The following is a 72,089-nucleotide window of genomic DNA, read 5'->3' on the forward strand; positions in this document are numbered from 1 at the left end:
CTCTGAATACTCCTGGGCATCTGATAGTCATAGGCCGGGCAAACACAAGTTCTTTTATATTCCAGTCTTCATTCTAACAGCCTGTAGTGGAGTCACTGAGGAAGGCGTAGCCTGAGAGCTGCTTCCTATACACTGAGGAGTCACTCAACAGCCACAACCTGCTCTCCACACTTAGGCACTTGCAAGTCATCTAAACCCTCTAATCCAGGTTTTCTCAGTCACAACAGTAATGGCATCTTGGACTGGATGCTTCTTGTTGTGGATCTGTCTTATGTAATGTTGGGTTTTAGCAGCACCTCTGGTCTCGTCTCAGGAGATACCAGCAGCAGCCCCAGCCATGACAACCAAACCTATTTCTAGGCCTGGGCTAATTTCCTCTAAAGGGTCAAATGGGCCCTGGAGGAGAACTGCTGACCTAATCCAGGAGGAGAGAGTACCTGATACACAGGCCTGCCAAGCCTCTCAGGGAGGGTCCTCAAAGGTGCCACACCCTCCTAATCCCAGTAGTAGAGCTATGGACTTCTCAGGCCATAATTGTATATCTCAGAGCTCTACAGGTCAGCTTCACTTACTGCAATTTACAAAAATATTATATAATCCAATGAAATTTGAAAGCAAGATACGAGTTTCTATTTCTACTCTAAGTTGAATGACTCAACAAGATTCCATATGGCTGAGACCAAGGTCCTCTTCCTTTCCATCAAAGGCTAAACGAAAAGTCCCAGCTTCCTGCAGTCAGGGGAAATCCATGTTACCAAGTTCCAGGTGGGGGGATGTGGGCACAGTGATGAGCACTGTTTACAGGTGTGGCATTGAAAACTCCTTCTCTCTCTCTGGTTGCAACTGTAAAGACTTCAGAAGTTGTCTCTGAAAGCCTGGAACAGGGTAGCAGACTTCCTACAAAAGATCAAGTACTGAACATTTTGAGTTTTGCAGATTATTTTTTTAAATAATCCCTTAAAAAGGCAAAAACATTTTGGTAGTCAGCTTTTTGTCACTGAAAGAAAGGGAACTTAGAGGAGGCTCATGGTTTTCAAGGTGTGGCTCTACTGAGGTGGGTGAAGCAGGACTTCATGGCAGAGAGCACACAGCAGGGCAGAGCTGCTCAGCTCATGGCTTCCAGGAAGCAGACAGGGGCCGGGAAAGGGTCCAGGACAAGACAGAGTCCCCAAGAGCATGCCTCTAAGAACCACTCCGTTCAATCAGGCCCCAGCTCCTGCAGTGTCCACCAACTCCCCACAGTCCATTCCGCCAAGACTTCATTAGGGGATGGATACACGGATGAGGTCAGAGCACTCATGATCCAGCACCTCCCCAAAGCCCATCTCTGACCACTGCTGCACTAAGAGCAAGCCTTTGACACAGGGCCTTTGGGGGACATTCCAGTTCCCAGCCATACACATTCTTAGCTCATGGGCTGCACCCTAGACTGCTTGGCCTGTGAGCAGCAGTTTTCCCAACCTGCCAGTGTGATGCACACAATGATGCAAACGTCTTTCATCCGGATACCTAAGAAAATCCCTGTTGAACAGGCAAAATAGTATGGGAAACTATAAAAGTCTAGAGTGATCTGCATGCAGACAGCTTCAAAGGTCATTAAATTCTCATTCTACATTATGGATAGTGAAAGAGGAAACCCTAGAGTCTGCAACTCCAAAGACGTAGGAAAGAAAACGAGCAGGATTCCAGAGAGCAGACTCTGTCCAGATTCGGTCCCAACAGCAGTGAAAGGGACATTATCCTGGAGCTCAAATCAGTGCTCCTTATATCTCTCTTCTGAGTCTCCATTTTATCTGATTTTTATTCAAGAAAGAAGGCTTCTATTTTAACTTTTTTTGTGTGAAAACAGACTGAAATGAGATGGCAGAAGAACCCTAAGAGAAATGGCACAATTCCATCATGCAGATTCCAATGTTCTGGGTCTTGACGCAGACATTATCTCTCCCAGAAATGTATGATGCTGTAGAGTGGAAATGCTAGAATCCTTAAATGCTTGCCAGATGAAGATGTGTGAAAAGAGCAGCTAGTACAGTTAAAAAAAAAAAAACAAAAAAACACACACACAAAAGGACATGATCCAGGCGTAGCAATAAACTATTGAAAGCTGAAAGCAAACATCAGACCTGGGTACTGTGGAACACACCTATAACTATGACCCCAGCTACTCTGCGGCTGAGGTAGGGGCATTGCAAGTTTGAGGCCAGCCTGGGCAATTTTGTGAGATCCTATTTCAAAACAAACTAAAAAAAAATAAAGGCCTGGTAATGTACCTCAGTAGTAGAGTGCATCTATAAGGACCTGGGTTCCATTCCCACTACTGCAAAACAAACTAAAATGCATGAAAGTCAGTCATTATTTCAAGTGAATGTGTCTCTCTGTTCTTATATGTACTTAGCTATTCAGCGTTAGAAGCCCTACACAAGTCAGCTTTAGTATTTTTAAGTATGACCTATATAACTTACACCATGCTCTTTCCTCTTGCAATTGCTAATAGCTTTCCAAGAAAATGTTTCACAATTGTCTCAGTCAGCCTGGCTTCTGTAACAAAATATGGCTCTGCAGGCAGTGAGGGAAGGTGCCAGGGTTAGCCACACATGTCAACTGGGTCCTCTTCTTACCAAGGTGCCAGTGTGGCCAGCATGTCATTCATGTAGAGGAGAGGGACCAAAAGAGAAGGGAGGGAGAAGAAGGGGCATGAGAAGGAAGAGAAGGAAAGTGTGGGGCAGGGAAAGGGAAGGGCAGACTGGGGCTGTCTGTTGTTCCTTCTTGTAAGAACACTAATCCCATTGTGAAGGCCACATGTCCATGGCCTCATACAAACCCGACTCTCTCCCAAAGACCACATCTCCAAATACTATCAGGTTTGTGGGAGGTGGGCTTCAGCAGGTGCATTTGGGGGTGCAGTTCAGTCAGTCGAGGCTCCAGGTGCAAGCTGCTGTGTTGGCTGTGAGCGAGGAGTGCTGGCCACACCATTCTCAGCCTCCCACGGCCAGTCAGCCAAGCGCTCAGCTCAGGCCTAGTGCTGGAGAGTCAGCCAGCTGGGGCTCAAGCACCACAACATCACACCTGTGTCTTCCCCTTCCCCCACATGCCCTTTGTATTATTTCATTTTGGTAAGAAGAGGAACTGGTTGAGGTTGACAGGTGTGGCTCACCCTGGTACCTTTCATCATCACTGTCAGAGACAGGCTTGGGAGAGCAGCAGCTTAGATCTGCCCAGCAGATCTAACAGTGCCTCCATCCTGTCCAATGCTCCCTCCTAACACCTGTCACATCTGTGTGTGTGTGTGTGTGTGTGTGTGGCACTGGGGATTGAACCCAGGGCCTTGTGCATGCAAGGCAAGCACTTTACCAACTGAGCTATGTCCCCAGCTCTTTAAAAAAAATTAGTTGTAGATGGACACAATACCTTTATTTTATATTATTTATTTACTTTAATGTCGCACTGAGGATCGAACCCAGTACCTCACACTGGGTGCTCTGCCACTGAGCCACCACCCCAGCCCCTGCCACATCTTCTTTAAGCAAATCCTAAGGCACTCTTTCCTTCCTCCCTCTCTCCCTCCCTGCCTCCATCCATCCCTGCCTCCATCCTTCCCTCCCTTCTTTTCCTTTGTCCCTTCCTCTCTCCCTCCCTCCCCCTTCTCTCCCTCCCTTCCTTCCTTCCTCCCTCCCTCCCTGTCTCCCTTCCTTCTTCTCTCCCTCCCTTCCTTTCTTCCTACTGCTGGAGATTAGACCTAGGACCTGGCATCTGCCAGGCAAGGGACCTGTTGCTGCCTCCCCAGCACTTGAAGCCACCTCTACCATCACCTCCCTGCAGCCGTTCAAGTTTCAATAGGAGAAACTGCTTCTTTCCACTATATCATTTATCTGAGGTTTTGTGTTTCTCTGCTCTTACTTGAAAATGCTTAACCCTATACAGGCAGTACAGTGAGTTCACACACACTCTTCAGTTTACTAAAAGTTTATCTTGGTGCCACTTTTACTTTATGCCTCTGTGCTTATGTGCTTTTGTACTTATTATTTGTGCCAAACCGCTTATCATCAAATTGCAGAAACCAATAAATATTTTTGAGGAGTTGAATATTTGTGCTACTAGTTTCAGTCTCCATTTTTATGTATATGCTAAATTCCAAATACTTAAAATATAAATGAATGTGTTTTAATATTCCCAGTATGACCAGATTTAGTGATTCACAAACTTCAACCTTCTAATTATTACCACATTGAATTCTTTCATGACCTCAGAAGGCATTAAAAAAACACAACAAAGTTTGGAAATGCCGGGCTGGGAATGTGGCTCAAGTGGTAGCGCGCTCGCCTGGCATGCGTGCGGCCTGGGTTCGATCCTCAGCACCACATACAAATAAAGATGTTGTGTCCACCAAAAAATAAAAAATAAATATTAAAATTCTCTCTCTCTCTCTCTCTCTCAAAAAAAAAAAAAGTTTGGAAATGCCCATCAGTGAACTTCCTGTCAATACCTATTTATACAGCTTTGTATTTTAAAAAACAAATCACATGCAATATGTAAAGCTCTAAAAAATTGTTGAAAAAACAATTCAGTATCTGCTACTATATTAAATTCATATTGAAATGGTTGCTTTTGTTGCTTCGTTCCAAGCACTAATCCAGTCATAACAAAAGTCTTTAGCAAGGAAAAACGTCACACTGAGCAAACCAAGAAGGCTGTGGCTGAAGGCTGAGAAGTATAAATACATAAGGATGTCATTGGGTGGAAGGTAGGGCTCCCCAGCATTCCCCTTACTTTCGTTTTATATAGCTCTGGTCAATTTCACAGCCTCAGCTGTGAAATCACTGAGATCACTGAGAATGAAGAGGACTGTTGCCTCAATTTTGATATTTTCTTATTCTGTTTTTAAAGTGCATCTTCATGATAATGAAATCTTTACTATGCCCAGTAAAATAAAATATAATTGTAACTTTGTAGTTATAAATTGCTATTTTTTTGTTTACATTTAGAAATCTTTATGGGTCAAACAATCAGAAATCTTTCTTTTAATTAATTAAACTATTGCCAAACCTATGGGTTAATTAGTTGAGAATTCCTTTAGGATTCAGTAGAAATTCCCCTCTTCTAAAAGGTCTGAAAAGACCAATAAGTTTAACTTCAAATTAACAACAAATAATATTTCAATTAGATATGTCTCTAATAATGAATATCCTACACATTTATTTGCTAAATCTGGGAGCCCTGATAAGTTATGCCATTTTTCTTAATATCATCAATATTGTGAGCAAAACCACTATTTTAATAATTGAACTCATAGAAAATAGGCATTTAAAGTTACCAGAATCAAAAACTAAATGAAATTCATCCACGCAGAACTGTTCATTAAGGATTTTCATACAATCTTAAGTGCCTAGGGGAAACACCACTTCCTTCCTGTTCATTTGCATGGGAACTTGCAACTTTCCATTTCTAGTGGACAGAAATCAATTGTTTTTCGTCTTTCTCCATTTCTCAATCACAATCTAAATCCCAATATCCTTTATTAAGTAGATTTCCCTCTCTAATAAAATTCTTTCCCATTCACTGGTAACTCACCCTTACATTCAAAAGTCTAGCAATACCCACGCTAGTTCATTTGTGCTTTACTTTTTTTCTTTTTAATAATATCAATAAGGTGGCAGACACCTGTTAGATGCCAGAAACACAGGATGAGTAAATAGAAACAGGTAAACAATAAAATCTATCCTTTCTTGTAGACACACCCATCTCTCCACCTGCTCCCGAGCTGGCCAATAAGAACCCCGGCGTTCCTTCGCACAGCCTCCGTACAGCCTCTGCGCTCCACCTCCGCGCGAGCCAGCCAATAGGAATCCGGTCCTGGCCCCGCCGAATCCCAGAGCTCCACCCCCAATCAAACCGGCCAATAGGAATCCCGGCGTGGGCTCGCTCAGCCCTTCGCTCCACCTGCGCCCCAGCCGGCCAATAGGAACCCCAGCCTGGTCCCCGCCTGACCGACCACGCGGGAGCGAGACAATGAAACTACATTTCCCGGCGCGCACGTTCACACATTGTGGCCAATCAGTGCCAGTAGTTCGTGAGGTGGGGGCGGAGCCAGGCTAATAGGCCACCCCATTGGCCCGGAGAGCTTAGAAGAGCCGGAACCCGGGAGCGAGAGAAGCGAAATGACATTTCCTCTTTAAAGAGCTGGAGCCGGGCCCAGCGCGCAATGGCCGCGTGCGCAGGTGGGCACCGCGGGGGCGCAGGATGGAGGGCGGGCGTAGGTGGTCGGGGCTGGTGACTGGGCGGGCCTGAGGCGGGGGAGGGCGTCGGGGACCCACCAGCGGGGGAGCCTCTCGTGTAGCGCTGCGGCGCGGAGCCGGCTCTGCGGTCTGAGACCTCGCCGGTGCCGCCGCGCGTCCCGTGGCGGGCGCGGGCGCGGGCGCGATTTGGCGGAGGCCGCCGCCGTCTGGCCGCAGGCCGGCCTCGCGGCCCTGCGGACCGGCGTGCGTCGTGCAGGGCTCGGAGCCGAGCCGAGAGCCCCGGGACGCGGGGCTGGCCGGAACTTGCGTGGTTCTACGGCCAGTTTTCCTCCCTAGATTTAAGTAAGTCCCCGACGCCGAATGGGACTCCGTCTGCGGACGCAGCCAGCGACGCCGTGGACCCCTCCCACGCGTGCAGTGTCCTCAAGCAGCTCAGAGCCATGTACGAGGAGGCACAGCTGACGGACATCGTAGTGGAAGTGGACCATGGGAAGACCTTTTCCTGCCACAGGAACGTCCTCGCTGCCATCAGCCCCTACTTCAGGTATGAGGGCGCCGGACTCCTGCTGGTGTCCGCACCGACTCCTCCGCGAGATGACGATGACGATTATCACGAGATGGGGCCAGCGGGTCTCGTCCCCACAGGGCCCTGCTGCTCGCTTCAGGGATTCCTCCAGCGCTCAGGTGGCTGTTTTAAAGTTGGTGGTTTGACATTGACGACCAGGAAATCTAGATTTGTGCTACTCAACATGGCAGCCACGAGCGACATGTCGCCGTTTGAACAAATCATTTAAAATTAAACCAGTTCCTCAAGTACACTAAACACAGTTTAAGTGCTTAGTAGCCACTTGTAGTGCTACTTAGTAGCTGCCGTATTGGGCAGCACAGATAAATAGCATTTGCATCGTTAAAAGTTTTCAGGGGGACTGGGACTGTAGCTCAGTGGCAGACCTCTAGCCTAGCACGTGGGAGGCACTGGGTTGGAGCCTCAGCACTACATAAACATACATACATAAATTAATTAATAAATAAATAAACGCCTGCTGTCCATCTACAACTACAAAAAAATTTTTTTAATTAAGCAGTGCTGATTTAGAATCTGTTCCAAAAAATTACTCATGATGCATTTTTTTTTTTTTTTTTTTTAGTATGTGTATCTCTTTTGGAGTTTAAAATCATAGAAACTTGTCCTTCACAAACAAATGACAAATGACCATTCAGTACATTGTCTTAAAACCATGGGGGTAAAAGCAGTAGAATAAAAATGAATATAGTTTGTTTGTGTTATAGGCACCAAACTAGAGATTATTTCCAAGATTTTAGAAGCATTTTTATCACTTTAATTTAGGTTGGTTTATCATAAAATGTTGAAAAGTAAACATTTAAAACTTGGGTTTGAAAAATTGCTTCCTAGTTTTGAGATTCATGGAAAAGGTAGTTTCCTCCCTGTGGGTAACTTCTTTTGTTTCAGGTGCCCACATGCCCTTCAATATTCAAAAGTGGTGCATGAATGACAGTAAAATCATCATGTCAAGCACACATTTTTAGTGTTCTTTTTCTGCTTACCTTTATAGGGCACACAGTAATGTAATGTTCCAGATTACTTTCTGGTTCCTCTTTCTCAGAATGCTTGGTTAAAAATAGTTACCTGGGTCTGATGCTTGTGATATAATCATTTAGACTTGCCTTGGGTAAGTGATTGGACTACCCAGTATTAATTATCACAAGACAGTTGGAAGGGAAAAAGATGAAACTCACATATGTGAAGTTTGGCTTGGCAATGGAAACTCCTGGTGAGATTGACTTGTCCACACTATTGAATAGATATGTGTTTAAATATGTGGCACTATTGCTCCTTGTCAAGCTCCAAGCTAAGCATACTTTACATGTGTTACTTTACATCATCTTTATAATCCTCATTTCAGTGCAGTTGTTATTCCCATTTTACATGTGAAGAAACTGAGGATCATAGAGCGATGCCTACATCATCTGACTACAAAATAGCAGAGACTAGAATTGACTCCAGAGTCAGGCTTTTTACTTATTTCAGACTCTTAAGGAAGGAAAGTGGATAAAGTCCTCTTCAAAATATTCTTTCAAAAATTTTAATTATATTTTAAATTTGAATGGTAAAGTAAATAAATGAAACTCCAAAGGGAAAAAGTCTGTTTTATGAAATTTTATGCTCTAGATTATATTTTTAAGTGTCAGATTTAATGAAAATTAGATTTGAGGGCCTAGAAAAATTACTTTAAAAGAAGTATGCTTGCAATAGATTTTCTTAATTTTCATAGTATGCCTAGAAAACTTTCTGAGCGTAAGATATGTGCATTTAAATAAAGATGTGTGACTAGATAACTGAAGGGTTAGTTTCTTATCTCTTGCTAGAATTTTGGTACAGGAGTTTTTGGCACCCATGCTATGCTTGATGTGGAATCTGGAAAGTCATACTTTCCAGTGTGACTGAGATGCTTTTTAAAGAGGTTTGGATTTGATTTTTGTATTTCATTTATGAATAACCTTGAATGAAGCCTTAAAGGAAGTCTGGCTTCACAGTGAAAGAATTAGAATAGCTGGAAACCTGGCATGGCTGTTTGATAGTTCCAGTCGTCGGGTTGTTAGAAGTGCTTTGCTGCTCCCAGTCATGTGTGCAGGAGTGCTCCTACTGAATGTTTACATGAAGAACCTGTTAGAACAGAGATAGTCAGCCCCTGTGTGGGAGACCAGCCTGCTCAGGTCAGGACCCGCTCCCCTGCGGTGATCCTCACTTCCTTGGGGAGCCAGTCTCCACCTAACGACGGGCTCTAGTTTTCTTTTTAATTGGTGGCTGTATAGGTGAGTCTTTCAGCACCAGAATTGAAAACCAGCTCATGCATGGGAACATCTAGTTTTTAGTCATTGTGAAAAATCTTTTGATATTACACTTAAAATTTACATTATGGAAATAAAAGTAGAACTCAAAGATGATTAAGCCAGCTGGGCTCTGTGCTTCTTATCCTGCCTTTCAAAATTAATTCCATGTCTTCAAAGTTGACTGGAAATCTTCCCATTTAAGGATGTTTTTCATATTCTAACACTTAAAATAAAAATGAAAGGATTATCACCAATGTTAGATTAATTTCTTCAGCAAACCTTAAGCATACTAGAACTTTAAGTCGAAGGTAAATAGTATACAGATCTTTTTTCAAATGGCTTTTTAAAGAGGTTTGGATTTGATTTTTGTATTTCATTTATGAATAACCTTGAATGAAGCCTTAAAGGAAAGAATGGTAATGAAGTTTGAAAATGATTTCTACTTCACAAGCCAGTTATTTAACTACTTAATGTTTTGACGAAGAAAGTCCATGAATGCACCAATATTTTAATTTTGAGGAAAAAAAATTGTCAAAAGTTTGGGATTAAAAAACAAATTATCTCCAAAGAATTATTGTTGTGTCAAATGTTAAACTCTCTTTAGAAAAGGGCATTATATTAACCTTAATGTAATTTTTATTTATGTGTGGATATAAGTAGGTAAGACATGGTAATTCTAACTGAGATGAAGTATATCTTTTAAGGAAAGATCTTCACAATGTCAAAGGGTAAGTGAAGTCATCTTTAAAAATCTTGTAAACATTAAGGGAACATTCATCTGCTAACATTAGTTTCAGAAAGTGTGGGGAGAGAATATGTGCTTTTGAACCTCTTTTTTTTTTTTTTTTTAAAGATGAAATTTTTAGAGATATATTTTGGGTACTAGTTGTAATGTCCAGTGGGACAGAAGCTTTATTAGACTGTCTCCCTGAGTTACTGTCTCATACTGATGCTCTTTTTTTTTTTTTTTTTTTTTTTTTAAAGAGAGTGAGAGAGGAGGGGAGAGAGAGAGAGAATTTTTAATATTTATTTTTTAGTTATCGGTGGACACAACATCTTTGTTTGTATGTGGTGCTGAGGATCGAACCCGGGCCGCACGCATGCCAGGCGAGCGTGCTACCGCTTGAGCCACATCCCCAGCCCACATACTGATGCTCTTAAACCTTTTGGGGCAGGGCAATCTAAGATGTCAGGTTCATAAGGCAACTCAACTAGAAACCAAGGAGAGTCAGAACCTGAAATGGGCCAGGTCACATCTTGGTTTTGCTTGACTCAAAATATTCTCCATTTTTCATCATTGTCTCTGTGAGGGAGAGACAGATGTCCTCTATCACTATTATTATTATTATTATTATTATTATTATGCTGGGGATTGAACCTAGGGCCTTGTGTACTCTACCAACTGAGCTGTATCCCCTGTCCCGCCTCCACCAGCTTTAATTCTTTTGTGGGCTCTTCAGCTGGGTCTGGAGTTAACTCAACAACTAATTAATGAGGGGAAAGCATGGAAGTTTTCCTAATTTTCCCTGAACATGGGAATCTTCACATAAAGGTGAAGTCAAAGAAATGGCCAAAGCATGATGCTTTTTTTCCTTAAAGGAACAATAAGTTTGTGAGAGAAAACAAGGTGGATGGCTGCCTGGATCAGGTTAATGAATCCTAGGGCGTTACTGAGCATTGTACAGGGTGGGAGGAGGCAGAAGCTCCTCGAAGATAAGGGACACTTCAGAGCTTGTTTGTTCAGCTTGCTGCAGCCACAGTTGCCCAATTCCTCGGTGATCACGGCTGTTTTCCAGCTTTGGTATGTGAAGGAAATTCCTTCCCAAAGCATCTCCATGGCTGCTACATGTAGGGGAAAGTTAGGCAGTGACCGTTCCTACAGTTAACAGCTCCTCAAGTGATTTCAGCCTGAACACTCTGCAGTGTGGCATATTTTGAGATGGCACCAAGTGGACTATCTGAACAGTAGGTTTGGGGGATCAGCCAGACTAACTCCTAGTAGATGGTCAGTTTTTAATCCCCATTTGGAATATAAGGGAATATATTCATTTAGTTTCAAAAGGTTATCTTTGTAAAAAATTTGTCACTGTAATTTTTATTTGCATAAAATACTAACCATTCTCTCCTTCTTAGATCCATGTTCACTAGCGGCCTTACAGAAAGTACCCAGAAAGAAATTCGAATAGTTGGTGTTGAAGCTGAATCAATGGATTTAGTACTGAATTATGCCTACACCTCCAGAGTTGTTCTGACAGAGGCCAACGTTCAAGCCTTGTTCACTGCCGCTAGCATCTTCCAGATCCCATCTATCCAGGACCAGTGTGCTCAGTACATGGTCAGTCATCTGGACCCACAGAATTCCATTGGGGTCTTTATCTTTGCTGATCATTATGGTCATCAGGAACTTGGAGACAGATCAAAAGAATATATTCGTAAAAAGTTTCTTTGTGTCACCAAAGAACAGGAGTTTCTGCAGCTGACAAAAGACCAGCTGATAAGCATTCTAGACAGTGACGACCTAAATGTGGACCGAGAAGAACATGTGTATGAAAGCATTGTGCGGTGGTTTGAACACGAACAGAATGAACGAGAATTGCACCTTCCAGAAATTTTTGCCAAATGCATACGTTTTCCTCTGATGGAAGATACCTTCATAGAGAAAATTCCACCTCAGTTTGCACAGGCCATAGCCACAGGCTGTGTGGAAAGGGCACCGTCCAACACCAATGGCTGCACTCAAAGGCTGGGGATGACTGCTTCTGAAATGATCATATGTTTCGATGCTGCCCACAAACACTCAATAAAGAAGCAAACAGTGCCTTGTCTGGATATTGCCACAGGAAGGGTGTTTAAGCTATGCAAACCACCGAATGACCTGAGAGAAGTTGGGATTCTGGTATCGCCAGATAATGACATTTACATTGCAGGAGGGTACAGGCCAAGCAGCAGTGAGGTCTCCATTGACCACAAGGCAGAAAACGATTTCTGGATGTATGACCATTCCACCAATAGATGGCTGTCCAAACCATCCTTGCTTCGAGCCAGAATAGGCTGCAGACTGGTGTACTGCTGTGGTAAAATGTATGCAATTGGAGGTCGCGTTTACGAGGGTGACGGGCGTAACTCCCTGAAGTCTGTGGAATGCTATGACAGCAGAGAGAACTGTTGGAGGACTGTGTGTGCAATGCCTGTCGCCATGGAGTTCCACAGTGCTGTGGAGTATAGAGAGAAGATCTATGTCTTACAGGGTAGGTGACCACGGGCCTTCATGCCCCATGGCAGGGTAGCACATGCGTGCCCTCCTTGTGCCTGACGGTTCCTGGTGGTCGAGGCTTCTCTGCCTTCCTCATCATAAACCGTTAGAACAGTCTGTTCTGTGGAGAACCTTTAAGGAAAGTAAACTTTTGAACCAAAAAGTTTAAAATGCTTAAAAGTATTTTTCCATTACTACATTGATCCTCTAAGTTTTTTGCCCGTGTTATCATATAGAATAAGTACTCTCGAAGTCTTCGGTAATAAACAGTGCAGAGTTTTGGAAGGACTATTTCAGAGTAGTTTTAAGATTTTGAACAATAATGTCAATATGTGGCAATTTTTATTCTTTAATAATATGAATGACCAAGAGATGTAACAACTGCTGTTTTATGGAACTTACTGGATTGGTTTAAAAGAAAAAAGGACAAAGCTTTAACTATAGTTATGTTCTCAGTTACCAGAGGGTTTTGCACACACCTTATCATTGCCAGAGTTATGAAAATTGATTACAAAGAGGTTGAAATTATAGCTTTCAGGTTTTTTTTTTTTTTAAAGAGAGGAGGGGGGGAGAGAGAGAGAGAGAGAGAATTTATTTATGTATTTATTTATTTTAGTTCTCAGCGGACACAACATCTTTGTTTGTATGTGGTGCTGAGGATCGAACCCGGGCCACACGCATGCCAGGCGAGCGCGCTACCGCTTGAGCCACATCCCTAGCCCCTAGCTTTCAGGTTTTAAGTTCACTGTGTTGCCTTTCATGACAGGTTGTTTTCAATTTCCTTGCTCTGAAAAACTTTCAGATGTCACCTTTTTCTTACTGTTGCTACTATTGGAGTGACTTGTGTTTAGTTTTGAGGACCAGTGCTAAGTAGAGCAACAGGAAGAGGGAACGGGATTCTGACTGTGAGAACAAGACTCTCAATTTTTTTTTTCTTTTAAAGAGAAAGGATTTTTAAATATTTATTTTTTAGTTTTTGTGGACACAACATCTTTATTTTTATGTGGTGCTGAGGATCGAACCCAGCACCCAGTGCATGCGAGCGCGCTACCGCTTGAGCCACATCCCCAGCCCAAGACTCTCAATTTTTTTTTCTTACACCTTTCAGTTGCTTGAATGCTGAGTGCAACATAGATATGACCAAAACCTTTCTTTTTCTTCTGTGTTTCTTAATGGGTTATATGTAAATGTTTTCCTCCACTTCTGCTTTAATAAAACAGAAAGAGAGGCCACTATCATGAAGATAGACCTGATTTTTAAGCCCTTATCTACCTATTTTTTTAAATCATGGTCTTTGCTCCAACCCTTTACCTAAAACCTCCTGAAAATGCCTGAATACCTCGGCTTCAGGTTAATTTTCCAGAAGGAATAGTGCCTTGTTTTAGTTACACAGAAGTACAGCATGATTTGGGCTGGTCGGTCTTGCCAAAAAATGGAACCTAAGAATGTAGAATGTATGTGGCCTGGTATGAAGTGTGCCTGTGGCTCACTGGTTCATGGACAGAGGTAGGGTTTACCATAGGACAGCCAGAGGAATGTAAAGGTCATGTGTGAATGCAACCACTGCAGCAAAACAGCAGTGAATTAATGGGACTTCAGAGTGAGCATCATTTAATCCAAGGCTGTATTTTATATAAGAAGAATCTGGGGCCATGGGGTTTCTCTTAATTGCTTATTGATTTCACTTTATTAAAGAGGACTTTAGATCTTAAAAAATCAACTTTTTATGTGTGTCATCTTTTCCTTCCTGTAAAAAAAACTGTGGAGAATTTGCACACATTAAAGTTTTGATTCCTCTGACTGATAGTCGTGGATTAGGCAAGCGATTAAAGCTGGGACCTACGGAAAACGAGGTTCAGATATCATTGCTGAACATCAGATGAGAGTGACTCCAGTTTAAAATAGATTTCAAGGGGAAGCTTAATTTCAAAGCAGGTATTTATAATTTAAACAAAGCTTATTTACATTAAAAAAATGAAATGAATTGTACAGTCATAATGTACAAACAACTTGAGCATCCAGATATCAACTTGTGTATATGCAGACACTCCCAGGTCTGAAACATCTACAAGATTTTGTACAAATGTTAGTAAAATTCTTGTAAGTCTTCACTAATTCTAATAGACGTTTTCGTATTTTCAGTCTCATTTGGCATACTGTTTATTGCCAAATTCACTCAGTCAACTCCATAAACGGTGCATGTGTATCTGTCGTATGAAAGCAAGGTTTTCTCTTGTTGAAATTTATCTCTGCATTATAGGAGCACTCAGGTAAGTACATCAGTGATCTATAAGCACCAGTCTGAACTGGTCTTTTTTAATTAATTAGAAATAGGTAGCAGTGTGTATGAGTAAGCTGTATGTATATGTTTGGCCTTACTGACTGAGCATTCCTAATAATGCTGTTTCAGAGCTGGCCTAAAATAAACTTTCAGTGACACACATTGGTTGGAACAAATGGAGCCAAGCTCTTCACTGTTATTTGGCCATCAAGCCAGAGAAACGCATTACACCTCCCCAGAAGAAACACCCCAACATAACAGGATCTGTTACATTGTTTATTTTAGAAAATGAAATATCTGGAAAATCATGCTCCTTTATCTCCAGTGGTTGGAACAACAGCCTATGACCAAAAATAAACATAAAAATGTACACATTTTTGTTTTCTCTTTCTAGGAGAATTTTTCCTCTTCTATGAGCCTCAAAAAGACTACTGGGGGTTTCTAACCCCCATGACGGTGCCTCGAATCCAGGGCTTGGCTGCGGTGTACGAGGACTCCATCTACTATGTGGCGGGAACCAGTGGGAATCACCAGCGCATGTTCACTGTGGAGGCCTACAACATTGAGCTGAACAAGTGGACCCGCAAGAAGGACTTCCCGTGCGATCAGTCCATCAACCCGTACCTCAAGCTGGTCCTCTTCCAGAATAAACTTCACCTGTTTGTCCGAGCTACTCAAGTGACTGTCGAGGAGCACGTCTTCAGAACCAGCAGGAAGAACTCCCTGTACCAGTATGATGAGGCGGCCGACCAGTGGGTGAAGGTGTATGAGACTCCGGATCGGCTCTGGGACCTGGGCCGGCACTTTGAGTGTGCTGTTGCCAAACTCTACCCTCAGTGTCTTCAGAAAGTGCTCTAGGGCAGCGGGCCTCGCAGCGTCTCTGGCCTCTCGTGCCAGGAAACCTGTCCTAAGAAGCGCTGTCTGTCTTTAAGAAAGCCGAGTTCTGTGCACAGAAATAGGTGCTTCTAAGCTCACAACATGGAGGGACTCGCTTTCGCTTCTCTGATGCTTTCATTTCAGTAAGGTAAAGGTGACAAAGTGCAATTATCAGCATTTCCCCCTGGCATTTAAGTAACCTGTCATCCTAGAGTTTTGTGATAGCCACTAAGGTACTAGAGGAGTCGAGACAACTATGCACTCCATAAGCGCGGTTAGGGTGTCCCTGGGTGGAGACACACAAACCAGGTGGACCTGACTCTTTATTTTAAATACGGGTAACAATCTGAGGCAATATCACTAGGAGTTGTTTAGCTGTGACCTCTAACACAGAAGCACTAACTTAGGTCCTCATTCTTAATATTTATATGTATTTACGTGTATATTTTTGTGTACTGTTTTCAAGTGGACTGAGATTTAAATGCGTTGTCACTAGAGCTGACTGAAGGAGAAACTTAGTCTCAGAGAGAACTTATTGGTTCCACAGTTTCATGTTTCCCACGTACCTTTAAGTTAAGCTAAAGTTTTAAGTGGCAGTTTTCTGTCAGAAACTTCTTCAAGTGCTAACACTGTCTCATTTTTTTAAATCCTGGAAAGGGCTCAGATTGGCAGGTGGCTGGTGCTAGCATAAATTAATCTGGGTGTGTAGCTAGCTACACAGTGTTGAAATGGTCTGAGCCTGCGCTCTCCTTTGACATGAATAGTGAGTTTATTGGCCGTAGTACTCTGTTGACCTCTTGTGATTTCACAGGGTTTGCTAACTGTGATAAGGTATGGCCAGGTACTGTCCGACTGGATTCCGTGGGAGAACAGTCAGACTGTTGTACCAAGTTTGCACTAACAGGGGCCATTTTATTGCCCTACCTCCTTTTCCAGCCTCTGCCTGTCCAGATTGTCAGTTCAGTGAAAGTTAACTCATAATGTGAAGATTTACATCTACTTCTAAAATTTTGTTTTTTCAGAAACATAAAATCCCTCCAGTGGTTTAATAGTTTAATGACTTTTAAAATTTCATATTACAATTACAACCTCATCATTTTCCTTTTGCACTTAACAGTAATGAATACTTTACATTGAAATACTCGTTCTAGCTGAAGGTGATCAAGGAAGAGTGAGAGAACCAGAACCATGGCTATGGGTACGAGGTCATTTTTCACATTTAACTGGTGAATTTCTAACGGTGAGTTAGGAAGTACTGACATGAAGGACAGACTTGTTTGTGGATCTAAGACAAGTATCTGGACTGGAACGTCGTCTTGCCTCTGCCTAGAATGTCTGATAAAGGATTTAAGTACAGCCCAGTCTGTCCTCAGTCAGAACAGTTTGATTTTCTTGAAGAAAGCAAACTTGCGTGGTTTGTATTAAACACTCTTGCACAAATTGTAATATGATACTGTGAAAACAATTTAAAACATTGCCTCTTTGCATCACATACCTCGTTTTTCAGAAACTTTCCAAACTGCTTTACAAAGACCTCTATAAGTAGGGACAGTTTTCTGAAGTGGAAGTTCAAGTGGATGGCCTTTGTAGACTTAACATCTTAAAATCTAGTCCTAGAAAGCTAGATATGTGGCTTCTATTTATTGGCTTTGACAGTGCATCTGTGATCTCTTGACAAGCGTTGTCGGTCAATATCTTACCCCACCCCCGGGTTTCTTTGTCTTTTATTTTATCTTTTGGTTATTTCCAGTTTTGTTTTTTACAGTTTTACATTGCTGAGGACAGGGGGAAATACAACCAGTTCTGCAAGAGATAACCATGTAATTTATTTTGCAAGCTTTGTTGAGTATCTAAGATTTTCTTCCGCTTTTTGACAATCTTCTGTATTTAGAAAAATATGTTACTTGAAAACGAGACAGAACGTTGAGTGTTTGTGTGCCGTAGGATCCAGAAGAGAACAAAGCTGTGGTTCATTCTACAGCAGATTTATTCTGTTGATCTCTACAATGGTTGATCCTTTTGCTATAACAGTTTATATCAAGGGTATGATCTAAGTGTAGTGTGTCAGGACCAAGGCTTGGAATTTGCTAGAGCAGCAGAATACCTATTGGATTTTATATGAAGAACTGTTTATGTTATATAGCTCAGATGTTTTGCCACTGTTTAAAATGGCTTCAGAAGAGGTCCTAGAAAACCTAGTGCTCTGTGTGGGTCAATGTGTAGACACTTGATGGCACATTTTCATAGTATGAGAATATAAGTGAAAGACACAGTGGCTGCCACAGATTAGGGGTAAGTCTGACTTGTCCCACTTTAGCTGTGTTTCTGCATTGGAAGAATGTATGTAGCACTTTCCTATGTATTTTTTACACATAGAAAACTGGACTTGGTGTAACTGTGTCATAGGAAAGTAGAAATTGTATTCTTTATTTTCCATCTTTGTTTTCTGTTATCTTACAAGTTGATGCTTAAGCATCAGGCAGATTTCACTGGTGCACGACAAAAGGTGGATGTGATCTGTAAGGAATCTGATTCCCTGTGTGAAGCAGTGTAATATGGCATTTGATGTTCAGTGCTCAGGTATGTAGTAAGTACTGTAGTCCTATGGGGGCAAATGTGTAGATATTTTTAAACATTTTGCCGTAATTGCACAATTTTTTGCATTTTTACCTGATGTCATTGTTTCTTATAATAAAACCTTTTCTGATTAAAACTTCCAGTGTTGTAGTCTGACCTCCAATGAGTGAGTTTTGCAGAGTTAAAATTGTTGGAAGTCACGAAATACCTCACGTCATGATAGATTTTAATCTGTTAAAAACCTGGCCTTTGGTAGAGAATGAAATAATCACTATCATTGTGTGTAATGTTCTTTAAGTTCTAAAGAAGCTTGTTTATCTCAGTAACTCCTGTGTTCTGACCTGAACTTTTCCTGTGTTTGACTCAATTCTCTTACACACTTCACATGCAATGTGTCAGAAGGTCCTGTGCTGTCCCTCTGTCCATGTACCCTACTGCCACTCTCATCCAGTCTAAGCCAGCCTGTCTTGTCTACATAATCAGTTGCCCCTGAACCTGTCTTCCTCCTGCCATCCCTGACCTCTTATGGAATTTTTCCACACATAGTCTCATGACCCTGTTAAAACATAGGTCAGATCATGTCCCTCTTCTGCTCAGACTTCTCTAGTGGCTTCCCATCCCCTTATCTATAAGAGAGCCAACTCCTTATCTATATGGTCTGCGCCTCAACCCCGTCACCATCCCGGGCTCAACTTGATTCCAGCCACACTGAGGTGCGGCCTTCTTCTTACTATACTAATAAGCCACTGTTTCTCATTCTGGAAGAGATTATGGAAAAGTGGTGTAATTTTAACCTGAAGTATATGGCAGGATATATGTATAGTGAAGCTATTTGGACTTGATGCTCCATTTTGGAGGGGTATTAGTTCAATTCTCAGATAATATAGGGAAATCTGGGTTGTATGTATCTCCTGTGAGTTTCACTTCTGCCTTTCAAGAGAACATGAACAGATGTGTGGGCCTAGAGTTGTTCATTACATCCTTATGTCCACGGAATTGGCAGTTTTTACCCCTCTTTCATTTCTGATATGGGTAATTTGTTTATTCTTTTTGTTCTTGTTTCACTTGCTAGAGGCTTGTCAATTGCACTGGTCTTCTTGAAGCACCAAACTCTAGTTTTAACGATTTCTCACTATTGTTTTGTGTTTCAATTGCATTGATTTCTGCTCTTTTAGACCTTTCTTCTTTTTCTAGTAGTATATTTAATGCTGTAAACTTCTAAGTACTGTTTTTATAGCATTCCACAAATTTTGATATGTTGCATTTTCATTTTTAGTACAGAATATTTTTATCATATCCACTTGGAGAATATGCCCTTTCATAATTATGTAATACCTCTTTTTGATCCTTGATAATCTTTCTGGTTCTGAGGTCTTGCTGTATAAAATTAGTGCAGCTTCTTGGCTTTCTTTTACTTTACACTAGCTTGACTTCTTTTTCTTTTGACTGCGTCTTTATGTGCAAACTGGGTCTCCGGTAGACAGCTCCTGGCTGGGACTTACCCTGTGTACACGGATAGTCTGTTTCTGTGCAGCTTCTTTATAGAGCACTGGCATTTAAGTTGCTTACTGACATCTTCCATATTCGTGGCTGTTTTCTGTTGGCTGTTCTTAATCTGTTTTTGCCTATTTTCTTGCTTTTTCTTGTGTTGACCTTTTTTAATTACTCTATTGTATCTGCTCTTAATACATGGATCATACTTTGAGTTCTTTCCCGGGGTTCTTGTTCACCTGACCCAAGGCAGCTGAGTGGGCACTCTGTGGCCTGTGCCTTGCAGGCTGTTCAGTTCACTCTGCAGGACATGCTGTAGCTGTTCAGCACATCTGTATTAGCTTTACTTGCAGCAGTTCTGCTTTCAGATCGATTCATATAAGAGATGTTTTACCTCTGTGTATTCCTTCCTTGACAGTGTTCATTCCTTTGTGTAGGTCTGTTTCTGGTGTAAATCAATTTCTTTCTGCCCAAACAACTTTCATTTGACACTGTTTGCAAGGCAGGTCTGCAAAGAAGATCTAATTCAGAGTTTGATTGCTGTATTTCTCTTCACTTCTGAAAGATGATTTTGCAGGCTGCAATGAGTAGTGTGCCTATCTCAGTCCTCAGTAGCCTGTGCCTGAGGCTGCAGCCTTCACAGAAGCTTCTCTGCTGACTCCCCTGCTGGGTCCTCCCTTCCTGGGTGCAGCACCCCTGCTGTAACCCTTGACCCCTGTTGACTGTTTAATGCTCCTCCCTGCAGGAGGGAAGAGCAGGCTGCAGGGAGAGGGTTGGGGATGCTGTTTCCCTGCTTCTGTCCAGCTCTGGCCACGCTCTTTCCCTGGAGAGAGAGTGGGCCTTTATTTCTGGGTACTTCATCATCCTTATCCCTCCTCTGCCAGACGCTGGGGGGGGTCTTCCTCAGATTTTCCACAAGAAGCGCCTACACCTGAGTCCAGGGTGGCGCCTTCATCCTCCCTTCTCTGAGGGTCTTTCAGCTGGAGCAGACCTTTCTTCCCCTAAGGTTCTGGGGTGACACCCAATATCTTCACACCCTCTTGCTGAGGTGAGACTCTTGCTGAGTCCCCACAGCAAGCTCCTGATGTGTACGTGTGGGTTGGACAGATGAATCATTTGGTTTGTACATAAATGTTTATCACTTCTTTGTACATTTAATATGTTTCACACACAAAAAGTTGAAAAGACTGACTTTGTAAGAAGTTCATATGCTACGCATTTGGGCGTATCTTTTACTCGTCATTACATGTTCATGGACTTACTTGGCATATAGTTCAGAGAACGTTGACTCTCGAGTACCTTATAACCCAGCACTCCAGGACCAAATTAAAGTGATTTGATATAATTTAATTAAAGTCATCAATCATTTTAAGATATTTTTACCAAACTGTTAAAATTAAATTGAAAACTTCAGTGTAATCATTTTAAATTATGCTTATCATGTTCATATGAAACATTTTCTATTGCCTAGTTTGTTAAAGAAAAAAAGATTTGATCCTTTCTGCCTTTCCTCCTCCATAAACATGTGTATAACTCTGATTTGGTGAACAAAACACTGTAATAAATAATAACAAACAAATTGTGTAATGTGTTTTTCAGTGTTTTATATAGGACTTATGGGCAAGAAGTTTTGGTGAGTATGGGGAGATTATCGACCTTTGTGAGCTTTAGTTTTCTCATGCATGAAATGGGTAGTCCATCTTAGAATTTTTATGAGGATCCAATAGGCATTTAAACACTTATCATAGTGTCTGATAATGAACTCCGTATTGTTTGCAGTTGTTAGTGAAACTGTACTGTAGCTGTCTTTTAGGCAGACTTAATGCATGACCTTGTAGAACAGCACTCGGTCACAGCTGACACCAGGCACGCACGTACTGGAGGAAGGAACAGCATGGACTCTGGGCTACAAGCCACATGTGGAAGCGATTTCACAGTCTCGCACTCACAGGGTTCACACAGTTCTCACTTTCATTTCTGTCCTGTGCATTTAAAGCATTGAAATTAAATGGTATTTGAAGTACCTTATACAAGGTTTGTAACCTAGTTGTAAACTAAGATCTGTCTGTCTGTAAACAGTGACAAGGGCCTGTCCTCAGAGTTTGCTGTCCTTTGTTCTTGTCTAGAGATAAGGATTGTCCATCTTTGGGTCACTAACAGATTGCCTTAGACGGGGTGGTGTACACCACAAACATGAATTCCTCATGGTCCTAGAGGCTGTGGCAGGTCTTGTGGTGAGAGGGCCCTCTTCCTGGTTGGGTCCTTGAGCAGAGACAGAGGGCAAGACTGTACCTGTGGGGGTTTTGTTTTATTGTTTTCATTTGTTCATTTTGTGGTGCTGGTGATCAAACTCAGGGCCTCACACAGCTAGGCAAGTGTTTTACCCCTGGTCCTGGGGACTGAACCCAGGGGTGCATTACCATGAGCAACATCTCCAGTCTTTTTTTAAGACGGTGTCACTGAATGGCCCAGGCCATCCGGCCTCAGCCTCTATTGTCGCGGGGATTATAGGTGTGCACCAGTGTATTTGGCTATAGTGTTTGTGTGTGTGGCATCTAGGGCCTTGAGTATACTAAGCAAGAGCTCTGCCTCTGCCTCTGAGCTACATCCCTAGCCCATCTGGTAACTTTTTATGAGGGTGTTAATTCCATTCTTGAGGCTCTGTCCTCCTGAAGACCTGCCTTCTAAAACCATCATGGGGGTAGGATTCCAACATGTGTATTGGGATGGGTGAGGGGGAAACATTTAGTCCACAGCAGTATGTCATAGGGTTCAGATCTCATAGTTTATAGTTCCTTTGCAAAGGTCCTTTAAGGATAAAACAAGTCAGAATGCACTGCGCATGGTGGGTAGCTAGAGCGAAGTCTACAGGCACACGTGCCCAGAGCGGCTGCAACCTGAGACCCTATGGCGGTTGGAACCCTCGTGCCCGATGGTCTAAATCAACAGGTCGGTCATGGTCAGTCATGGATTCTGGGAGTCTAGCACCCAGAAAGCAGTTTTAGCTACTTTGAGTAAATGAATTAGCTCACAGGTCAAGTGTACCTAAGAGCCAGATCTAAGAAATTCAGGTGAAGGGTCAGTGAAGAGGCAACGGGGAAGTTACCAGAGAAGAAAGGGATCACAAGCGGTCATATCAAGGCAGCGAGTTTCAAAATGAGACCCAAGAAGAATCACTGCAGAACATAAGTCTTCTGGAACTGGCTATTTAAAGACCAGAAACGAGGAAGTGGTTTTACAAAGTGCAGGTGCAAGGAACAGAAAACAAGAGCTGGGGCTGTGGGGAGGCTCCAGCCAGCAGGGGAGGCCAGAGGGCAGGGGCTCTGCACAGCCTCAGGGGAGACTGGGCTAGAAAACCAGAGCAGGATGGAGAATGAGTCACAGCCAGGCCATCCTCATCACCTGTCTCCTCTGAACTGCTCCCTGGTTAGGGTTCTCCATGCCCTTGCTCCACGGAGTGAAACCACAGAGGGGCACACACCAAAGCCTTCAAGCCAGGCAGGACTGATGAGGGCAGCCCAGAGAGGGAAGCTCCGGCCTGGGGTAAGACAATGCTAACGGTGACGGTTTTGCAGTTTTTGTGTAACTTGCCCCAGAGCCAAATCTGTTTCCCTCTCCTGATCCCAAACATCTGCTTGTGATAAGTCCTGCCACACATGTGTTTAATACGGCATGCAGTGGGTGTGGTGAGGACACGGGCTCTGGCCCAAGGAGGGGTGAACTCATCAGAGCATGTGGTCATGGAGGTGAGAGGACAGGAGGTTCTCATGTTGTGTTTGTGCAGCCCGAGAGGCCAGGGAGATGGTACCTGTCACCCAGGTCCAAGCCCCAGGAGCGGGAGTCTCGTGAATCTCAACCCCACGTTGCACAGTATGTGTGCCAGAATAACTGTGGCCCACAGTTTATGAAATGACTTTATAGAAGCTTATTTTTGTTTCACAGGGAACAAAAATGGGCTTTTTATATTTGTGGGTAAATATGGCACATAGCAAAATCTGTGCTTGGGTTTGAGGATGGCGTCCCTGAAGGCTTCTTTTTTTTTTTTATTTATTTTTGTATTGGTTGTTCAAAACATTACATAGTTCTTGATATATCATATTTCTCACTTTGGTTCAAGTGGGTTATGAACTCCCATTTTTACCCCGTATACAGATTGCAGAATCACATCAGTTACACTTCCACTGATTTACATATTGACATACTCATGTCTGTTGTATTCTGCTGCCTTTCCTATCCTCTACTATCCCTGAAGGCTTCTAAGAGATGGTCACAACTCTTTCTTAAAATTCATTTCACGATTTCAGAAACTAGCCATGGCCCACACTGCACTGGGGGCCACGCTGCACATTTGACCTGCTAAACAACCTCACAAGTGGAGAGCACGGTGCTTTACGAACCACTGGCTAATCCCCCTCACTCTGACGTGTCCCTTCTGGGTTTGAAATGCCTTTGTGTGTATTACCTACCTAGCTGTAGGCCTGCGCCTCCCTGAAACTACCAAGAAACCCAGACTCTGGAGGGGAATGGTTGAACTCAGGGGAACAGACAGTCCAAGAGCAGACAGGTTAGCCCCCCCCACCCCACCCCCCGCATCCCCCCCACCCCTCCCTCTCTCTCTCTCTCTCTCTCTCTCTCTCTCTCTCACACACACACACACACACACACACACACACTACCCCCAGTAGGGGGCCAGAAGGCGGAGGTGCAGCCAGTGTGGAGTGTAGAGCGAGTGAGCTCACTTCTGCAAGAGCCAGGCTCCAAGGGACAGGATAACTGTGCAGATTGCTTGCTGCAGCCAGCACGGGTGTGGAGACAGGAAGCTGAGCGAAGGGACAGGTCAGGAGAAGATGCGAACCTGGCCATCACCCAGTCCAGTCCTAGTTCCAGGCATTTGCCGGGGGAGCAAGGGGAGACGGGCCTGTGCAGGCCAACCCCTGGAGGCCCATGTGGCGGCTTTCAAAGGAGCCAAGAACAGAGGGCTGCAGGCACCAGGAGCATAACACAGAAGAAGAAGCCGCCACCTGTCCAGAGAAAACCAGGCATTCAGGTGACAGCAACTCGGGAAAACTTGGCTGAACCTTCTGTCCATGAAGTCCCCATTGTCACGTGAGGGCATAAAATCCCGACTGAAATATGCTGGCTCCTGCAAAGCTCATGAGCTGGGACGCACACACCGACTGACCGACTCAGAGGTCTTCCTGTGCTGTAACTCCTTGTCCTCACACACCGCGCAGGACAGGGTCCTCCTCTGCTGGCCTGGGTTCTGCCCGAGGGCAGGGACCCTCAACCCCACGTGTCCACTGGGTACCGACCATGGTGCCTGGCCCACAGGAGTCCCTCGGGTTTTGAGGAACACGGCACGCAGTCCTGCTCTAGTTACCACAGGTTTATTTCTCCCTTCAGGGACCTCTAACTTCTGTTTCCTGTTGTTAGGAGAGAGACATTTTCAGGCTTAGTGGTGATTGGCAAGCATTTTTATGTGGGGCTTGGCATTTAACATCTGGCCAAGTTGTGAAATCAATTTGCTACAGATAAGGAAGGACAGATGGAAATATTTTGAGTTCCCTGCACTTGGTTCAGAAAGAGTGCTGGGCTTGGACTGCTGGACAGATGGGGACCGCTCCTCAGTGCTAAGGCTCCACACACTTCCAGGAGGCTCCATGAACCCTTGCAGAATTCAGACTTCAGTTCCATTCCACCCTCTACCCTGGTTGCACCTCTTCCATCGTGGTCTGCCTCTGTGAGAGGCTGTGGTGTGGCTTGGAGGTGGGGTGCTCTCAGAGGTAGGGTGCTCATCTAGCCTGCGTGAGGCCCTGGGTTCAACCTCCAGCGCTGCAAAGAAAGAAGTAGCAAAAAGATAGAATCCTACATGTGGGGCTGGGATTGTGGCTCAGTGGCAGGGTGCTCGCTCGCCTAGCACATGCAAGGCCCTGGGTTTGATCCTCAGCCTTACATAAAAATAAAGAAATACATAAAGGCATTGTGTCCAACTACCACTAAATAAATATTTTTTAAAAAGAATCCTATGTGTGGTAGAAGAAGGTAAAGAAAAATAAAATTAACAGAGATGGGGGCCAGGGAAGGGAGATGGGCTTCTGGGAAGGAATTGCTGAACTCACTAGGCCGGACATAGGTTTTAATGGAAGTGGATTTGTTATCACACCTCTCCCTTCCCAGTGGGTGGACCCAGAGTGGCCTGGTGGGTTATATTTAAAATTACGACACAATGGCCCTATACATTCGAAAGCCCGTGTCATGCTGCACTGTGTCACTGAGACTCCCAGGGGGCTCCCACGTGGGGCCATCCTCACCCAGTGGCTGTTGTAGCCCTTGACCTATTACAGCCTTGCAGCATCCAGGGCTGGCCGTCACAGCTGAGGGTCATGCTGGTGGCTGATCTTGGCAGAGGACAGCTCTTCCTCTGGAAGCCTGAAGAATTTTTTATATTCTTTCCTATTTTGAAATTTCACAGCATACACCCACGTGTATGGGCAGCGCCCTGGCTCTCGGGCCATGGACTTGGTAGTTTGTTCCACGGTGGTGGTGGTTTCCCTCCTGAGACTCCTACTAGTCAGACCTTGGACTACTTCTTCAGGCGCCCCACCACTGAGCTACAGCCCTAGCCCCAGACCTTGGATTCTTATCTCTCCTTCTCTCTTCTCGCCATTCCTCACCCCTCTCTGGAAGACTTTCTTGATTGTAACTTCCAGTTTTTCTAATCACTCAGCTAGTGGGGTCTGTTTTTTTCTTATGATTAATTTTTATTTTATGCAAATCTAACTAGTATCTTCCCTCCCTCCTCATCCCTCCCTCTATCTCTCCCTCTCTCTCTCCCTCCTTCTCTCCCTCCCTCCCTTCCTTCCTTCCTTCCATCATTCTTTCCTTCTGCAGATGTGGATGGAATCCAGCGCATTGCATGTGCTAGATAGATGTTCACAAAAGAGTCACAACCCAAGCCCCAGAATTATCTTACGTAAAAATGTTTATTCTATTTCTCCAAGAATCTCATTTTCTTAATACTTCATCATGAAAATTTTTGAACATACAAAATATTAATGAATCATAAAATAGGTCCCTATCTATAGACCCATGAATACGCAATTGCTATAATTTTATTATATACCTATTCAAGCAATGACTTTAAAATGATATTTCATCCCTGTGCTTTGAGAAAGGTCAGTTTTCTGAGTTTTCACTTTTTCCCCAAGATCCAGGTTGCCCTTATTAGTTGCCCTTCCTGATGGCCAATCACGTGAGTGGTAAGCCCCAGGACCCACGTCCACCCAGCTTTCACACAGGGGGATGGACAGTTGGCTGCTCCCCAGGGAAAGGGTGGCTAACAGCTGTGTGTGGACTTGGAGTCCTGATCCTGGTCTGTCCCCTTTCCCCCCGAGTGCTCACTTGCAGACGGTCAGGTCTCCCCAGGCAAGCTTCCACCTCTCCATGCCTGCAACTGTGGCCAGCAGTGTCCCCCTCAGCTCCCAGATTTGTTAGAGGTCATCTGCTCTCTTCTGGTCCACCTTGCCCTTGTGCTGCTCACTGCTGGCCACCTCCATCCTGCTCTCTGCACTCTTCAGCGTGTTTTCTGTCTTGGAAAATTTGTGTGACATCTTCTTTTCAACATGTCCCTTGCCATAGTCCCTCTGTCCCTGCATATTCTGGCAGGCCTGTGTATGCACACAAATGCACATAGGGTTCACTGTTCATTCCCTCCACAGACACACTTCTAGGATACCGGAACGTTGTAAGGCAAAGTTGATCATGTCTGTATCATATATGCGAGTTTTCAACATCACGAGTGGAGTCTCAGGATCACAGGGAACTGCGGTGGGCTTATGTTTCTATCAGAAAACTCTCCAATGTGGCCCTGCGTTCTTTCCCCAGTACTAGGGGGAAAAGCCCCCTCTCCTTTTCTACTTCTTTGTTTCATGACCACATTTTCAGGTAGAAAACTACCTGAAAGTCTTCATGGCTAGTTCACCCTCCGAATCCTTATGAAAGCAGTTTTGCTTGGTTTTGGTTTTTGTTGCTAGATACGAGCCCAGGCCTTGTGTCTGGGTGTGTGGTCTTTATCTGAGCTGCACCCAGCCCTGCTTTTGTGTTTCCAATTGTCAGAATTCATAACCCTTTACTCTTGGAAATTTGTAGTATTTTTACATTACCTTCTTGCTTTTCATGTCGTGAGAAGCAGCTGGATGCCAATCTAATTCTCATTCCTTTTAAAATAAGACATCATTTCTTTTTTCTAAATTATGTGGGGCTTTGACTTTATTTTGGAAATTAAAAAACCATGAGGCTGGTGGCTGTGGGGGAGGTAGCAGGCTCCACTGGCCACAGCATGAACCAGCATCGCGCTGGATCTGGGAAGATGTGCTATTGTCATGGTCCTGTGTCTTCTAGAAGTGTCTGTGTCTCACCTTCTCAGAAGCAGTGAGACCTGGGGTCATTGCAGGTCACAGCTAAGCAGAGAGTCATGAAGAGAGGAGTCGCTGATCCCACTCACACAGACCTGCCAGCTGCCATCCTGATCCAACTTCTTTCCACAGTGGTCTGCTGACCTTGCAGGTCAACGGCATCCATGCCGGAGGCACTGACCCCCAGCACAGGGACTGGCACTTGCAGAGCTGGGGTACAGAACAGGGAGGGTGCCTGGCTGTGCTTAGCCCAGGGCACTTCTCATCTGCCCAGAGGCAGGATGGCTGCTGTGGCTTGGAAAGGCAGTGTCCCCCTAAGGTGAGGGTCAGGGTTAGGGATGGCTGCTGTGGCTTGGAAAGGCAGTGTCCCCCAAAGGTGAGGGTCACAGTTAGGGATGGCTGCTGTGGCTTGGAAAGGCAGTGTCCCCCTAAGGTGAGGGTCACAGTTAGGGATGGCTGCTGTGGCTTGGAAAGGCAGTGTCCCCCTAAGGTGAGGGTCAGGGTTAGGGATGGCTGCTGGGCTTGGAAAGGCAGTGTCCCCCTAAGGTTAGGGTCAGGGTTAGGGATGGCTGCTGTGGCTTGGACAAGGCAGTGTCCCCCTAAGGTTAGGGTCAGGGTTAGGGATGGCTGCTGTGGCTTGGAAAGGCAGTGTCCCCCTAAGGTGAGGGTCAGGGTTAGGGATGGCTGCTGTGGCTTGGAAAGGCAGTGTCCCCCTAAGGTGAGGGTCAGGGTTAGGGATGGCTGCTGGGCTTGGAAAGGCAGTGTCCCCGTAAGGTTAGGGTCAGGGTTAGGGATGGCTGCTGTGGCTTGGAAAGGCAGTGTCCCCCTAAGGTTAGGGTCAGGGTTAGGGATGGCTGCTGTGGCTTGGACAAGGCAGTGTCCCCCAAAGGTGAGGGTCACAGTTAGGGATGGCTGCTGTGGCTAGGAAAGGCAGTGTCCCCCTAAGGTTAGGGTCAGGGTTAGGGATGGCTGCTGTGGCTTGGAAAGGCAGTGTCCCCCTAAGGTTAGGGTCAGGGTTAGGGATGGCTGCTGTGGCTTGGACAAGGCAGTGTCCCCCTAAGGTTAGGGTCAGGGTTAGGGATGGCTGCTGTGGCTTGGAAAGGCAGTGTCCCCCTAAGGTGAGGGTCAGGGTTAGGGATGGCTGCTATGGCTTGGAAAGGCAGTGTCCCCCTAAGGTGAGGGTCAGGGTTAGGGATGGCTGCTGTGGTTTGGAAAGGCAGTGTCTCCCTAAGGTGAGGGTCACGGTTAGGGATGGCTGCTGTGTCTTGGAAAGGCAGTGTCCCCCTAAGGTGAGGGTCAGGGTTAGGGATGGCTGCTGTGGCTTGGAAAGGCAGTGTCCCCCTAAGGTGAGAGTCACAGTTAGGGATGGCTGCTGTGGCTTGGACAAGGCAGTGTCCCCCTAAGGTTAGGGTCAGGGTTAGGGATGGCTGCTGTGGCTTGGAAAGGCAGTGTCTCCCTAAGGTTAGGGTCAGGGTTAGGGATGGCTGCTGTGGCTTGGACAAGGCAGTGTCCCCCAAAGGTGAGGGTCACAGTTAGGGATGGCTGCTGTGGCTTGGAAAGGCAGTGTCCCCCTAAGGTGAGGGTCAGGGTTAGGGATGGCTGCTGTGGCTTGGAAAGGCAGTGTCTCCGGGTCAGGGTTAGGGATGGCTGCTGTGGCTTGGACAAGGCAGTGTCCCCCTAAGGTGAGGGTCAGGGTTAGGGATGGCTGCTGTGGCTTGGAAAGGCAGTGTCCCCCAAAGGTGAGAGTCAGGGTTAGGGATGGCTGCTGTGGCTTGGAAAGGCAGTGTCCCCCTAAGGTGAGGGTCACATTTAGGGATGGCTACTGTATCTTGGACATCGTGCACAAACGTCCATTTGCTAGGGGCTTGTTCCTCGGGTGGCACTACTGGGAGGTGGTAGAGCCTTCGGACTTGGGGCTTGGTGGGAGGTCACTGTGCACTTCCCTGAAGGGGGCACGAGAGCCCAGCCAGGCCTCTTCCCTGGGCTCTCCAGCTCTTGACACAGCCTCACCCCGGGCCCTAGTGATGGACAGACGGACCTGGCACTGGCACCTCCAAGACTGTGAGCTGACATAAGCCTTTCTCTTTGTAAGTGGATTATTCCTGGTGTTTCACTGTAGCAAGCAAGACTGGCTGACAATGGCTGGACAGACCATGGACCACCGAAACCAGCCTTCACTCTGCTTGGAAGGCAAAGCACCAATGGCTCCCAGGGAAACAGGGAATCACAGAATTCACCCTAGGACTACATGGATATATCTGTATTTTCCTCAGAAGTCAGTGCATGTACCTTGACGATAGCCAGAAAGGTCTTTCAAAGGAACAATATGATGTGGGAAACACCCCAGGACCCTGCTGGGGGTGGAGTGGGGTCAGGGATGGCCGGGAGCCACTGCACTGCCCACCTGCACTGCCTACCCAGTTCCCAGCCTTTCCCAGGGAAGAATGCTTGAGGGCATCGTGGAGTGGGTGGGGAAGGACAGGCACCATGACAGCTTGGTGTGTTCAGAGCAAGTCAGTGGATGGATCTGTGACCAGGATGCTGTTCTGGCCCCCAGCTCACCCCACGGTGAGGAAGGCTCAGAGCCGAGGAACCGGGTTTTGCCCAGGACAGGAGACACAGATGATGTGATGAGAAACAATTTGAAACAAGTCATCCGGCAGATCACAGCTCTCCCAGCCCCTCCGCCCCTGGTCTCAGTCACACAGGATGGCCAGGAAACTCAATCCACCTTCAAGAGACAGACAGGGAGAGGGGAGAGAAGGCACCACAGCCAGGGATGAGGAAATGTGGCGGACCCCCTGGGAAACAAAAGAAATGCAGACACATGATCCCAATTCGTATGCTAGTTAAAGGGAGCACCATGAGAAAAAGAAAAAAGAGACCCAGGAAAGGAGAGGAGGCCAAGAGCACAACAGACGTGCCTGGAGAACTTTCTAAAGAAATGGGAACCAATCAAGTCTTCACAGTAGGCAGCATTAGGCAATAAACACAGCAGAGATCAGGCCGGGAACAGAGCGGGCAAGTGGGAAATGGAAGATCACACCAGGAGAAAAGCTGTTTGCATTCTAAGAGGCATGAACTTCAACAACCAAAGTGAATAAGAAGACCCGGGGAACTAGGAAGAGAAACACTTTTTCTTTGGTTCCTAAGAGAATAAAGTCAAGTCAGAGAAACAGATGCTTTTACTCATCTTTGCTCTGTTAGCGCTCATCATTGCAACATTAGACAAGAAAGCAAAATAAGAATTGATTTTGTGGGGCAAAAAAAATCAGGGGCTGGGGATATAACTCAGTTGGTAGAGTGCTTGTCTCACATGCACAAGGCCCTGGGTTCAATCTCCAGCACCACTAAAAACAAAACAAAACAAAAAAAACATTACTTGTGAATGCTTAGAACCTAGTTAAGAAGGGTAGAACTTAATTATATTGCTCAGTGAAGTGGGCAGATTATAGGAGATAGTTATTAACACAGAATCAAAACACTGGAGCGTGGAAACAGAAGAATTTTCCAAAACGGTGATTTTTAAAGTTCATCTTAAAGTTGTAACAAATAAATAAGTTCGTCTTTTTGAGGGACGATTTATCATTCGTCCTACAGAAATCAGCACATGTGGAAGTTCTATGTTCCCGAGTTACGAAGGGGCTGTGTGTCGATGTGGCACAGGAAGGGTGCCTGTACACCCCGACCTCACGGCACCGCTGTGTGAGCTTCCTGTGACTGCCTGGAGGCTGTGAGCCACCTCTGCCCCGCCCCGTTGAGTGTTGTGAGGGAAAAGCTCAAAACTCCAAGCAGGGTCCTATTGAGAGTGTTCCACTCTCCCACCACCATGGAGCCCTCAAATCACGGTCAAACCATCCTCAGGCTGGGGCCATCTGTGTAAGATCAGTAATTGTGTATGTGCACGAGTACATGGAAAGATGTGTTCAAAGACAAGAGAAACGTATTTTGGAGATTAACACTACACATTGTATAATGTCCAGAAGCTGTGTTCACACTGTGTGTCTTCATGTGTGTATCCATGTGCTAAATTCCACCATCATACGCCAGAATAGAGCTGTGTTGTTCTTTCAATCGATGCACTTTGGCGTAGTTTTTGCTTCTTTGTGAGTTTTTTTGTGTGTATGGTGCTGAGGATTGAACCCGTGGCCTTGTGCATGCAAGGCAAGCACTCTCTCAGCTGAGCTGTATCCCCAGCCCCTTGTGTCTCTTAAAGGAGCAGAATGTATCACTCGTACAAAGTGACCAAAGCTGACGCTAAGATACCCAAGCCTGGGCCCAGCTCTGCTCCTCACAGCTGCTGTGAACTCTGGCAGGATGCTGGAGTTCCCCTGTCTTGTTCCATTTCTACCGGGGACAATGACAGTGTCGGCCTCTCAGTCAGAGGGCTATGACAGCAAGCTGCGTGGCATTGTGAAGGTCCTGGCCCGCCATGAGCCCTTGGCAGACATCAGCTCCATTGAGAAGCTTGTGTTCACTGGAGAATTTGCCCTAAATTACTTTTTTATTAGTGGTTAACTTGGTCGATGACATAGTACATAAAAGTTTGGTATCTTTTACAAGTGTTCACCAACTTCCATGCTTCATAAAATTATACTTCTCTTCTTTGATACAAGGAGGCTGATTTGTAGTGGGATCAGAACTCTAGATAAGGCAGAGGGTTTGGAGGGGAAGGGAGGGGGCATGGGGTTATTAATGATCGTGGAATGTGATGATCATTGTTGGGTGTGTGGGAGACGCCCCACTGAAGTTAAATTTTCCTCTTGGGAGAACATCATGGAATCCCCCTCCTCTCTGATGGGCGCCAAGCCGAGCAGCACCAAATTCAAAGGTTTTCTTGACCAATCTCCGCAGGACACAGTGTCCGCTCGCTGTTCCTGAGTCACCCTGCCAATCAGCATCCGCCACGTCACCCATGCAACCCTTCTTAAGCCAAAGCTGCAAGCTCACTCTCTCTGCCCTCTTCCTCTTCTTTCTCTCCTCTCTCTACTCTCATTCTCTTTCTCTCTGCCCTCCTTCTCTCCTCTCTCTGCTTTCTGCCTCTCCTTTTCTTCCCCTTTGGGCAGCCCTCCAATAAAATCTCTTGGTTGAATCTCCATCTCAGGTGAGTTACTGCCTTTCAATCATTATTATCCAAAGTACAGGTGTGAAGACACGAATCGGTGTCAATGAACTATGTAGACAACCAGAGGTATGAAAAATCGTGATCTATATGCATAATAAGAATTGTAATGAATTCTGCTGTCATATATAAATTTTACAAATATACTTCTCTATGACTTAAGCTAATAAATTGACTTTTACATAAATTTTCTCATTTTTTCTTCAACTTTAATGAAGACAATAACATACTACTTAAGATGTAAGACTCTCTTGAAATACAAGTTTGTTTTTAAAAAATGAGTATATACAATTTAACTTATTTTTAGCCATTTGTGCATCTCATTCTCCTCCCACCCCACATTTCATTGCTTTTTAATGTCATGAAAGTTCTCTTGCCACAAAGGCTGCAAACCTCCAATGCATCCTCTGGGCAGCCCACTTTCAGAGAAGAATACTGTAATCTTGTTAATCTCGGACTATCTCACACACATTTATGGCACATTTACACACACATGCTGTGGTTTGTGTGTGGCTCGTCCTCTAAGGGTTCCTGGGTTGGAAGCTTGAGACTTTAGGAGGTGGGCAATGGAGGTCAAGCCTCAGGGGCTCTTGGAAGAAACAAGGGCTGCTCTGAGAGACTGAGTCAGCTGAGCTGGTTTAAGAGTGAGTCTGACTCCCAGCTGGGCCCGGTGGTGCAAGCCTATAATCCCAGTCGCTCAGGAGGCTGAGGCAGGAGGATGGAGATTTCAAAGCCAGCCTCAGTAATTTAGTGAGACCTAAGCAAGTTAGCAAGATTCTGTCTCTAAACAAAATATTTAAAAAGAACTGGGGATGTGACTTAGTGGTTAAGCAATCCTGGGTTCAATCCCTGGTACCAAAAAAAAAAAAGAAGTGAGCCTGACTGTGAACCCCTCTCCTCTAGCCCCCGACCACCCCTGCCAATCTCCTCTTGCTCCCTGCATTCCCACCCTGATGGCACTATGAGCCTGCACCAGTGGCTGCCCAAGGGACAGTGGCTGTCCAACAGGGGACACTCAGCCCCCCACCCTGTGAGCTAAATAAGCTTCTTTTTAAAAATTGTTAACTAGCTTCAGGTATTTTGCTCTATGGAAAATGTAGCATCTATCTAACCAAAAAAAGGTAATGACCATTTTTGTGTCATGTTTTATCACCAATCGATAGCTTTAAAAGCCATCTCCTCTCAGGGATGCCGTTAGCCTAATATTGTGCAGTTAGATTCTTCCACTGTGCTGCATACCATCCAGCTAACACAGAAAGTGATGTGTGTGGTGCAGAGTCCCGAGAAGGGGGCAGAGAAGGGGAGAGCCAGCCAGCGACAGGGCCACCTTCATTCCTCTCTTTGCAGGGCCACAGAGTGGATCTTAAGAGGGTTTGCTTCATTAAGAAAGAGCGCTGAGGTACTCTGTGGTACTGACGCTCTCTTGGTTACCTCATAGCACCTGAGATCTCTTGCCACTCTCAGGGCTCATGACATTGAAGCCAGAATTTAAAATAGGCAGTCAGCATAGATAAATGAGGCCAGATTGAAGAAAACAGACCAAATCAGTTTGGGTCGATGGAGCTGTGGGAGATTGAAATGTCATTGTCCCCCGAGCCAGGGCTTACTGCCCTTCCTAAAGAATCTTTAATGACACATCTCCTGAGCAGACGGGGAACTGCTAATTAATCTGCCCGGGCCCCTCCACCCCACCTGTGTCCCACATTGTGGCCACTTGCATCTCTGGATCCCCCACTGCCCAGATCACCCCACCGGGCCCTCCACCCCACCTGTGTCCCACCTTTCGGCTTTCCCACCTGCATCTCTGGATCCCCCACTGCCCAGATCGCCCCACCGGGCCCTCCACCCCACCTGTGTCCCACCTTTCGGCTTTCCCACTGGCATCTCCGGATCACACACACAGTATGAGGGAAAATGAACAAGATAAGGGGAAGAATGTGAAAGAACAAAGAAAACGTTAGATGTATAAAAGAAATGGGAATTCCTCATCCAAGGGATTCTGCCTTTTGGGTCTCCTTCTTCCTCTGGGCAGAACTCTGTTCTGCTACCCTTTAAATAAAGCTTCTAACTTTTTACTCTGCACTTCCTCAGCGTGTTTCTCTTGTGTCATACTTCAACATTCAGGGACCAGGACTCCTCAAGATAACCCGTAACGGGCGGTGTCCACATCGGCTCTCAGGGACAGTTGGGTGCTGAGAGAAGTTCAGAACCAGCTTGACAGCAGGCAGGATGGAAAGTGGATGTCTTGGGTTTCCCAGCTGTCTTGCATGTGGACTTAATGGTTTTTTAAAGAAATCTTTTATTCTTTCCCAACTTTAGAGAAAACATATAATCTTGTTTCTTTCAGTGTCAGGAGGTCAGGCTGAACTTCAAGCTGTACGAATGTAAGTAACATAGATATTCTACTAAATGTTTCCATTTCACGTTTCCTCCAGAACCCAGCCTCCTTCAGCTGGAGTCAAAGTTCACATTTAGAAGATGGGAAAATGGATAGAAGTGTGTAATAGTCTCTCACTCTTCCCAGAACTCTGCTTCTGGGATGCATTTCAGATCTTTCTGTTGTAGTGACAATGGTAAAACTGGGTGGCCACGTTTGCACCCTCCTTTTGTCCTCTTTCAGTCCCACCTTCCAGCTTGCAACCTGGACTCCCAGTCACCTCCTCAGCTGGGGCCTTCTTTCTTCATGACTTCTCAGCATGACATGGGGAACTGCCCAGCTGGCTACTGTGACCCTCAGGTGGGTCCCAACCCACACAGTCAGATGGACTGCAGTTGGTACTCAACCAGTACACACAGAGGGTCACTGTAGTGGAGAAGCCAGTTTTCTTGTCCTTAGGAAGACTGTTAGTGACAAAAAGCCACAGCAGTAGAAGCCACCTTGTGGGCCGGCTGAGAGCTTTCCTTCAGAGGCCCTTGGGCCTATGTCACCAAGATATTCTAAACAGTTCCAACACTCAATCGTGTGAAGTAAGCAAGGCATTAGATCTGTAGTTCTGGGTAATTCTTCGCTTTTGTGAACTTTCCTGAATTAACTTCAGGCATAATCTTCAATTTTGGAGAAAAACATTTAAAATCAATCCCAAGGTATAAGTTGTAGAACAGCCCAATGAAGTTACTTTTTTTAAAAATTAATTTTTTCAGTTACAGGTGGACACAATATTTTTTATTTTATGTGGTGCTGAGGATCGAACCCAGTGCCTCACACATGCTAGGCAAGTGGTCTATCTCTGAGGCACAACCCCAGCCCCATGAAGTCACTCTTCATGCTTCGAATGGGCAGAGGACCATGTTTCCTCTGCAACCAGGCTAATGACGTGACCTTTACCACATTAATAGAGAGCAAACAAAAACTTGCCAACTGTGATAAAATGGAGGCTTGAAATATCAAATGAATTGAGCTGAGAAGATTCTAAAGGTCAAAAGCTCGGCAAGAAATAAGTCAACACAGTGATTTGTGTTTGACACGGGTTGTACCAGGCTCTTTACAAGATTATTTTTTGAATTCTTAATGCTTAAAAACTATAGTAGTAAATGTAATTTAAAAGTCTATCACCTCAATGATGTCAACTAAGGTTTACTTAGACTCGCATGTTGCAGCCTAGAGCTCTGTATTGTACACTGACATGTGCCAGAATGTGGGGATACTCAGTAAACACTCTGGGCCCACCCAACTTGGAGTTTCATAGGGGACACAGATAAACTCCCAATCACCCCATCCAGCAGGGCCAGCAGCAAAAGGAGAGACGAGGAAGTGGTGTCCTCCAGCCCAGTGTGGTAAGAAGGTGCGTGGATCTGGCCAGGTGTAAAGGAGCCCACACTGCACCCTGAGGCTGAGGTACAGCTGGCCAGGGGTGGAAGAGTGGGAAGCGCATTCCATACACAAGGTGCTCTGCAGCTATGCTGGCACAGGGGAGAAAGACGGGTACATCCTGATATGTTCACTATGGTGGGAGGATCAAGTTTGAGTAAAGACCTATAAATTGGTGATTTTCAATGAAGACTGGAGATTGTCACCCCTGGGGACATTTATCAGTGCTTGAGGATATATCTCAATGACAGAGAGGGTGCTACTGATCTCTGGTGGGTAGATTGCAGAGATTCCCCTGTACCTCCTGCAATGCACAGGACTTCCACACCACTAAGAGTCATCCAGCCCTCATCAGCCCTGCCTGGGCTAAGAAGCCCTGCTGTAGAACGCCTGCAGCTTCAAAGGTGAGGTGAGACCACAGAGCTACCTGAAGGACGAGGGAGCTCTAAGAAGCCCTGCTGTAGGAAGCCTGCAGATCCAAGGTGGGTGAGACTCAGAGCTACCTCAATGACCAGGGAGCTTTGGGTAAGCACACATTGCTTGTCACTGTGAGCACCACACTTATGGTGGAAGCTAGTACTTTTAAATCTGTTGTGAGTTTTCCTGGTATGATCTGACAATTGTACCATTACATCTTCCTGTCTTACAAGGTGGGAAGACCATCATTGTAGAAAAGTAGGTGATAGTTTAAAAATAAAAAAAATAGTGACTTATTCTTTGGGCCCTTCCAGTCATAGTATATTTTTCAAAAAACACATATGCAATATTTATTTTTGAATGTTTTTGCCACCCAGGTCAGCATGCGGGTCTGGTCTCATGAATCTCCAGCTCTCCAGCAGAGGAAGGAAAGCACACTAGGCCAAACCATATTCCATCTGGAAATAAAAATATGGTTTATGCAGGGCAAAGGGCTTCTTCTTTTTTTTAAAAGGGCTTCTTAATACTGAAAAATTTTTAGAATCAGACACTTTTGAACACCTGGTGACAATTAAGGCCTCTCTTCAGAATATGCACCTTTATCCCAAATGTTGGCTATCAGGAGTTCACAGGCCCTTCCAAGACAGTGATTTCTCATGTGATGCTGATGTTCCAAACATATCTAATGACCAGATTCATAGCAACAAACATTTGCCAAAGGAAATTTGGCATAATTTAGAATCATCCAGAATAAATTAGCATTTTTTAGTCACAGAGGAACTCCTTCAAAAATACTCTCCATGATGCTCTGTGTGGTTGCAAGTAGGATGTCCACAGACATGAGCGTTCTCGGGACCCTGGTGAAGACGGCATTGCTCCGTTGACAACGACCATTCGTGAGCGGTTCTGTAACGGGTGCTTTCTCCTGATCCCTTTCCATTTCTCCATGGCTTTCTCTAAAAATAGTGATCACTGTGAGGCAGGCTCACTGCCTGGTGGGTGGGAAGGAAGGAAGGTGGCTTGGTCAGTGCTATCTATATTCATCAGTTTTCCTTTCTACTTTCAAGTGCCAAACTTCCAACTCCCTTGACTCTTTATCAACAGACGTCCTGTCTTGTCATGACAGACGGCTGCCACCACCTTCTACACATGCCCTGGAGTTCCCAGAGGAGACCAGGCACGCTGACTTAAAGGTCCCCACTCCACCACTGCCACCACCCATTATTTGGAGCATTCCTACTTCCTGATTTGCCAGCTTGCCCTTCACTTTTCTCGCTGGCTTCCTCTGTGCAGTCTGAGTGCCAACTTTCTTTTCAGGTCCAGCTGTGATTTCTAGTCATTTGAACCTCTTAAGCCATGTTCCTTCACGGCAGTGTGACCTATTGATGCTGGGCAGAGGTTTCCACCTAGTGGAACTGCAGGTGTCAGCTGGGCCACTGTTCTCACCTGGGACTCATGTGTCTCAGCTCCTGGCTGTTCCCAGAGCCCATGTCCCATGCCTCCTTCCCTGTGGCTGCTCCCATCTCCCAGGCAGCTGTGCTGGCAGGATCCCCTCCTGCTTCCCGTCTCTCTGTGCACATCTGCCACATCTCTGACTCCCATGGGAGACCATGCTTTGCTTTGAAAGGACTATGTGATTAGAGCGGGCTCAGCTGGCAAACACGGATCCTCTATTATAGGGTCTGTGACCTTTCTAGCCCATGCAAAGTCCCCAGGCCATGTAACCAGGTACTCACCCATTCCAGGGATTAGGGTATGCACACCTGGAGGGTGGGCATTCTGTGTACCATAGTGACCTCCAGGTAGAGTGTCACAATGGACCAGGTTTGATTAGAACCACATGTAAGAACATTCAATTAGAACTGTTAGAGGAAGGACCACTGGTTGTAAAGAAAAATAATAATAAGGAGACAGAGACAAGGTGCAGAGGCAGGGAAGGTGGCAGAGTGGCCTTTGTCCAAGGGGCCACGTTTATTTATAGCAATAGGTCCCATTAGGTCATCAGTACCACAACCACATTATTGTTTGAGTATCAATCAGTAAGGTTGCTTATTTTGCAGTTACATTTCATAGTTACAATATGCAATGTTAGGAGCTTTGTATAGTTCTCAAGAAGGCCCATTGTCTGAAGTTACTGTTAGGCGGGCAGCTCCAGGAGCACCGGAGCTTGGTGAAACATTGTAGTAATCTAGCAAGCAAGTTCCTCTGTTCCCAGGAGTTATGTGCCTAAGATTAAGGTTGAAGCTGATACGACTCTCATGGAGGGCATTACCATAGCAACTGAGTATCCTATGCCTTGGCACAGAAACTTTCTCAGGCACTGAGCATGCCACAGCCCTGAAGTCATCAGGGACCCCAATCCCAAACACAGAAACCCTACACATGTTAGCTGGCCTGGAAGTATGGGTGAAAGTTTGTTTGCTGAAAATGAAGGCAGGAGTTTGGTAGTCAGGTTTTCCTCACTGGGACCACAATACCCAGCCAGAGCAGCTTAGAGGAGGAAGAGTTAGGGCTCATGGTTTCAGAGCATCAGGCCATGGGCAGCCACCTGCACCCCACTGGGCCCGAGGAGAGGCAGCACATCCTGGCAGGGGATGTGGCGGGGGGCAGCTGCTCAGCGCATGGCCTCCATGAGCCCAGCCCCAAGGGACAGTGGAATCCCCAGGTGCTCCCCCAGCACCCCTCCCCAGCCATGCCCCCACCCACATCACCACAGTCAGCACTTCCAGCCCATCAGTCCACCAAGAGGGTACAGGCCCTGACTGGTCCAGCCTTGTCACCCCTGGACATAGTCGCCGCTGGGCACACCTCACACTTGACCCCACCAGCAGCTCTTTCAGAAGAAGGCAAAGGTGGGAAATGTGGGAGTCTGGAGGAAGAAGCCCCCACCAGCCTGGGGGCCAGGGAAGGAGCAGCCATGGTGCAGGGGGAGGGGACATTTTGTGACAGGGCCAGAGCAATGCTTCCTCCACATAGAACACGCACATTAAATAAAGACACTAAGTAAATGTCAAAATTAAAAGCTAAGTACAACACTGCTACGGGCAGCTATGGGCAGATACTGAGAGGTCAGTGTGGCCATGGCTGGATGATATGTCAGCAGGACAGGCACAAATGCCACTTGAGTGCTGTGGATTTGGGAAAAGGCCTGAGAACTGACAGAGCCAAACACAGAAACAGCACCTCTTAATCACCCCTGAAGAGGGCGTCACACCCAGGCTCTGACACTTCCACCATGCTGGTCACTGTGCATGCTTCCATGAATCACAAACGCAAGGGACTTGAAGGTGATCCCTCTCCCCTCCATTCAGGGAAAGGGTCAAGCATACTGTGTCTTGAACTCTAAGAGATGAAACACTACAAAAGACGTAATAGAAAAACACCCCATTCCCAGTTCAGCTTGTTAACTTACCAAGAAATAAGAGCTACCTGAAAAGACTTTAAGTCACCATCAAAGGACAGAAAAACTACTCAAACAATGGGAAGAAGACTCAGCATCACAGCAATCAATCCATGTTAACTGGAAACTCAATGTTTTGATACCAATAAATAATAGCTTCTTTTTTTTTCTACTGGGCAAACTCAATATAAATTTCATATGGAAAAATGAATAAGAATATCTAGGGGCTGGGGATGTAGCTCAGTTGGAAGAGTGCTTGTCTCACATGCACAAGGCCCTGGGTTCAATCCCCAGCACCACCACTAAAAAAAAAAAAAAAAAAAAAAAAAAAAAAAAAAAAAATTCCAAAATGTAAACACTCTAAAGTAGAAAAGGAAGGAAGACAAACTCTGCTGGGTAGTAAGTTACACCCCAATATTTAGTAGTTTCAACACTGAGGTGGGAGTCCAAGACTCCACAGAACAGCACAGGAGTAGGCCAGAGGGTGGAACTGGGCCTCCACCCACGCCTCTGAGGCTGGGAAGCCCATCAGTCAGCGAGCGGTGCAGAGTGAGGGGGAGCCCAGGAGAGCCGCTGATCCACAGCCCAAGCACCACACAGGTAAAGGCAAAAACACTTCAAGAACTACTGAGGAAATCCCTTTAGGATCTTGGAAAAGCGGAAGCTCTAAGAGAAAAGCAACATTTAATAACAGTAAAATTTTCTTCTGAGAAAAAAGCCAGTCAAAATATGTCATAATGACCATAAATACATTTATGGCAATGTTTGAAATAGCAAAAATGGAAGTGATTTGTCATTTTTAGAGACCAGTTAGTGTATCATTTGGCTGTACAGGAATAATATTTTGCTGTAGAAAATAATAAGGAAGTTCTTTATGTACTGGTTCATAAAAAAATTCAAGATATACTGTGAAGCGAAAAAAGCAAAGTGAAAAACACTGTTTTAATATGCTGATCATATATAAAAATAAGGAAATTGAGAGTATTTGGACAACAAGCCCTGCCCTAGTGACTCCATGGTGTATACAGCAGCAGCTCTCAGGGTGTGCCTGCCCTGACTGACTCCATGGTGTGTAGAACAGCAGTCCTCAGGCTGTGCCTGCCCTGACTGACTCCATGGTGTGTAGAACAGCAGTCCTCAGGCTGTGCCTGCCCTAGTGACTCCATGATGTGTAGAACAGCAGTCCTCAGGCTGTGCCTGCCCTAGTGACTCCATGGTGTGTAGGACAGCAGTCCTCAGGCTGTGCCTGCCCTAATGACTCCATGGTGTGTAGGACAGCAGTCCTCAGGCTGTGCCTGCCCTAGTGACTCCATGGTGTGTAGGACAGCAGCTCTCAGGCTGTGCCTGCCCTAGTGACACCATGGTGTGTAGGACAGCAGTCCTCAGGCTGTGCCTGCCCTAATGACTCCATGGTGTGTAGAACAGCAGTCCTCAGGCTGTGCCTGCCCTAGTGACTCCATGGTGTGTAGGACAGCAGCTCTCAGGCTGTGCCTGCCCTAGTGACTCCATGGTGTGCAGAACAGTAGTTCTCAGGCTACGCCTGCCCTGAGTGAATCCATGGTGAGTGTACAACAGCAATTCTCAGGCCGCACCTTCCCCGAGTGTCTCCATGGTGTGCAGAACAGTAGTTCTCACGCTGTGTCTGCCATAGTGACTCCATGGTGTGCAGGACAGCAATTCTCATCTGTGCCTACCCTGAGTGACTCCATGGTATGTAGAACAGCAGTCCTCAGGCTGTGCCTGCCCTGAGTGACTCCATGGTTTATAGAATAGCAGTTCTCCGGCTGTTAGAATGAAGACTGGGATATAAAAGAACTTGTGTTTGCCCAGCCTATGACTATCAGACACCCAGGAATATTCAGAGAACGGCTACCATGGAAGTGGTGTAGCCTGTGAATTTATTGTTTTTACACAAATCCTGGCCTTGTGGGAAGACACAACACCTTGGCTGTATGGTGACAGCAAAGCTATGTGCAGTGTGTTTGCACCTTGCGTGGAATCAGGAGATTGTGGAGGTACTTAAGAAACAAGAGCAGAGCCCATCCAGAGGTCGGGACAGTGAGCAGAAGGCATCACAGGTGGGATTTTCTCTGAATCCTTTTTATATTATTTCATTTTGCATTACTGACTCAAAAGCATAAATTCAATCAGGTCTAGTAATATCTCACCTCTTCTCGGAAACCTGACTTGTTCTGTTAGTTGTTGCTTTGTTATTTGCCATAGGGAATGTGCACATTAGAGTTTTACAACAGCTATTATTTAAAAGGAATTCACCCAAACTGTGCCCCACATGATGCCAACATAAGGAATACTTAAGCTATACCGTGGCAAGGCATTTGGTTATATTTCTGCTTTATTGTTTGACAGAGAATTTGGTTTTAAGAAAATCTCACTACATACAGGGCTGATTTAGCCTTGTCTGCAAGAAAGCTGTCATCCAGAGCTCAGAGCTGTGACTTTCACATAGAGGCCCCCAGGGTTCTGGAGGGAGCAGGGCACCTGTGGAGCTGGCCTGGTGAGTGGCACACCTTCCCCTCACCCTGGTGTGGATGACAGGCACTGAAATAGGCTCCTTGTGCAGGTGCAGATTTCAAAATGAGATTAGATCTTAGGTCTTCAGAGACTAAAAACCAAGAAAAGCAAACAAACTTGGAGACAGTTCTAGAAGTGCATTCAATGCTGACTCAAGCAACTTAAAAGCCAGTCATTTTTATCTTCACTATTAACATTATAATTTTCGAAAATCCCATTAGTGAAACTCATTTTTCAAACCTTGAACTCTACAGAATCTAGATACGGATGGCAAAGTTACAGTTTTATTTGTGTTAACCTGTTTTATAAGTTCATACCTATGACAGTTTCTTAAAATCAGAAGAAACGGACTGTCTTGACACTTTGGTGGACTGTAAACCAGAGTAGTTATCATCTCAGTGGTTATGAAGTCTTGGTCTTTGTCAGCCGCACACTCTGGTAATCTGTATTCTGTGCTGTTTGCACAACAGGGATAAGATCTTCATTCACTAAATAGAGTAAAGAGCAGCTTTCTAAGCCTCCCATGTTCATCCTCCGAGTGCTGGACAGTTAGACTTCCCCTGAACACCAAGGAGAAGTACATTGCTTTCCCATAATTTTCATTAACTTTTCTAACTATTGGTTACACTATTTCAAAGAAGTCGATAAAGATATCAATTGGAGTATAGGGAGAAAATACTTAAAATTTTTATCTTATGACATAACGTGATGCTTAATTTCATTAAAAAATTGTACATGTTAGCCAGTCATGATGGTGTATGCCTATAATCCCAGCACTTGGGAGGCTGAGGAAGGAGAATTGCAAGTTCAAAGCCAGCCTCAGCAACTTAGTGAGAAACTGGTCTCAAAATAAAAATAAAAAAATAAAAGGACTAAGGATATGGCTCAATGGTTAAGTGCCCCTAGGTTCAATCTCTGCTACAAAAAACAAAAACAAAAACAAAAACACTTCAATGCTTCTCTCTATCAAATAGAGGGTTATTTACAGTTTCAAAACAGCAAAATGAATTTTGTTTGGTCTGTTAAGTCCAAAAATTGGTTTCATTATGAAAGATAGTTCTATTGCAAAATAAATAGCCTGGTAAACCTTATTTATTAGTAAGGATTATTGTAACATATCAGAACTGATCCAAAACGTACAGTGTATGGACAGCCACAGTCCTGAGTAACTGATAAGAATCACTTATGCTAAGCCACATTCACTGTTAAAGAATAACTTCACATGTATAAGAGGCTCCACCATATACCAAGAGATGCCAAAGAAAACACCGTTTTGAAATCTGTACCCAAGTGATATCACCTGACAGCACAAGAAGAGGTGTCAGTGCTCTTACGTTCGATGTGATATTCACCACTTTTGAACAGTGGGTTTGTATGTGTTGCAGTTTAATCGTATCTGAAAACATGTGAAGTAATAACTGCATTAAATAACTGCAGGGATGCAAGGCCGTGTTATGAAACACCTCCTAAGTATCGCAACAGTGGAGTCAGAGTTCAGGGACTGAGGGCTGGAAAGCATCCGCAGGAGCCCAACACTCCAAGCTTTCAGGCTGCTGTGTGAATCCCCTCAGCCTCTGGATCACCCTTAGTCCAAGCTTTCATCTAATTTTATCAAAGCAGTCCTTGGAGCAGGCTTCATACACTCTTGGTCCATCAGTGTGCGCCCCAGGCTCGCCTATGTCCTCCTGGAGTTCGCATCTTCAGAAAGCTCTGCTGGGACTGTCCACACTGCACTGTCACCAAGGCCGAGTGCTCTTCTCCAGTGTGCAGTTGACCTGGCCCACGTGAGCAACAGGGAAGACTTTACAGGACCATCAGTAAGTGTTTCTGGTTTTGCTTTCAGTCAGTTCTAGTTTCTGTCTGTATTAAAGGCATTTTATTTCAAGTGTCATGAACTGTGATAACTCCTGATGAAGAGACAGCTCCCAACTCTTATCAGTGTGCCTGTAGTAACCCATATATCCTTTTCCTCACTACTCTGACTCCAAGAGGCAAAACCCAGGTCCGTCATGGCTGATTGTAACCTCCACTTTGTCGATTTCATGAAATAAAGCTCATTTAAAGACAGGTCATCCTCAGATCTGCTTGTTCTCCTCTCAGTTACTTTGCTTTAGAAAGAAATAAACTCTAGTTAGCAGCTCTTTGTAGAGGCGCTTGTGCTTATTGGTGGCTGAGGCCAATCTCTGTCTGGACCTTTGCTCACATTGTCTCACCATGTAACTCTGTAGCCATCTGTGAAAGTTGGTGCCACAGCTCCAGCCTCCCCACGCCCTGAGAGCCCCATCTGCCCGTCCCTTTCTCCTGCTCTGTTGCCATCTTGCTCTAGGAACCATCAGGGACATAAACTTTCTAAATTTTTACTTTATTGTGGTAACAACATTTAGCGGGACTTGGGTCCACAATGACCCAGGATCAAGGCTGCCTTCCCTTTGCCTCTGAGCTCTGATGGTGGGGTGAGCTCCACAGGGATGGGCACCACCGGTTACTTTGGGAAGAAAACAGAAGCTCAGCAGGGAGGTCCCCAGGCCAGCAGGTGTGAACGACGGACAGCCCAGGCCACTGCACAGTGCCACCCGTTGGGCCTCTGGCTCAGATGTACTGCAGCTGGCAGAGTACTTACTATACTAGTGAGCCAAGCCTGACACCCAGATCCCCAGGACTGTAGAAACCCTGTTTTTCATAAAGGCAAACTAGAAAGGCAGTACTATCCAGCTAACTTCACTAGTACTGCTCACCTAAGGGACCACAAGAGCATCCAGTGTCCATGTGGAACAAAGCTAAGCCAGGGTTTCGACCTAGATTTGGGGTGTGTTCACACAAAGACACTTGAAGGTGACCTTCGTTCTGGGAATTTGCATTGCTTACAGAACAATAAACTTGCCTCATAGCTGCCCCTAGAGACCACAGTGTGTCTGTTTCCTGTGTTCACTGGCCCGGCCTTCAACCTCCAAGACAGATTCCCTCGGGTGAAAAGCAGCAGCCCTGAAGGAACTCAGTTGCTCCTTCCATTTCCCCTCTTATCTACCAGATGGGAGCCACAAAGTGCTTTGACGATGTCTTTGGCTGTTTTCTAACTGGACTGTTGGTTTGCTTCCACTGTCCTCGAGATGTTAGGACCCTGGCCTGGAATTTGCTTTCTCATGTTCTTGGCAGGGTATTTCACAGAACAACAGTTTTACCTTTAATTGTGATGAAGTCCAGTTTATCAATTGTATTAAATTAAACTGTGTTGAGCCAAGGACGCCTCTGCAGAGTCCCTACGAAGGAACCACAGCCTAACTTTTTCTGTCAACAGCAGGAGGCCTGGTTGCATGGACACTCACGCAGCAGAGAGCAGAAGAAGCTTAGCAATCACAGTCGGGCAAGACTCGGGCAGGGCGGGACCTTAACACCAATTAGGAGCCTTCCCTCATTGCCACCCTGGTCCACCCATGAGAGGTCTGGAGGGCTAGGGGCCTCTCACCAGTCCTTCTTTCCATTTAACTTGAATTGTCTGAGGTCTTCCTTCTATCAGGACCCTCCAAACAGCAAACGGTTTCCATTTTGAAGAAGTGCAGCTCACACCTTTCCCCTTTGAACTGCACTTCGGTGTCGGCCCAACAGGGCTTTGCCTCACTCTGGAGCCCCAAGATCCCCTTGCACCCCTTAGTCTTGGTAGTTGTGCACTTGGGCTGTGGCCGTGGCCCTCTTGACAGGCCCTGGTGTGGGCCTCAGCTCTCATCTTGGTCCACAGCTCAGAGGGCGTACTTGTGAGGGGTTCTCTTGCTTCCTGTGTTTCAGGAGTATTTGTCCTTGCTTAGAATCAGTTCTCTGCAGCCTTCTCCAAAATCCTCATCTGATAACTCCAAGTGCGCTGTCCTGGTGCTGGCCGGCGACTTCTTCTCTTGTTGGAGTGAGAAGCCACTGGGCACTTTGTGTGACTGGCAACTGTCCACTGAAGCCCTTGTGTGGCTCAGGTCTAGGTCTCTCTCTGACTTCCAGAGTACAGGTCTTCTCCTCACCAGTGCCCAGGGCTACAGATGTGCTGGACAGGAGTGATGGGGAAGGCCACCCCACCTTCCCACAGCTGGTCTCCACAAACTGCTGCTAGTCCATCATTGAGCACAATCACACACAATGTTTTTGTTTAAAATCCCTCCTTTTTATTTGTTCACGTCTCAGTGGGTATACTTTTTGTGAGCCAGTAGTTACTGCAGGTGACAACATTAATGAGCTAGAACTCACAATTTTGATATTTAACTTCAAAAACCATAGAATATATATCTGGATTGAAAGAGTTTTACATATTAACTAGACTTTAAATATAAAATTTCTAGTTTCTTCCCTAGACAGTCTTAAAGAGTTTAAAAAGTCAATTGACCCAGTCAAAGTAACCATTTCTGCCCTTTGCATGAATCTTACCCATATCCTTTTCATCCCTTAACAGATCATCATGTCTGGGGTACAGCTTGCACACTGCCCACCTCCAGTGCAGGAGGGACCAGTCACACGTTTTTCTGTTTTAGGTGGGACAGAGGAAAGGGTGCCTAACCAAGCTGAGGCACAGTGGTGAAGGGGTCTGGGCCTGCTCTCCAGTACCCTAAACTAGCTGAGGCACAGTGATGGAGAGGGTCTGGGCCTTCCCTCGGGTGCCCTAAACTAGCTGAGGCACAGTGGTGAAGGGGTCTGAGCCTGCCCTCAGGTGCCCTAACGTAGCTAAGAAGAGTGATGGAGAGGGTCTGGGCCTTCCCTCGGGTGCCCTAAACTAGCTGAGACACAGTGATGGAGGGGTCTGGGCCTGCCCTCAGGTGCCCTAAACTAGCTGAGACACAGTGATGGAGGGGTCTGGACCTGCCCTCAGGTGCCCTAAACTAGCTGAGTCACAGTGATGGAGGGGTCTGGGCCTGCCCTCAGGTGCCCTAAACTAGCTGAGTCACAGTGATGGAGAGGGTCTGGGCCTGCCCTCAGGTGCCCTAACTCAGCTGAAGCCCTGTTGTACAGGGAAGTCCTCCATCCTCTCTGAACTCCTAGACTTGCTTCCTGGCTTTCCTGACAATGACCGCCTCCCCATGGCTCTCACTGCGATTTGGTTTTTTGTAACCCAGGGACATAGGGCCAATGCCAAGCAGCAGCAGGCCTTCTGACCCTGTCCTGGACTTATGGATTCCTTTCCCCGGATCTTTGCATTGCTGTCCTTCTGTGTGTGTGTGTGTGTGTGTGTGTGCACCTGCCATCCTGGATTAGCACACACCCAATTACTGTGTTTCCTTTTATCACCTCTAAAGATCATGTCTCCTAAACTGTCTGGAGCTGAGGGCCTGGGGTTGGGGCTTCAACCTGCACACATTTAGGACTCAATCCTTAATCCTTACGTCTACTCCTGAGTGGTTGGTTTGCCATCAGGACGAGCAATCTCCAGCAGCGTCTTACCGTGCTGGGGTCTTGTGGGCAGCCTACGGTTGGCACTGGAACATCACATTAGACCAGCACCAGCTTTTCCTCCTCTGTTTGCAGTGTGTTGTTCTGCACACCCGCTATGCACACCTGAGAGAATCTATTAGAGCCTGTGCTAATTCAGGAGCCGGTGGTGTTTTTGTTACAGTACTTCACTGAGATATCATTCCTCTATGTTAAAATCCACCATTTCTAGTGTACTTCAGTTCTTCCTGAAATCATCGTGGGGTTGCGCAACTCTTGATCTGATCCCAAGGCCCTTGGACAACAGTAGGCCCCCTTCCCTCCCAAAAGCTGTCCTGCGGACTGGCCTGCTCTGGACGTTCCGTGTGCATGGCACACTGCAGTGTGTGTCTCTTTGTGAGTGCTCCCCGCCCTCAGAAGGCTGTTTCAAGGTTCCCGTGCCGCACTGAGTTCCAGGGCCTTGTCCCTCTCTTTTGTCAAGTAAGGGCCTACCCTATGGTCACATGACATGCTGTTTGGATGGATCCTGTTTTGTTTATCCATTCATCAGATGAATAATGTTTACATTGTCTCTACTTTGGGGCTTTTACAAATCTTGCTGCTATGAATATTTATGTGCAGATTTCTGTGTAGACATATGTTTTCAATTATAATGGGCATAAACCAAAGAGTAAAATTACAGGTTTTAATGTGACTCTGCTTAACATTTGGAGGGTGTGTAACTATTTCTCAGAGAGACAGCAGCAATTTGCCATCCCTCCACAGTTCCTGAGGGCTGCCATTTCCCCGACTTCTTGACAGCCCTTGCTGATTTTAGACAGCCCATGTGTCTGAGATATACATTGTGTGGTTCCTACTCTTTTCAATGGGTTAGGGCATGTTTTAAGGCAGAGAAGGTGTCTGTCTTGTTGAACGTTCTACAGAATGTGTTTTCTGCTGTTGTTGAATGAAGTCATCTCTAAATATCAATCACAACCATTGGCTGATGATTTTGAGTTCAGCTATGTCCTTACTGATTTTCTCCTGCTGGATCTGATCCAGGGGTGTTGAAGTCTCCAACTTTGCAGTGGACTCATCTACATATCTGTGTGGTTCTCTTTTTATCTCACATCTTTTGATGCTTTGTCTTTAGGCACATGCATGTTCAGGATTGTTGTATCACTGGGTGACAGATACAACTGCAATAGGAAGCAGGAAGTCAAGTCTCCCTATGTTCAGATATCATGCTACATGTGGGCCTGGGGTTGGGAAATTTAAAATATAAAATTTCTAGTTTCTTCCACCCAAAGACTGTTAGAAGAGCTAAGTGAACTCAGTATGTTAAAGGATACAAAACCAACATACAAAAATCAGTAGGTAGCATTGTTATGTACCAATAATGTGTATCACTGAGGTCACTGAAAAAAAAAACCCATAAAAGCAATCCCATTCACAACAGCTACCAATACATAAAACACCTATGAGGAAGCTTAACCAAGGAAGGGAAAGACCTCCACAAAAAAATCATAAAACACTTCTGAAAAAAATCGAAGACATCAAAACAAGTGAATACCTCCCTTGTGGATGGGAGGAATTAATATTGTTAATTAATGTCCATGGTTCTCAAAGTGATTTACAGATTGAATGAAATCCCCATGAAAGTACTAATGGCATTCTCCATGGACTGGAAAAATATCCTAAAATTCATCCAGAAGCACAAAAACCTCAAACAGCCAGAGCAACTCTGAGCACATGGAGCAATGCTGGAGACATCACACCGATTTCTTGACTTGACAGACTGCAGACCAAAGTGACCACCATGTGACATAAAAACGATCCACAGGCCTATGGGACAGCACAGAGATCCAGAGGCTAGCCCCCACACCCACCGCCAACTGACTCATGACGGAGGTGCCAGAACTCACCCTGGCGAAGGCACAGCCTCTTTACCTCTCCTCGTTACCTGCACGATTTCTGCAGAGTTGACACAATTAGGTTAGGTGCTTTCTCCTCTGGCTTATTCAATATGGTTTGTTTTTTCCCTCCTCTGGCTTAAATATACCTAGGGTTAGGTTGTTTTTACACATGTTACTTGGTGTTCTCTGAGCTTCCCAAGTCTGGGTTTTTACCTTAATCGGAGGGAATTCTCAGTCTACTGCTTCAACTGTTTTTTTCTGGTTTTCTTTCTTACTTCTGTTCCCTTCCTGCACAGGTTACCCCCGTGCAGGTGCCCCACAGTTCTCGGGTGTTCTGTTCTATCTCTTCCTCTGCTGTTCAGGTTTGGAAGCTCTGACTGGCATGTCCTCAAGACCAGAGGATGCTTTAGCCCTGGGTCTCTGTCACTGAGCACCTCACCCCAGCATGTGTTTTTATTCTTCTTTTCCATCTCTCCACTTTTGGCGCCCATCTGTTCTTGCATGTCTCCTGCCTTTTCCGTTGGAGCCCTTAGCTGTTAACTGTAGTTGTTGAGTTCAGAGTCTGGTAATTCCAACACTCCTGCTGTATCTGAGTCCAGTTTGGATGCTTCCTCTGTAATTGCAAACTGTCTTTTGCTTCTTTTTCTGAGCAGCAGGAGTGTTTGGGTCAGAGCAACTGCAGTAAGCAGGACTTGGTGAGGCAGCAAGCATGGACAGAGGGACTTCCACAGTCCCTAAGGAAGTCTCAGTTTGCTGTGAGCTGCACCCCTCAGGGGAGACCCCAGCCCCCCAGGTGGGATAACCTGGCTGGAGGGGTTGGGGCTGCTGTGTCCCTCCACCTGGGTACTCCGGTGCAGACGGAGCCCTCAGGAGCCCAACAGTCCCTCTTGGTGGCCAGTCCTAGCAAAATCAGAATGCTTGGAGCATCTAGAACTGGTTCCTTCCGCTCCCACACCAACCTTCACTGTAAGAACTAGGTGGAGCTTCAGGAAGGTCGAACAGCTGTCCAGTACTTTGCCTCTGGCTTTCAGGAGAGAAGCCATGTGAAATGGCACCATGCGACCTCCTGGGAAACCAGACTTTCTCCCCTCCTAGGATTTGTTGTTTGCTCCCCTTCGTTGTTACTATTTGCTCATTTTGTGACTTTCCAGGTCCAATTTGGTAAAGTCCCTCCCTCTTTTTTTGTCACTGTAAAGTCATTAAAGTGACATTTCAGAGATTAGTCAAGAGATTTTCTTCACTGCATTGAAGCAAACAGTGCCCCAGCTTTTGGTGTCTGGGTGGGCAAAGCTGAGGTTGACAGCTGACTCCGCCTTAGCCTTCACTTCTTGTGCTCAGGGCCTCCTGGTCAGCCACCCTGGGTTCCTGCTCAGCCCACCACCCTGCACATGACGTGTCCTTTTAGATGCCCAGGAGCATGCCTGGGGCTTCCAAAGCCTCCTGTGGATATCTAGTTCCCTGTTTTCCCCTGAAGTGTTTTTGTGATGCTCCTTTAGCCTCAAATAATAGAACACATCAGTCAAATATGATCTAAACAATTGATGTTGGGTTTTTATGACTACTGCTGTAGTGGGGGGCTGTTCCCATGGAGTGAGCTCTGAGCTGGGCTAAATAAAGGCAAGCTCTGAAAAACGGAGCTTCTCCAAGTGACAATCCCACAGGGGTGAGGCTCTGTGGGGCTACACACCTGTTCTATTTCCACAGGTAGTTTTCACAGCTTCTGTGCTTGTGAAGATATTGTTTGGCAAGGCTATAGGAGAGCTGGGGAGGTAGGGATGGGCATGGGAAAGAGAAGCCATAAAGCAGCTCCCAATGAGATTCAGCTGTTAGTTTTGTTGTTTTTTTCATAAATGCATAAATCACCTAAGATCTGTTGCAAACTTTGGTTAAAATATGGAGCCCTAAAAAGTCAATTTTTGTAAACTTTTGCCAGTGTCTTTGCTGGTTTTATGGAGAAGCAGTGCAGAGGTAGTTACCCTGTGCTGCATTCAGTAAAAGACCCCTGTTCTGGTGCCGCGAACTCACTCAGTATATTTGCTCCCAGGAGTAGCGAGAACTACCTGATGTATAAGCACCGGTGGAAACTGCCCTCCCGTCCTCCTTCATCTCTTTCCTTAAGTGTAACTATGCAAAGAGGATAAACGCCATCCCCTGTCCTGATATCAGAGTTCACATGCTTGGCCGTTGACCAGAGCCAAGGTGAAGCTGGTCAGCGTGAGTCCAAGCACGTCCAATGATTCCACCATCGCGCTTGGGCAGGCACCTCAGAACACGCTGAGGTGAGACTGTTCCGCACTTTCTCAAACAGAAGCACCAGGTCACACCTCAAGGGCAAAGTAAAGCACAAGGTCACACACCTCAAAGGGTAAAGTGAAGCACCAGGTCACACACCTCAGAGGGTAAAGTGAAGGACCAGGTCACACACCTCAGAGGGTAAAGTGAAGGACCAGGTCACACACCTCAGAGGGTAAAGTGAAGGACCAGGTCAGGTACCTCAGAGGGTAAAGTGAAGGACCAGGTCACACACCTCAGAGGGTAAAGTGAAGGACCAGGTCACACACCTCAGAGGGTAAAGTGAAGGACCAGGTCACACACCTCAGAGGGTAAAGTGAAGGACCAGGTCGCACACCTCAGAGGGTAAAGTGAAGCACCAGGTCACACACCTCAGAGGGTAAAGTGAAGGACCAGGTCACACACCTCAGAGGGTAAAGTGAAGCACCAGGTCAGGTACCTCAGAGGGTAAAGTGAAGCACCAGGTCACACACCTCAGAGGGTAAAGTGAAGGACCAGGTCACACACCTCAGAGGGTAAAGTGAAGGACCAGGTCACACACCTCAGAGGGTAAAGTGAAGGACCAGGTCACACACCTCAGAGGGTAAAGTGAAGCACCAGGTCACACACCTCAGAGGGTAAAGTGAAGGACCAGGTCACACACCTCAGAGGGTAAAGTGAAGCACCAGGTCAGGTACCTCAGAGGGTAAAGTGAAGCACCAGGTCACACACCTCAGAGGGTAAAGTGAAGCACCAGGTCACACACCTCAGAGGGTAAAGTGAAGCACCAGGTGACACACCTCAGAGGGCAAAGTGAAGCACCAGGTCACATACCTCAGAGGGTAAAGTGAAGGACCAGGTCGCACACCTCAGAGGGTAAAGTGAAGCACCAGGTCACACACCTCAGAGGGTAAAATGAAGCACCAGGTCACACACCTCAGAGGGTAAAGTGAAGCACCAGGTCACACACCTCAGAGGGTAAAGTGAAGCACCAGGTCACACACCTCAGAGGGTAAAGTGAAGCACCAGGTCACACACCTCAGAGGGTAAAGTGAAGCACCAGGTCACACACCTCAGAGGGTAAAGTGAAGCACCAGGTCACACACCTCAGAGGGTAAAGTGAAGCACCAGGTCACACACCTCAGAGGGTAAAGTGAAGCACCAGGTCACACACCTCAGAGGGTAAAGTGAAGCACCAGGTCACACACCTCAGAGGGTAAAGTGAAGGACCAGGTCACACCTCAGAGGGTAAAGTGAAGCACCAGGTCACACCTCAGAGGGTAAAGTGAAGCACCAGGTCAGGTACCTCAGAGGGTAAAGTGAAGCACCAGGTCACACACCTCAGAGGGTAAAGTGAAGGACCAGGTCACACACCTCAGAGGGTAAAGTGAAGCACCAGGTCACACACCTCAGAGGGTAAAGTGAAGGACCAGGTCACACACCTCAGAGGGTAAAATGAAGCACCAGGTCACACACCTCAGAGGGTAAAGTGAAGCACCAGGTCACACACCTCAGAGGGTAAAATGAAGCACCAGGTCACACACCTCAGAGGGTAAAGTGAAGCACCAGGTCACACACCTCAGAGGGTAAAGTGAAGCACCAGGTCACACACCTCAGAGGGTAAAGTGAAGCACCAGGTCACACACCTCAGAGGGTAAAATGAAGCACCAGGTCACACACCTCAGAGGGTAAAGTGAAGCACCAGGTCACACACCTCAGAGGGTAAAGTGAAGCACCAGGTCACACACCTCAGAGGGTAAAGTGAAGCACCAGGTCACACACCTCAGAGGGTAAAGTGAAGCACCAGGTCACACACCTCAGAGGGTAAAGTGAAGGACCAGGTCACACCTCAGAGGGTAAAGTGAAGAACCAGGTCACACCTCAGAGGGTAAAGTGAAGCACCAGGTCACACACCTCAGAGGGTAAAGTGAAGCACCAGGTCACACACCTCAGAGGGTAAAGTGAAGGACCAGGTCACACACCTCAGAGGGTAAAGTGAAGCACCAGGTGACACACCTCAGAGGGCAAAGTGAAGCACCAGGTCACATACCTCAGAGGGTAAAGTGAAGGACCAGGTCGCACACCTCAGAGGGTAAAGTGAAGGACCAGGTCACACACCTCAGAGGGTAAAGTGAAGCACCAGGTCACACCTCAGAGGGTAAAGTGAAGCACCAGGTCACACACCTCAGAGGGTAAAGTGAAGGACCAGGTCGCACACCTCAGAGGGTAAAGTGAAGGACCAGGTCACACACCTCAGAGGGTAAAGTGAAGCACCAGGTCACACACCTCAGAGGGTAAAGTGAAGCACCAGGTCACACACCTCAGAGGGTAAAGTGAAGGACCAGGTCACACACCTCAGAGGGTAAAGTGAAGGACCAGGTCACACACCTCAGAGGGTAAAGTGAAGCACCAGGTCACACACCTCAGAGGGTAAAGTGAAGGACCAGGTCACACCTCAGAGGGTAAAGTGAAGCACCAGGTCACACACCTCAGAGGGTAAAGTGAAGGACCAGGTCACACACCTAAGAGGGTAAAGTGAAGGACCAGGTCACACACCTCAGAGGGTAAAATGAAGCACCAGGTCACACCTCAGAGGGTAAAGTGAAGCACCAGGTCACACACCTCAGAGGGTAAAGTGAAGCACCAGGTCACACACCTCAGAGGGTAAAATGAAGCACCAGGTCACACACCTCAGAGGGTAAAGTGAAGCACCAGGTCACACACCTCAGAGGGTAAAGTGAAGCACCAGGTCACACACCTCAGAGGGTAAAGTGAAGCACCAGGTCACACACCTCAGAGGGTAAAGTGAAGCACCAGGTCACACACCTCAGAGGGTAAAGTGAAGGACCAGGTCACACCTCAGAGGGTAAAGTGAAGGACCAGGTCACACACCTCAGAGGGTAAAGTGAAGCACCAGGTCGCACACCTCAGAGGGTAAAGTGAAGGACCAGGTCGCACACCTCAGAGGGTAAAGTGAAGCACCAGGTCACACCTCAGAGGGTAAAGTGAAGGACCAGGTCACACACCTCAGAGGGTAAAGTGAAGGACCAGGTCGCACACCTCAGAGGGTAAAGTGAAGCACCAGGTCAGGTACCTCAGAGGGTAAAGTGAAGCACCAGGTCACACCACAGACGTTAAAGAGAAGCACTAGCTCACAGGTGTCAGAGCGAAAGGTGGCTGCTTTCACTTCTTCCTGTTTCAGGACATTCAGTGATTCAGCATTTTTCTTAAAATAGCAATGCAGGGCCCAACATTTTGACTTCAGAGTAGTGCTGACATAATATACCTAAATATTTTTGAAGGCCATGTTGGACTCAGAGAAATTAATTATATGAAAAGTCGTTGTAATAATTTAACAATGTTTTAACTGAAAGACATTTACAGGATAGTATTTCCCGTGATTTAAGATAGTCAATCTTGTCATGAATTTGGAACAATGGAGATTTAGACACTATGGTTCTTATTGCATAAGATGTTTCCTATTTATAACCTAGGAACACAGGGAGCTGGTATGAGTTTCTAAATTAACCGTACAAAACAACTAGTTCAGACCATAGCAATTTACAATGTTATTATTCCCTCAAGGATGAGCTAATTTTAATCATTGCTCTCTGTTTTTTTTAAGCATTTACAGAGAAAATTAATTAAATAAGTAAATTATCAGGGATAAAGTATAAGCACATCTAAATGTTTAATACAGTAATTTAAATTGTTATTTATCCATTAAATCAGGTCAAAAAGATTCCTTATTTAGAAATAATTTAATAACATGCATGCATTGAGATATCTGTGTGGTTACCCATTCATCAAATGGTATTTAGTATTAAACAATGTGCTAGAGGCTGGCAATATGTCAGCTCCCTTCCCACTCCATCCTCGCCATTCAGAAACAAACTGGACTCAAGCTGAGGGTGGGCTGGCAGGCCAGGGTGGGACACAGCCGGGACCTCCCTCCACAGGCAATGCCTATTCTTACTCAAAAATAGCAAGGGGTTGGGGTTGAAAATCCTGAATAGTTTGTCCCTTCAAAAATAAAACAAAACCTTGAAAAGTGTCTCTGACCATGAGGTCGTCAAATTTGCCATGTCTCTTTTGGTTCTGTGGATAACTTAGGAAACTGCCCGAGATCTAATCACACTGGAAATGTTTCCAGAAATCTGCGGTAGCTGAAGGATGCCAGACCAGACCTTCATGGCCCCACATGTCTTGGATATTTTAATAACAGGTAAGGGAGGCTGAGGCTGAAATCTAAGGCCAACGAGAGCAGCACGTACTGTGTCCTACTATGTGCCCAGCACTGCTATCAGAGCCGGGTATGAATTACCTTCACTGCCCTTATAATCAGTACCATGATCCTCATAGATGTGTGGAAACTAGGGCAGAGAGGACTCAGGCAACCTGACCCTGGCCAGATAGCAGGAAAGTGTCAGAACCCGGGTTTGAGCCTGTCGGATGCACCTCGCTGCCTGGTCTGAGGGTAACTCTCAGTGTTTAGTCCCGTCACACTGCAGGAGCTCTACCTTCACCGCCCAACGAGCTGAGACTGCTGTGTGTCACCATGATCACTGGAACAGAGTCTGGGTGAGGAAGCCCTGCTGACACTAGAGGACCATAGAACACTTCCTCAGGCTCCGGTCATGAGACCTGGAAGGCTCTCTCCTGACCTCACCCTGGCACACCGTGGGCAGCTCACCAGGAGGTGGCCGAGACCTGCCCACGCTGGAGGGAGGAGGTGCAATGGCCTTGATGTGGGTACTTTTCTTCTCTATTTGTAAAAGTTTCATTTTCTCAACAGTGTTGATTGTAAACACATTATATTTGCAGTCTAAAACTACTTTGGAAATATTTTAATTGTTAGGAATGTTTTCTTACAGAATCATACGCAAAATGCATATTTCTAGTACATTACAACTTTGCACAGTGTCTTACAAATTCCTTGTACGTTCCTTGTAGAGCAGTGTATTCTATCAATAAAATTTACAATTTAATGTACATAGTAAAATATTATCCACTAAAGGAAAATATTAATTTCTATTTTTCATGTGATATGCTGATCTTGCATGAACATGAAATCATAATTTCTGAAGAACCAAAAGAAGATTTTTTTTTTTTTTTGGTACTGTGGATTGTACCAACTGGGCCTTATGCATGCGAGGCAAGCACTCAACCAACTAAGCTATATCCCTGGTCCCCAGAAGAAGATTTAAAAAAAAAAAAAGATATGTAGATGGTGGAATGAGATGGACATCACTACCTAGGTACATGTATGAAGACATGAATGGTGTGACTCTACTTTGTGTTCAAGCAGAGAAATGAAAAATTGTGCTACATTTGTGTACTATGAACTGAAATGCATTCTGCTGTCATGTATGACAAATTAGAACAAATAAATTAATTAAAGAAAAAATATATGTAGAAATCTCATGTTTTCCCTTGAAATTATGTTTACTACCTTCCAAACTTCATTCTATAACTTATAGCAGTGAATATAGATTGTCTATTTGTCTTGGTATGGTTGAATTAGATTCTGGAATTTTCTTTTGCTTGTGCCTGCCTACAATTCTCTCCTACAATGGAGAGAAAAGAGAAAGAAATAGAAATGCATGCTGAAAACACACAAGGGGGCAAACACATAAACGTGAACAGATCAGAAAGATGACAAGTTTATTTTCTAAAAGAAAGTTATGTATATTTTAATCACTTCATTTTATGCATATAAGGATGGCAATCTTCCAATATAAGGTTGGAATTAATTTGCTTTTGAAAAGTCAAAGTGCAGAAAAAGCCTCAGAATACTCCAAAACGTTCCCTTTCTGTACCCACAGGTATTTCATAGTGAAATATAACTACACCATTAGCGATTTCTAAAAACACATTCGTGTATTCAAAGCATTGCCATTCACATGGAAATGACATGTCATACAAACTTGAGATACAAAAGACACAGGGAACCCACTGTGGATCAGCATTTCATTAGTAATTTCATAGTTTGCATTTATAAAAATATGTTTTTAGTTGTTGATGGACCTTTATTTTATTTACTTATTTATATGTGGTGCTAAGAATCAAATCAAACCCAGTGCTTCACACGTGCGAGGCAAGCACTTTACAACTCCAACCCGTAGTTTGCATTTTTATATAGCAAAATATCACATTCCAAATGATGTTATTGGAACTACATTGAATTGAAAGACATGCTACAGCACTCTCAAACCTGGGCTGGGATGCTGCTGAAGTTACATGGAGCAAATAATCCACCAGCCCTGCAGGAGCAAGGGAAGGAAGCCCCCAGCCCCGCACTCCTGGCACATTAGAGTTGCCTGGGAGCTAGAAGGCTATCAGTAGAGCTAGACAGTGCCCAGCAGATAAGCCCTGTTCTGTAACCTTGCATAGAGAACAATTCTAGATCCCAGATGGTTTCAGTTAATAGGAAACCCTGGAATCCTCACCAATTTCAACTTTAAGTTTTCCATTCTTCCACGTGGCCAAGGATTCTAAATAGACTGCTTTCCATTCCAAGGGGCAACACAGTCTGATACCTTTTCAAATGTGTATCTTGATTAGTTGGTCAGGAATATTTATCATATGAAATATATGAATATTTTCTTAGTATCCATGCTTTTTAAAAGCTGCTCAATATCAAGAAGACAATGCTTTACAAAAAACATGTGCATTATTTCATAAATAGTATCTGATTTATTTTATGAAATGTTGATGTAGGACAGATGAGGCTGGACACCCCAGGAATTTTCAGGAAGAGGGTTTATTTATGCTCCACAGGGGTTCATGCCTAAAATCTCTGGACCCCAGGTCTGGGAATTCTTTGAGATTTATACTCAGTGGACGTTCACATAACAGTGGGTGGGTACATAATAGTTACTCTTTGTCCCATAGTGTTAGGTTAGACAGAGGTTTCACACATTTTTACCAAGGAAGACAGAGATAGTAACTTGTGCATGGCAAGCTCTCTTGAGACAGAATCTTTCACACATTTGTCTGCAAACCTGGCATTGACAAGAAAGAGAAAGCTTCAAACCACAATGAGCTCTCTACAGAAATCCTGCTGACATTCTTTGTAAAAATCTTTTTTGACTAGGAGAGAAGCTTATATGTCACAATTATAGTGGTGGTCTCTTTGGTGGGGGTACCTGGTGGCTGCATCAGTGTGACCACAACTTTTTAATCTAAAACCAATTTAAACTTGTTTTCTAGAACATAAATTGTCTAGCACAATTTAGATAATTTTAGACCTTCAACTGAGAACCATACTTGTGGCTGTAAATTCAAGAGTTTCTAGTTAGTTTTATTCCTTATAATGATTATCCTTAATGCTTTTCAAACTTCACATCATACACTCAATTTCCAGAAGAAGCTTAATCTATTAGCAGTACTTTGCATTGTGTTTTTACATCTGTTCTTTCAAAGAAGATTAAGAATTTCTTCTAATGTTTTTAGGTCTTAGAACATTGACACTGATTTCAATAAATACTGAGAGGTTTGTCAGGAGCCTGATTTGTAAGTAAACATGGTGACTTTTTTGTATCTATAAAGCATAAACTTAAATTTACACATTTAAATGAGTTTGAAAAATAAAATTTCTGCTAAAACACTTTTGGAGGGTATAGAAGAAATTAAGTGGTTGCCTTGGAAGAGATGAACCAAGGAGGGTGGAAAGGAGAGTGTTTTACTTTTATATCTTTTCATACGATTTTAACTTTTTACCAAGTGCATATATTTTATAAATGCCAACTAGAGTGATCTTCAAGGTGTGATTACAATCTCTTCACTTTTTATTGTGCTTTTTTATATTTATATAAAGATGACTTTCGAAGAAACAAATTTTCATTGTGCTTCAGTTTTTCAAGTTTAAGTCCTTTGCTGCCACAGGTGGCCCATTCATTTCCCACAGAAACACTGCCATTGCAAAAAAGTAGAAATGTCAATCAGTGGAAGAGGAGATGGCAAAAAGAATGCTTGAAGAGCAAAAGCAATACCAATAAGGATGTGAAAGCACACGGGATTCTCCACTTGAGAGCACAAAACCACAAATGCATGAAGACAACTTGTAGAAAAGTCAGCAGGAATTGAAAGAAGATCACAACAATGGCAGGTAGACTCTCTGGGCCAAACGATGGCAAAATGCCCCTCACTGCAGGCCCCCTGGGCTCTGGCAATGCTCACCCCACCGGCCCCACCCCAACCCCGTGCACTGAGAAGACACACGAGGAGTAGGAGCCAGCAGGGACTGTGAGGTGCAGCTTTGGTCACGATGGTGAGGCATCTATGCGGTTAGCCATCCACCTCCCCTCAGAATCCAGTTACTGAGGCTCCACTTAGATAGACTCTGAAAGTCCCGTTACATGAGCTTTGGCTCTGCATCAGCACAGCGCTTTATCTCTGAAGATTTCCTTGGAACACAGGTGTGTCATCTACGGTATTTAGTGAAACATCAAATTCTGAGTTGACAAAGGAAAAATGCTAATTTCAGCTCTTAAAGTCTAATTACATTCTCCAGCAACAAAGATCAAAGGAACCTAACCGTGTGTCCAGAATTAGATCCCAGCATATATGTTCAATTACTTCTTGACAATATTATGAAGGCATTTCAGTGGATCTCACCAAAATAAAACTGTCTGCTCTGGGAGAGACATTAAAATGAGAAGCCACAGGCTGAGATGAAATATTTGCAAATCACACATCTAATGAAAGTCCTAACAGAGGACTTGTATGTATAAAGGACTTCAGAATATATATAAAGAACTTTCAAAACTCAACAAGAAGAAAACAAATACAGATTAAAATATAACATGGAGATTTAAATGGGCACTTCACCTTTGAAGATAGAGGGACAACAACACAAGAGAAGGTGCTCAATATCCTCAGTAATCAGGGAAATGCAATCCAAAACACCATAAGATGCCACTATGTGCCCACTGAAATGGCTGGAATAAGGCACAAGACCACATGGGTTCCACCACATGCTCTCTGAGGGGCACTAACACTCCTCAGACGCTGTGAGGAAAGTGAAATTCTATAACAGCTCCACAAAATAAGTCGGGAGTTTCAAATAAAGCTAAAATGTTCCCTTAAGCCACACAGTCAGTAATTCCACTCCTAGCAGTTTACCTCCCCCAAATAAAACATGTTCACACAAAAACCTGTTCATGAGAGTTTCTAGCAGCTCTATCAATGCACAGTCATCAAAGCCTGGAAGAATCATGTGTGCATATACTAGCATGTAACAATAATCCCACCACTGTGAACAACCATGGTGCACCCATAAAACATGTGGAGGAAAAAGAAGTAATGCTGTTCTGTGGTTATTCAAAAAATGGGAAAGAGCTGAAAAGTCTTTCATGGGCAAATAGATAATTGAGGTGCTTCCACATAGGGGAACTCCACCACAGAGCAATAAGAAACAAGCAATGTCCACACCCACCACAGCTGGGTGCATCTCAAGTGCATTGTGCTCTGTGAAAAAACATTCCCCAAGCCACATGACTCCATTCCAATGATATCCTGAAGGAGCAAAACTAAAAGGTTGACCCTTACCCGGGGGCAAGGGTCAGTGATGGACAATACCTAGGAGCAAGGGGCTGCGTTTTTAAAATTCAGAGCTTTCAAAAAGAGTAGAGTTTGCTGTATATGAATGTAACAATAAAATTTAAAGACAAATCAATGACAAAGCAATGAAGTAGAAGGAAGTTATTTAACTACTGTATAGGAAATGATTTGGCACAAAGGGAAAAGATAAAATCTTATTGCTTTCCTATAAAGCACCAATTTAAAAAACATTAAATAAATAGAAGGCAGAGCACAGAGAAAGGAGAACAGAGGGAAAGAGAAGGGGAGGGAAAGAGAAGTACTAGAGATTGGAATAGAGCAAGTTATTCTCCAAGCTTGTACAGAAAATGACTCTGCTACTGACAAAACATTTAAAATTTTTAATTAAAAAAAAGACCAAATTTTAGCTGCAGTTATGTCACAAGAAGCGTAACCAAGCAATTTATCACCCATACTGGTCACTTGATGAAAAAATATTCCAAATATTTGGAATATTTGGGGGCTGTCCCAGGCACAGTGGGCTGTGTGGTCACCTCAACCTGAAGGGAAATTAGGAAAACACACCAGTTTCTTTATAACCACTGAGCTCCGTGGATATCAGCGTCATTTATGTGGAAACATTCAAGAGTGGTTGCAATAATGAAGACTGCATTTGGAAACCTTCATGCAGGAGACATTTTTGGAGTCTGAAGTCCTGCCAAGCCATCTGAACTTCGGAATCATATCCAGTGTTTTAATGTAACAAATGTGTTGGAAGTGCCTCCTGGATCAATTAATGGAACGCTGGCAAGCAGACTGGACATCCCTGAGGAAGAGAAGAGAAACCCGGGGAAGCCCACAGCCAAAACCGGTCTTGACTGGGGAAAAAAAAAGTCCCCCAGAAGGATGTAGACAAAAGCACAGCAGCTGACCAGGAAAACTGATGGTCAACAGCTGGATCCAGTATGAAGTCCACAGAGCATCGTGTGTGCCAGGCACTAGAAAGTGGGCTCTCACGGACAGGGCACGCCTTGCTTTCCTGAAGCTGTAAAAGGAGGCGGCTGTGATAGAGAATTAGCCCACTGGACATCAGTGCAGAAGAGGAGCGGGCTCAGACGAGCAACTTCAGTTGGGTCAGTCCTTCTACACCTGGAGCAGGCTCGCACCACCGCTGCCCGCAGCGCCCGTGGGTGGAGACAGAGCCAAGGAGAGCGCCGAGAGCTCACGGTGGCGGTAACTCAAAGTTTGGATAGAAAAGCCTGGAAAAACTTCCTGAAGAGATGACTGGGATAAAGAGAAGCCAGGGAGCTGGCCACAGGCAGTCTGGAGGAAGCACCTGCCAGGCCGGGGACCGCCTGTGCCCTCAAGTGGGAGCACCGTGGTCAAGTTCCCGGACTGGACCAGCACCAGCCTGGGCAGGGGAGCGGTTGGTCAAGGGCAGAGCAGAAGGCAGTTTGGCCAGAAAGACAGCAGGCTGCAGATCAGGAAGGGACTCTGGGACAGGTGCAAGGGACAAGGACAGCGGCGGGCAGCACTGACTGACTTTTGGAAAGATCGCTGTGGTGGCCTAGTTGACCAGTGTGCCTGGGCGGGAGAGAAGCAGGGAGTGGAACCCTGCAGCAATGAGTTCGGCCCCCACAGCGTGGCGTGGCAGAGGTGTGGGCAGAGCCGACGGGATTGCTACAATCAGAAGGGGCGCAGGAGACAGCGCAGCTAGGTATGACACCCTTGCTCTAGGCACAGGGGCCTAAGGGAACAGAGGTTCTAGAACTGAAGAGAGGTAGGCCACCAGAGTGGGCTATGGGGAGGAAGCATGTAGTTTTGGACTGCTGGAATTCGTAAGGCTAAAAAGCACGAGAACTGGCGACTGATATGTCAGTCCTCAGAATAGAGATGGCCTTGAAAGGCATGAAACCCAAAAGGAAGGTGCAGATAAAGCAGAAAAGAGACCAAGGTCTGGGTCCTGGAAGACCCCCTGCAGAGCCGGGAAGGACCTGCGGCCAGCAAGTGTCCTCGGATGGAGAGCCAGGCTGGCTGCTGCCTAGTTCACAGCTCTGCTCTGCCAGGGGCTGGGTTCCCACATCCTCACACCAGCAGGCCCTCCTGTTCTGGGAAGACCAAGGAAGGACGGCCACTGAGGAGGAGTGTGGCAGTGGCAGCTCACCTCAGCTGGGCGCCTGTGTATGCCAGGGGCTGAGCTCACAGGAGGCTGGAACTGTATCCCTTCTCCCTCCCTCAAAACAAGACTTTTGGTCGCTTCAACTCTCAGCCCATGGCTTGAATACGTCTCTGTCTACTCCCAACCAGTTCAGCCACCATCATCTCTCACTGATCTGTCCTCTCCTCTCTCCCTCCTCCCTCACCCTGTCCAGTCTGTCCACAGGCAATCAGAATGCTCTTTCTTAAACACAGGTCCAACCATGTCACCCACCTGGACTGGAACCTGCAGTGACCCCTGGGAAATGAGCGGTGTGAACTCGTTTCCCCATCCGGCTGCGATTGGCTCCTCCTGCACAGCCCTCTCTGCTTTCCTAGGACTGCCCTTTGGGGTAGACTGGTGCTGTTTACAAGCTGGCCCCTTCCCTCTCTCCACACCCCCTGGGACTAGCATAAATCCCTTTGAAGGTGCAACCATACTCCAAAGAATCCCCAGCACCCAGTACAGGGTATACCACATGGATATCTGTGTAAGAACAAGGCACAGTTGCTGGTCAGACACCCAGTGCTGCTGGAGGAGTGACAGTGGGTTTTGCTGAAGCACAAATAAATGAGTGAGGAGTTTCTAGAACCAGCACCATTCACTAGGGCAGAGTCTTGGAGGTTAGAAAAGTTGGAATGCTTCCAATCAATGTCCAGGAGTGACAATCACCAGCACCACCAGGAGATGAGGCTCAGGGCCTCTGGCCACTGCAACTAATTAGCCACGTGACCTTGGGGAAGTCATGTGGCTAACTGACTGGATCTAGTTCCTTATCAGCAAAGAGGAAAGAGTATAATTCCCTTGGAATGAACTTTTCTAGGTTTAATTGATTAATGGAGGTCGAGCTAATTTATTGAGGGTATCAACAGTTTAATTCAGTGGCCTTTCCTCTGTACCCACGCTGACCCTTGCATCTCGGTCTGGGCAGGGTCGACAGGGTGCAGAGCCTTTCACTGATGTGTTCCCTTTGCTTACTTGTTGCCGATCACATTTGTTAACCTCCCATACTTGTTCATGGAAACTGCCCCGTGTCATAGCCAGAGTTTGTGACATTTCTGTGAGTCTTGAGTGGCTCACTGAGGCATAAACATGGCAACGGCTACACAGTGCTGTTTCACAAGGACCCTGGGGCGTGATCAGTAGCACCCGAGGGCGACCGCAGGATCTGGACCTGGCTATGTGGGGACAAGTGAATCTTCAATAGGAGGGTTTTGCCCAGGCAGTCGAAGGAGTGGGATTCAAAGCACAGAGATAACGTAAGCATTTCCTCTAATTTTACCATGCTGCATGGTGCTTACAGACTTGGAGGATGAACCCTCATGCCTGTTATTTTGTCACTGCCCCAAAAAGAAACACCTCCATCATGTTCCACATTTTCCCTCCGTCTTCTCTCTCATCCACGGTCCCTTTTTCTTTTTCTTTCTTGCTCTTTTTTGGGGGTATGGTGATTGAACCCAGGGGCGCTTAATCACTGAGCCACATCCCCAGTCTTTTTTTTTTTTTTTTTTTTTTGAGACAGGGTCTTGCTAAGTTGCTCGGGGCTTGTTAAGTTGCTGAGGCTGACCCTGAACTTGTGATCCTCCTGCCTCAGCCTCCTGGGTTGCTGCGATAACAGGCCTGCACCACAATGCCAGGCCCACCGGTCTTTTGCTAACCCTAATTTTGTTTTGTTTTTCCAGAATGTTACACAGTATGCACTTTAGGAGTTTGTCTCTGGTTTTCTGGTTTTTCTCTCAACTATTTATGAATTTGGGGGTGAATAATGAGGTAAAATATTTGAAAAAGACAGTAGGGTTTCATTTTTCTTTCATTTCCTGTGGTATGACCTCAGCAATGAATTTATACCTCACATATTTAAATGAGTCACTTCCCAGCTAAAATTTATCAATTAACTAACTGTACAACAGATATCTTGATTGACAAGAGTCAGTTTCCCCAACATTAAGTTTTGTTTTTCACTTTTCTGAGAAAAAAACAGCAATGACTTTATGGGCACCGAACACACACATGCTGTGACACAGGCCCAACACCCAAACAGCGGGTTTGGAGCCCATGGGCAGCTGTCTTCCAGTTGCCTCTCAGCCTGGTGGTTCTGACGGTGATGGGCACTGATGGTACCACGGACCCCTTTAGCACCCGAGTGCACACTTCCTGCTCCACTTGCTCCTGGAGAACACAGCCAAGAATCCTCGCCACCTTCACCATCAGCTTCCTGGTCACACCTCACTGGGGTTATGAGGCTCATTGGTCCAGCTTGTCCTTTATCCTACTCCCAACACTATCATCATGCTTACTGTCCTGATGGCCAAACATCCTCGGGGACGATGGCTCACAGTGTCTTTCAGAGGAGCCCAGGATGGCTTTAAGGTATCAGCTGCTCCCCTGTTCTGTGTTTCTATGGACCTAAGGAAATAGGCTCTCAGTTGAGGTTTTCAGGAATGCACCTGAATACTGATTCAGTGAGCTGTGTGAGAGATTAAATATGCAAGTCATTTACACGCTCCTTTATGCAGGAGAGACGCCTTCACATCTGGATCCCAGCAGTCCCCACTGATTAATATGCATATAACCCAGAACTGCCCGTTTCTGGGTAATGAGAATTTTAAATGAACTTGGCTCGTTTTCAAGTAAATCTCTTGGTCTTGAGCACTGCCGTTAACTGTCGAAGGTTAGATGCTCAGTTCATGTTAAATTGATTCCCTACCCTATGAAAGTAGCCCATTTTTATATTCTGCATTGTTCCTTTACTTTGGGGGAAATGACTATAGTCAACAGCAAACAATGGGCTTTATAATATAAAGAAAACAATATGGCTAATTAGAATGTTTTACAGAGCGATTAAAAAAAATAAAAGGCAGACAAATAACTCTGCCAAACAGCAGCGGACAGCTCAGTGTAACTGGACGTCAGCAGCTGGCTGTCTTGCCCCGGGGATGGTTCCTCCTCTTCTGCAGAGTACTCACAGAATTGGAGTTGTCTGCATTGTCTTCACTAAGGCATTTGCAAAGGGCTGGAGATAGGTACTGAGCAGGTGATCTGCCAAGGTGAAGAAATGGAGGGTCGGCATCCCAGCAGATGGAATGAGTTGGAAGTAGAGTCTAATACACAGCTGTCCTTGGCATCAGAGTGTTCTGTGTCTGCAGATTCAACCAACCACAGGCTGAAAATATTTGGGGGAAAAAACCCCCTGTATCCATGCAGAACATACACAGACTTTCTTCTCATTCACTCACTACACAACACAGTGTAACCACTACTTACACTTTCTCTACCTTGTATTAGGCATCCTGAGTAGTCTAGAGACAATTTAAGGTCGACTGGAGGATGTGTGTAGGTCACATCCAACAGTGCGCCATGTCCTGGGAGGGACTTGAGCATCCTGGGATGGGGGTACCCAGTGGGTCCTGGAACCGATCTCTGCAGGTACTGAAGAGCGGTGTAGCTCACCTTCCTTGGACGCCCTCTGCCACTAGGTTGCCACCATTCTTTCTGCTTGGGGGTGCTCGTTCTTGGGTCTGTAGATCATTTATTCCATCTAAGTTTTAGTTGTCTAACAGGTTTCCGGGGAGAGAACCTCCAGAAACTAACCACCCCACAAAACTCTGAAGAGATGGAATCGAAACTGGCTGACTTGTGGGGTCTACAAACAAAACAACCCAAGAACTGCCTGACAGCGACGGCTGCCTGACTAGGATGCTCCTCCAGAAGCATGATTGTCACGGGCATTTTATTTTATTTTTTAAAATATTCTTTTTGTACCTCAGAAACAGAAAAAAGCAGAACTTGATTTGAACACATGTGCACCTGTGGGTTTGTAAAATGCTATGTTTGGGTCCTCAATGTCCCCGAAAGGCCCACCTGCCACAGGCCTTCTCCTCAGCCTGGTGCTACTGGGAGGTGTGGGATTGCTAGAAGGTGGGCCTAGAGGAGAGAGGGAGGTCATGGGCATGCCCTGGAAGGGGATATGGAAACCCAGGCCCTCCTCTTCCTCTCTTTATGCTCCTGGCTGCCGTGAGGTGAGCCTCTACTGCCATGTGCTCCTTCCAGGATGTGCTGCTTCACACAGCCCCAAAAGCAAGAGAGCCCACCAGCCACAGTCGGAAGCCTTCAAAGCTGTGAGCCAAAACAGACCTTTCTTCTTTTTAAGATGATTATCTCAGGTGTTTCTTACAGTAATGGAAAGGTGACTGTCATATGAGTTCTTTTCATAGGTCAAGCATTAGATAATTTCACTTGCATAATTGAATCTTGAAAACCACCTTGAGATATGACGTACAGTTTATATTTTACATGTGAAGAAAGCCAAACTTCTAAAAGGTTTGACAGAGTGAGTGGCTGATCAAACTTCACTCCTTCCTGTTCCCCTCAATCTTGCCACAAAGGTGTCTTTCCATCTCTTCCTCCATATCTCACCTTCTGTGCACTTAAGTGTGTTTTCATGCTTCTGAACTCAGGCTACTGCTCATGGGGAAGGCACATTCATGAAGAAAGTCACTCAAAGTTAAGTCTCCAAAATAAGGAGCCTTGTTAAAGAAGATGATGAATTCAATGAAACACTGTGAACAGTTGGTTCAATTTTCTAGTTTTCTGTTGCTACGTCATTTTGCGTGATTCTGCCAAGATCTCTTGGTCATTGTTGTCACAGCACCTCAGCCACCCACTTACAAACACTCTGACTGCCAGCAAACCGTTTCCATTCAGACCTGCTCTTCTCAGGTCACCACCTCCTTTTCTTTCAGTTCTCTCCATCCCTCCAATAACTCAGTGCTTTGTCTATACTGAGAGCTACGATCCTTTCTGGTTCCCTGACTGGCTGCCTTCCATCTGAATTTCTTCCATGTTTCATGGTCCATCTTAGAATATATTTCCCTTCAATCACTACCTTGCTAATCTTAACCTTCTTGCCTGTTGACTTAAACTTGTCTTACACTAAACTGAGCCAAATTCTACCTGCATGTAAATGGGTCCCAGGGCTCACCCTTTCTGCATTGAGACCTCTGAGCAGGGCTGGATGCATCCCTCCAGACTAGAGCCAATGTGTATTTTGGGGCCCTGAAACGCTTGTGCATTTTCTCCAACAATTCTATTTTCAGTCTTCATTTTAGTCCATTCATGCCCATTTTACACAGGAATTAGGTAAATATTCTTCATTTTGGTCAAACCTTCAATTCCCCATCTCATCATCCTCTTCATAGAACAAAATAGAAGCAATAAGAAAAATTGCTTCAACTTCCTTGCTCCAAACCGAACACTTTCTCTTCCTTCTTGCAAGGTCTTAGATGGGTTTCCTTAAGCCAAATCCTCAGGTACTGTACCTCAGGTACTGTACCTGGCTGCTCATCATTCACCAAGATGTGCATGCCCCACGGTGGGCCGAGGGAACAGGGCGCTGTGCAGGCAGGGTGGAAGGCAGATGCAGATGACCCTCCACTCTGTGGTCCACCACTTCCTGGAGGCGCGGACTCACTCCCAGCAGCCCAAACAGGAAGCAGGTGCAGGTGGTTCCCAAGTGCAGGGGCTGCTCTGGTGATCCTCCCACTTTCCTATGGTGTGGATGCCGTGTGCAAACAGCACTTGAGATGCTGGGCTGTGACCTCGGGCTGGCGCTTGTTGGGTGGCACTGGTGATGCTAGGTGGTGACACTGACTGCAGCTCCCCAGTCAACAGCTGGTCCACAGCGCTGTGCTGCCTGGCTGGGACTCTGGTGGCTTCAGGTTCTGCAGCCATCTTCAGCTTCCTGTGGTCCTACCCCAAGACGAGGAGCACCAGTGTTCTGAGGTCCAGGGGAGTGAGGCATGGAAAGGGAGTCGGCGGTGCCTGGGCCTCCTCTCTTGCTTCATGGGCCAGGGAGTGCTCTCCTTCAGACCTCTCCCTCGTGGCACTGGGTACCTTTTAATGCTTTTCAAAATGTTTTCTATCTTTCCCTTTGGGTTCTCTCTCTTGAAGTTCTATCTACACACATATCTGGTGGTTTGAAGACCCCTACAGTTCGGTGGTCCCTGTGATCTCCTGTGGTTGTTTCCTGTTCCCTGTGGTTGGCCTTACTCATCTTCCCTTCTACAGTGTGTATTCCGTAATTACATCCCCATACACTGTATCTTTCATCTCAGACTTGAATTTTCATGCCCATAAGTTTCATTTGGATCTTCTATGTCTTTCATGTCACTACTTAACCTATTTGGTTTTTCTTCTTGCTTCTTGAATATATGGTATAGTTAAAAACTGTTTTAAGTTACTTGCCTAGTTATTATATCATTCTGATAATTTCTAGATGAGTTTTGATTTTTTTCCTCATTAAGTGTCACATTTACCTGCTGTTTAGAGATTTTATTTTACTTACTTTTTTTAGTACCTGGGATTGAACCCAGGGGCACTTAATCACTGAATCACATCCCTAGCCCTTTTTACTTTTTATTTTGAGACAAGATTTCAGCCTTACTAAGTTGCTGATGCTGGCCTTAAATTTGCAATCCTCCTGCATCTCAGAGTTGTTGGGATTACAAGGATGTGTCACTCAGCCGGGCAGAAAGTTTGGTAATTTTTTGATTGGATGCCCAATATGGTATTTTAGCCCATGGAGTGCTGGATTTATTTTTATATAATTATTTTCCTACCTTGATTTAAGACACATTAAGTTGCTTTGAAAAAGTGTGATTCTTTCAGGTCTTGCTTTCAAGTTTGCTAGGGAAGACCAAAGCAGTGTCTGATATCCTAGCAACAAGGCTCCTCTCCAGACAGTCACACAGGATGCTCTCGATCTCCTAGCAACAAGGCTCCTCTCCAGGCAGTCACACAGGATGCTCTCGATCTCCTAGCAACAGAGGCTCCTCTCCAGACAGACACACAGGATGCTCTCGATCTCCTAGCAACAGAGGCTCCTCTCCAGACAGTCACACAGGATGCTCTCGATCTCCTAGCAACAGAGGCTCCTCTCCAGACAGACACACAGGATGCTCTCGATCTCCTAGCAACAGAGGCTCCTCTCCAGACAGTCACACAGGATGCTCTCGATCTCCTAGCAACAGAGGCTCCTCTCCAGGCAGTCACCATGCTCAATCTCCTAGCAACAGAGGCTCCTCTCCAGGCAGTCACAATGCTCAATCTCCTAGCAACAGAAGACCCACTTCCCTCAGTCATCTGTGCTCAATCTCCTAGTCATCAACATGCTCAGTCTCCTAGCAACAGGCTGTGACAACACATATGAGATGCAGCCCACCAAGGTGCTCAGCTGGAAGGACAGACAGTATTTCATTCGGGGCTGGTCAAGTAGGCAGCCTGTTTCTGGCTATCAAGATTCAAGTTTCCAGATTCCCAGAAGTAAAGCAAGCACTCAGTAACAAACCTCATTGTTTGTCCATGTAGTTCAGGCACAGGAACACAATGAGCCTTTCTTGTCAGGGTGGTTGAAACCCTCTTGACATCCAAGGGCCATGCAGTTCTTTTCAAGGACAAGTAAATGGTCTTAGACCTGCTGTAACAACTCTTTGCACAAGGCCTTTTGTGGCCTTCTGTGTATGTGTCCAGAG

At 45.6% G+C, this 72,089-nt stretch overlaps 1 protein-coding gene across 2 annotated transcripts; it reads left to right on the forward strand.

The window, feature by feature from the left end:
• Positions 1-6,116: 6,116 nt before the first annotated feature.
• Positions 6,117-21,122, forward strand: KBTBD8 (kelch repeat and BTB domain containing 8). 2 transcript variants are annotated; one of them, XM_081276032.1, is made up of 4 exons: positions 6,117-6,215; positions 6,570-6,777; positions 11,220-12,334; positions 15,015-21,122. In XM_081276032.1, exons 1-4 carry the CDS (start codon positions 6,200-6,202, stop codon positions 15,476-15,478), a joined length of 1,803 nt encoding a protein of 600 aa, XP_081132158.1. In that variant the 5' UTR covers positions 6,117-6,199; the 3' UTR covers positions 15,479-21,122. The 2 variants fall into 2 exon arrangements, with proteins under 2 accessions (XP_081132158.1, XP_081132159.1); XM_081276033.1 differs by lacking the exon at positions 6,117-6,215 and having other exon boundaries at positions 6,641-6,917.
• Positions 21,123-72,089: the final 50,967 nt, after the last annotated feature.

The sequence above is a fragment of the Spermophilus citellus genome, assembly GCF_964194105.1.
Source record: "Spermophilus citellus genome assembly, chromosome: 19".
Classification (NCBI taxonomy): domain Eukaryota; kingdom Metazoa; phylum Chordata; class Mammalia; order Rodentia; family Sciuridae; genus Spermophilus; species Spermophilus citellus.

Bases quoted from the DNA above. Each gene is read 5' to 3' on its own strand.
- KBTBD8 (XM_081276032.1), top strand. The intron at 6,778-11,219 runs GTATGAGGGCGC...TCTCCTTCTTAG, and splicing joins GCCATCAGCCCCTACTTCAG to ATCCATGTTCACTAGCGGCC. The intron at 12,335-15,014 runs GTAGGTGACCAC...TTCTCTTTCTAG, and splicing joins GAAGATCTATGTCTTACAGG to GAGAATTTTTCCTCTTCTAT.